Source organism: Cupressus sempervirens, chromosome 3 (genome assembly GCF_028749045.1).
Source record: "Cupressus sempervirens isolate cs-2001-9-10 chromosome 3, ASM2874904v1, whole genome shotgun sequence".
In the NCBI taxonomy this organism is placed as follows: Eukaryota; Viridiplantae; Streptophyta; class Pinopsida; order Cupressales; family Cupressaceae; genus Cupressus; species Cupressus sempervirens.
This window is the reverse complement of record NC_143120.1, coordinates 147,950,965-148,023,053: the sequence shown is the minus strand read 5'-3', so window position 1 is coordinate 148,023,053 and position 72,089 is coordinate 147,950,965. Positions and strand designations below refer to the sequence as shown.

At 37.1% G+C, this 72,089-nt stretch overlaps 1 protein-coding gene across 6 annotated transcripts; it reads left to right on the top strand.

The window, feature by feature from the left end:
- Window positions 1–43,038: 43,038 nt before the first annotated feature.
- LOC149565185 (NDR1/HIN1-like protein 13) lies at window positions 43,039–61,872 on the top strand. Of its 6 annotated transcripts, XR_016362011.1 has the most exons (4): window positions 43,039–43,736; window positions 47,448–47,651; window positions 60,094–60,279; window positions 61,717–61,872. XR_016362011.1 is itself a non-coding variant. In XM_089818724.1 (2 exons), the coding sequence occupies exons 1-2, from the start codon at window positions 43,122–43,124 to the stop codon at window positions 61,732–61,734; spliced, it is 633 nt and encodes a 210-aa protein (XP_089674850.1). In that variant the 5' UTR covers window positions 43,039–43,121; the 3' UTR covers window positions 61,735–61,872. The 6 variants fall into 6 exon arrangements, 2 of the variants coding, with proteins under 2 accessions (XP_089674850.1, XP_089674849.1); XR_016362013.1 differs by lacking the exon at window positions 47,448–47,651; XR_016362012.1 differs by lacking the exon at window positions 60,094–60,279.
- The last annotated feature ends 10,217 nt before the right edge of the window (window positions 61,873–72,089 follow it).

The window sequence follows — 72,089 nt, the reverse complement described above, 5'->3', positions numbered from 1 at the left end:
CAAGTTATCTGTGTCAAAATGAACGTATGTCTGAATTACGATTGGTGTCACTTCAAAACTTCATAAACTATACAATAATTAACCAAATTGAATCAAACCAAATGCATCCTCTAGATATTGATGTTACAAATTCAACATCAAAATAATTACCTCATTATCTTTTTTAGAAAAAAAAAAAGTTATGTATCAAACGAATTGTCACTCTTTAAAAATATTGAATTTTAACATGTACCATTTTTCAGAGGAGAAGAAAAAATTGACATAAATAATTTTTTTCTTAATTAAAAAATATGGTTACAAAGTAGGAATAGAGTACTACAAATCACTAGTTTATGTCATCTTGAAATTATTCATAGTTTTAAAGATATAGTCACTCAAACGTGAGGTTTGTTTCAAAAATATTGATTTTAGTGTCAAAATTGGTCAAAAAGTGGAACCCATTATTGTGGGATCACCCACCTGAAATGTCTGCCAAGAAATCATCACCTGAGGCTGGAACAAGAAGATAAAGTGTATCTTACTATGGTGAAGTACATGAATTTGTCACTGTGGCAATGGATGAAGAATTCACCTCAAAGAGAAGATGAATATCATTGATAATGTCTCCCACATCTTCAATGTGAGACCACAAATAGCTGTGCAATGTTTGGAAGGAAGTCATCGCATGAAGGTAAAGTAGGAAGACATGAAGGGTCCTATTGTACTAAATCTAAAGTATTTGTGGCTGAAACAGATTCCTTACTCATATTGTTATACAAAAAGTGATGAAGGTGCACAAGATGTGTCCAATTAAAATGTGGTGGCAATGAATACAAATAAGGAAGCAATTCTTGATGGTCTCTTAGATGATCAAGTATCAAAGCACTCCATTTGCAATAGTTCCTTGTTGTCAACTATGGTCTAATACCAAACTGACATATCTGACAAGCCTCCATGAGATTAATCAATGAACCCCCAAAGAATCAAAGAACCCTCCCCCCCCCCCCCCCCCCCCCCAATGAATGATTTGGTGCTTTAGAAGTGGTGTGTGTACAATAGGCCACTTGTCAAAATGTACAAGATGGACTTCTAATTTTGCCTGTTGCAACTGCCTTTTGAGGCCTAAATTTGAAACTAAGCATTGTAGCTGAGATATACAACAATTCTGAAAAGAAATGAAAGCAATATAATGTAGAAAAGGCCCTAGTTCTGAAAGTGATATGTTTGTCCACACAACCCTAGATCCTAACTATGTATCTGGAAAGTAGATGAAAAATTATGCACTTAAAAAAAATAGAACTTGTTTTCAAGTCCAGATGAGCCCGTACAGAACGTTTCAAGTTGCAAAATGTAGGATTGGATAGGTACAATCACCAAAAGATGTATGTTTTGAAAAATCCATGCACCAAAACTAGAAAAGAACACCACCACTAAAAAGTTCAGGAAATTCTACCTAAAAACAAAAAAATTGCACCTGATTTGGAATTTGGATGACCGAGTTATGGCCTCTCAAAGTCAAGCTACCAAATCAAAAAGCAATTTGAAGAGGGGTCCAAGCAAAAAATAGCTAGCTTAAAGTTGATGATCAAATGATCGTCGCAGCAGTTATAAAATGCCTCTTGATGATGGTCAAATGACTGTCAATTTTAAACTCGTAAAATGTTGACATAAGCAAAAAATAGCCCTTCTAGTGACGTGGTAGTATGGTAAATACATGTGGTAGAGGTACAGTCCACATGGTAATGTAGGGTCATGACACATGTGTACAAAAAATGTTGGGTCACAGTCCACGTGGCGCAATACAATACTAAGTTAGGTCGCTGATGTATCAATAACTCTATCGAGCACGGCTTGAGGTCATGTCACTGCGCTATGGTGACATGGTGCTTATGTGGAGAGCTTTTGACATGAGCATGTCAATAGTCATCCACGTGGTGGAAGCTCTGTGCATAGCTAGCAGGCACCATAAACTTGCAGTGGTGCTAGAAAAATGTGAGATTGCCAAAATCTTCAATGCTGGTAGTGGAGGGCCTTTCTATGGGGGCTAGCAACTGGAGTAAGGTGTGGCGACAGCCAGAGAACTTCTACATTCTAGTGGGAGCCTTTGCAAGTCAAAGCTCTGTCAGAGTTTAGAATGTCAGTCACTGAAAATTGAAATAGCGGAGTTGGACTTGATCCACGCTGCCAAAAAATCAAAACGTGTCACCGTCAGTGGGGAGAACCATTAACGTGACTGGGATCCCTAAAAATGTGCTAGAAATTAGGTTTTTTCTACCGAGAATGTATGCGAATTATCCCACATACATACAGGGTTTGCACAAAGGGTTGTTTAGAAACAACCAACTCTGCAGCTTTAAACAAATAGTTTGGCTGGGCTTGTAGAAATTGAGTCTGGTAGTGTATAGTGTGCGGTGTTTGTATTTGAAAGAAATATTGTCAGGATTTGTAAAGTTGTTGCCGCTATCAACTGATTAAAGAAATATTCTTCAAAATATTCTCTACGTAGGGTGCAGGGCCGGGATTTGACTGCCTAGTACTTGTACCTAAAAAAAATTTCTCTGCTGGGTCATCTGGCCGTGAAAATATTTCAAAAAAGCTATCTAAAAATCACAAAAAAAAAACAAAATACCAAATCCAAAAATTAAATTGTAGATCTAAATTGCGATCATACCGGGGTTACAAATTGGGCCTTCAAGTGTCGGTTTGCAAAAAAAAGAGTTGCCTCACGATCAACTTTGGCCTAAGGTAGCTAAATTTATAGTTGATTTGCACCAAATCAACATTTCAAATGCAATGGCGAGGTCTGTTCTAGCTCTAGACGCTCCCAATTTCTACGGTACTCCGAATTCGGGTCGAGGTGTTGAAGCAACAATGGTCTCAAATGGCTATGTAAAGAAAGATTCTCCAAGCTCTAATACCATGTAAGAATTTTTCAAAGGGAAAAATTCACCCAAGAACGAAGAACTCGAACACAAGCACAACTGTAAACCAAAAGAGTATGATCAATATATCATGGCATGTCCTGATACATCACTATGTTCTGATGATTGTACACACTAGGAGTGCCTGTATATAAAGGCCTATAAGATGCATCTAGAATGTCTCTAGAAGATGCTAGGAGATAAGCTTGATAACTAAGCACACATCCTCTACTGTGCATAAATGTACATGCAAGAATGAGTGGATAAGCATGACAAGGTGTCCCATGTGTGGAGATGTTGTAGACACCATGCGCTCAAATAATGTGCTAACTCCTATTTTGTAGACACCATGTGCATAAATGAGGTGCAAACTCCTATGTTGTCAACATGACAACTCACAAGAGTGCACATACTCCTAGGTGACTAATAAATAAATATTAAAATAATGCATTGACCTAAGTAAACTTTAGTAAGTGCGAATAGTGAATAATTATTTACACCAACAGAAAATTTGATGGAGATGGACAAAGACTCTCTTTTGAGAGAAATTGGATCATCTGAACACATGATGTCTGAAAGTACAATTAAGCTACATCTGGAAAATATATGGGAGAAATTTTTTGAAAATAAATCTCTAATTGGTAAAGCACAATTATTTGTCAGATTATTTAGGAAAAGAGAAATGAGTCTTGTCGTACAGTTGTTAGGTGTGAATAATAAGAAAAGCTCTGGAGATAATGTGAAGGCAACAATAGTTTAGAATTTGAGAGATGCATTAAATGCTATTGATAATAGAAGTCGAGTAGCTTATTTAAGTGTTGCAGAAAGAGCATTGATGACTATGATTACGAAGAAGGACTTGTCACAAAAAAACCAAGTTCGAACAATTTCTCAAAAGGTGAATCTATCTTGAAGAACTATTCAAAGATACATAAAAAGGAGAAATTTGCTTGATGAGAACATTGAAAAGAATTGGGTTAATATTTGTCGACTTCCTCAAAAGGATAGAATTTTTGAAGATGTTAGAAGATAGGTTATTAAATATTAGACTAGCAAGTCACGTGTTTCTTCCAATAGAAGAGACACTATACAGATCAAAGATGAAGAGACAAGTATGAAAATAGCACATCCAAAACACTTTGTAGACACAAAACAAATTGAATATTTGAAGCTTTCAAAAAAGATTTTTCAAATGTGAAAATTTGCTAAAGAATATTTGAGAGATTGTGCCCATGTTTTGTACGCATAAATAAGGTATGTGAAACTTGTTGTTGTCGAAATCATGTTGAGTTTCATCTTTATTTGCAATCTTTTACAAAAGTTATGGCAACACTTAAGGTAGATGTGATAATTCCTAGAAGCACAACTGTTAGAAGTGGTAATCTTTCCTTGGTTGTATTTATTTATTAAATGGGATAAACCAAGGTATCCCTTATGTATTTTATCCTTTAGTACACATGTGAAGGACATATTATTTTCTTGTCCTCTAGTCCACATGTGAGGATAACTCTTTGTTGTAATTCCTCTATTAAGGAAAGTAGTTCATTCCTCCTCAAGAGGATATTGACACTTTGCACACACTTATTATGAATGGTGGCATTCATAGAAATGGGAGTTACACATGCAACTCCCTTCTCATCTTTACAAAAGAGACATTCATATAAATGGGAGTTACACATGTGACTCCTTTTTCATCTTTATAAAAGAGATGCCTCTCTCATTCTTCTACAACTACTTCTTCTTTACATCTTCTTGATGTTATTGTAATGAGCTAATTTGCTCTAGAATCCTTCTTCCTCCTCTCTCCTTTCTTAGGCTTCTTTGCCACATTCTTAATATTACACAAGGGGTTTTCTTTGCTTTCCCCTTTCAAAATATCTTGTCTCCATTCTTGTTGATCCATTGGGAAACTCATTTGGTTTATTACGCTGAGAGGCGTTCTATACAATGGCAGCACAAATGCTCAGCACGGGAATATGCCAAGATTCCTTGTCAATAAAAAAGAATTGGGAGCGGTTACAAACTTCCAAATTAAATATTAAAAAAAAGATTTTTGAAATAATAGTTGGCCGAAATAATAGAAAGCCAAATGGAGGCCGAAATAATAGACTCGAAATAATAGGGCCCGAAAAAGTAGGGCCCGAAAAAGTAGGACCCGAAAAAATAGGGCCCGAAAAAATAGGGGCGAAATAATTTCAATATGATTTTTTTTTGTTAAATATAATTTTGCATGCACATTCATGCTTTTTTTTGCGGAGAGTGGGGGAATTTGAAACAAATTCGTGGAATGTGAAGAGACGTCTGTTGGGGGATATGAGGAGCCTCTCAGAAGTTATAAAACCAAGGCTCCTCATTTCATTTTCATTTTATGTTTTTGCAGAAAGGAAGAGGTGGAGGTTATTGGAGGATTAGATTGGAGTTTCTGAATAGGAGTAGATTGAAGTTTTGGAGTAACATTTTTGCAGTTGAGATTTCTATTTTTTATTTACATTTTCATTTAGATTTAGATGTAGATGTAAATTGAAATTCAAAATTAGTTATAATATTCTACTTTGATTTAGATTTCAATTTTAATTAATTTCACTTAGATTTAGAATTATGTTCATAACTATTTAGGTTTGCATTTAATAGTTTAGTCTTGCATGTTTGATTTAGATTTAGATTTGTATTACCATTACTGAAGCTTAAATCCCTCATAAATCACATTTTCTTAAATTCTGTGCATACTATTTGTTGACATGACAAACCAGTGGAGCTCGCATTTGCATCATTACACCTCAATTTCCCTAATTTACCAAAAAAACACTCAGAGATCTGTCCATTTTCGTCTCCAAATTTCGCTAAAGCTTAAATCCATCATAAATTTCCCTAATTATGGCTTCACTGAGCCTCCTCCCTCTCTCAATTATTTCGCTACACAGCAGTAAAGACATTCAGAAATTCAAAGCGAAAAACGTATCCTCTACAGCAATCACACAAACGTAAAAACACAAATCCACGGTAGAGTTCGGCCATCGGAGGTCGAATCTCATAAGAAATTGCGTTCAGCCGGATCGTACTAAACACATGATGATTTGTGAAATCTTCCCTAATCTGCCCATTCCTGACAACAAGCTTTGATCTGTCGCTCTGCACATCCAGAACTTAACATTGATATGTGCGATAACACAAGAACTTAGATTTAGGGTTAAGCCATGGGCATTGAACATCAACAATGTGATCATCTCTGCCAAACTCCGAAGAAAACGAAAATATTCCAGCACTCAAAGACAAAATACTGATCTTTCTTTCTGTGTACAACTGCAATTGAAATCCAATGGAAGCAAATTGTTTTATACATGATCATGGCAAGAAAAAAATTGTGCCCAGTCAGAGCAAGCTATACCCAATCCAACACCTATAAAAATTTTGTGGACTTTCCCACGCGAAACACATTAATTAATTTTTATTTATTTATATTTATTTACTCTTCATCTCGTGTTTGGCTCTAGAATGTCCACGAATATCTTTTAAACATCTTTTGGGGTTTAATCATTTAAATAAGTAATTGATTTTTGTTGATTTATAGTATCAATTGTGAACTTGCTTTCAATTTATGAAACATGGTCTCTCGATTTTGTCTTTTCCTTATAAAATAATTAATCTATTTGAATTATTGGTAGTAAAGTTTATTATTTTCTAATTCTTTAATTATTAAAATCTTATTATGCACTTATAATTTCGACTGTAGGTTGTACACGAATATCTTTTAAACATCTTTTGGGGTTTAATCATTTAAATAAGTAATTGATTTTTGTTGATTTATAGTATCAATTGTGAACTTGCTTTCAATTTATGAAACATGGTCTCTCGATTTTGTCTTTTCCTTATAAAATAATTAATCTATTTGAATTATTGGTAGTAAAGTTTATTATTTTCTAATTCTTTAATTATTAAAATCTTATTATTAAAATAATAAGATTTTGGAGGTTGTTAAATATTGAAGTTTAGAAATTATTTTAGATTTTACAAATGAATTTTCACATAATATTTATATTAAAGAAAGAAAAGATAATAAAATTGTTACTTAAATCAAATATAAAAATTATAAAATTTTACCTAAATTTATTAATTGTATAAAAAACTATTAACGATAATTAAGTTCTATTAAATGTACTTGATTTTATATTATAGAAATACAAACAAAAAATATAAATTGGGACAAACTTTAGAAATCAAGTCAAATTTAAAGAGAGACAAATAACATGAGGTGACGTGTGTGTGTGTGTGTGTGTGTGTGTGTGTGTGTGTGTGTGTGTGAGAGAGAGAGAGAGAGAGAGAGAGAGAGAGAGAGTTAACATGAGGCGACGTGATACAGAGAAAGAGTGAGATAAATAACATGATGCAATGTGTGTGTGTGTGTGTGTGTGTGTGTGTGTGTGTGTGTGTGTGAGAGAGAGAGAGAGAGAGAGAGAGAGAGAGAGAGAGAGAGAGAGGATAATCTTAGAGGGGGTGGAAGGAAAAGGGGAGAGGGGGAGAGATGAGCCATGGAGAGAAAAAGCATAAGAAGGGTCCAAAATAGATGGAGATGGAGATGGTGGAGAGAGAGAGGCCATGAGAGAGAGAGAGAGAGGGGGGGGGGGAAGAGGGTGAGAGACATGAGGTAGACATACATAGAGCATTTTAGAGATATATAAACATGAAGATGGTGTGTGTGTGTGTGTGTGTGTGTGTGTGTGTGAGAGAGAGAGAGAGAGAGAGAGACAGAGAGAGATGATTAGAGGGGGCAGGTGATGTAGATATATAGAAGGGGAGTAGGGAGAGATGAGCTAAATAAGAAAAAGAATATATAAGGCCCAAAAGAGATGTAGACAATGATGGGGAGAGGAAGAGTATGATGGATAGTGATAGACAATGACAATACTTATGGAGGGAGAGATGTATATATGTAGAGAAAGAGATGGACAAAGAGAACAACGTAGGGGGAGTGGGGAGGGTATACATTATTGGGGGGGGGGGGGTAATTATAGAATGGGACATGTGAGAGAGAGTGTGATTACAACTAACCCTAACCCTAACCCTAACTCTAAATTATAATTATAATTTAGAGTAAAAATACTTATTAATTATAATTTTATTAGCTATAATATGATTAGTAACCCAAAACTTATCTTAACAGCAATAATAAGACAAACCCTAACTCTAACTCTAACTCTAACTAGATAATTCTAATTTTAACCCTAACCCTAACCCTAACCCTAACCCTAACTCTAACTCTAACTCTATCACTAACTTTAATTCTCCCCCTAACCCTAACCTTAACCCTTTATAATCCTAAATCTAATGCTAATTCTAACCCTAACCCTAATTCTAATCCTCATCCTAGCCCTAACTCTTACCCTAACCCTAAATCTAATCAGGTAACTTTAACCTTAACCCTAATCTAACCTTGATCACAACTCTATCTCTAACTCTAACTTGAACCCTAACTCTAACTCTAATTCTAACTCTAACTCTTATATGAACACTAACACTAACACTACCTCTAATTTTAACTCTAACTCTAATTGTAACCCTAACCCTAATGCTAATCCTAACCATAACCCTAACACTAACCCTAACCCTAACCCTAATGCTAACCCTAACCATTGTAGAACCAGAATCAGTATGCAAAGAACATTAACAAATGAAGTAAACATTCACAAACCAAAAACTAAATTCACATATATTCTTAGACAAAGGAAGAAAACAAGAAGTGCAAACCTCACAAGAAAAAGCACTCCATGCTTTCTTGATTCTGTAGATGTGTCCTTTTGCTGTGGATGTATGCTCAAGATGCTCAAAAGCTTGCTTCAATGGAGATGGGTAATGGAAAATTGGTAGCTTTGTGAGCTCTCAATTTGGCATTATAAGGGTAATATTGATGGCTTTGGTTCTCAAAATAGCATGGTAACTTTAGCTCAAAGATTGTTGATGAAATGGCTTGGGATGGGATTCAATTTATAGGCTAAGGGGTAGAGAGATGGAGGGCTTAGATGCAAGGATGGATGAAGGCTTAAGGAGGGCTAAGATGCACTCAAAGGGGAGCACATGGATTGTGCTTGTTTAGCACCAATGGGAAGGTGACACTTGTCACAAGGAGGATGAGTGTGAGAGGGTAGGGTAAAGGGTAGGTTAAAATCATGATGAGTGGGGTTGAGTATGTAAGAGGGATGTAAGAGGAATGAGTGTGGAAGAGGGAAGAGTGTGGAAGATGGGTGTAAGAGTCATGAGTGGGCTTGTAAGAGTCTTTATGTTTTGTAAGAGCACTCATGACTTAGTGGTTGGGTTTTTTGAGGGGAGACTTTGGTTTGGATTAGGAAAGTCTTAAACTTGTTTAAGGAATGTGACAACATTAGGGGGTGGATTAGGCTTGGGTTTAGGATTAGCTTAGGGATGTTAGAGATGTGCAAGTGGATGGCATTAATGAGGGTGGGTGAGTTAGTGGCTAAGCTTGGTTAGTATGGGTGGATGGGGTGGATTAGGCTAAATGGAGGATTAGAGATAGGTTAGGGGTTTTTGAATTTGAGGATTTTATTTATCAAATAGATTTATTTAATAAATGGGGATTTTTGGAATTAGATAGGAGCAAAGGATTTAATTGATAAATAATAGATTATTTGATTTATCAATTAGGACTATAGATGATTAATTAAATTAATCAACTAGGGGATGACAAAGGATTAATTAAATAAGAATTTAATTAATGATGCCTTTAGAGATGGCTAAATTAGATTACCAAAGCAGTGTAATCAAATTTAGGTGTCTACATTTTGCCCCTCTTTGACATAGTGTTGAAACAACACTATTTCAAAGAAGTTTGAATGAAGACAACATGAGGAAGATGTTTTAGCAACAATGTTGCCCCAGTCTCGGATAAGAAGAGGAGAGACTAGACTTAGATGATGCCCCCTCAAGAAGGCGGCGGGGAGAGAAATGAGGCTTGACGACTTCTTGAAAAGTACAAGAAATTGAGACGAGCTGAGACGCTGGTTGGCGAAGAGAAGGGGTTGAATTAGCGCAAACTCTCACTACGGGAGAATGATAAAGGGAAATCAGAGGCACAATAGTAAAGCAAGCTTAAGACTTTCCAAGATTGGGGGGGGGGGGGGGGGGGGGGGGGGAGATGGAGGAGCGGAGCGCTATAAAAGGAATCCATTGAAGCTTTTTGAGCGGGGGGATACTTCAAAGAGAAGTACCACCATGTAGTTGAGCACTAGATTTGCTATAGGACTGTAGGTTAATTGCCAAGGTTACCAAGAACATCAAGGCCTTTTCACCAACCGTCCAGAGGACTGACGAACTGACTCAAAACAAACACACAAGGATTGCCCCAGTATCACACATGAATTCCAGAGGAAGCAGCGTGGAAACGACACTAGGTAACCCACAAGCAGAAAAAGAAAACAAGCAAAAGACCTGATCAAGACCTTACGCTCTAATTGCCCCATTTGCAGCATACCATGATATGGAAGATCGTGGCAACCTTGAGGAGGGAACAAGGAGATTGCTTGGAAAAGATATTTCAAGACCCAAAAGGGAAGATCCCAAACCAAAAGAAAGCGAAAATCCAAAAGAGAATTGTTTGCCAACGAGATGGGTAGGACGAGGTACTAACAGACCAAGATTAGACATGAGGAAAGCTATATCCTGCAAGGACCTATCGGAGAGCACCTAAGCTGATGGATCGGGATGAGTAATGCATCTGGCAAGCTGAACTAAGAAGGATAACACTTTGGTGACATGAGATCTAGCTAAAGGATGCATTGGAATAGCTAACCAAGGTGTGCGATGTGTGCAAGATGTTGATCAAGGACAAACTGACACAAACGCTGGATAGATACAATGATACTAAGCTAAAGAGGATATACATGTTGATAGACCAAGATATGTTACAAATGTACAAGTTTGTTCATGTTTTGGTTTTTTTGTGAGATGGAAATTTTTGTGAAGGATGGGATGTCTATAATAGTTGATAGGTGGATAGGTAGATGGTTTGTGAAAAGCTTAAGGAAAATGGGATTCTGTGTGTGCATGTGATAGGATACAGGCTAGGATACAAGATTATTTACAAGCTGGAATATGGTACAAGCTTTGGACAAGATTCGAATATATACAAGGTATGGTACAAGATTTACAAGGTATAATACAAGCTTTGGTACAAGATTTACAAGTTGTACAGGATGTATTGACAAGCTCCATCAGATTTTGGATATTTGATTGGAACACCAAGGGAACAAGCAGGTGTTTTATGGGATGGTGGGTGGATGGATGAGGGATAGGATAGTGATAGATAATGGATTAGTCTTTAGCACACAAGGCGCCTGAATTACCAGGTTTTCACCAAGGTACCTATCCAAGGCGCTTGAATTGCCAAGTTTTCACCATTGGACGCTTATTTCTCTTTACTATTTTTTTCTTGTATTTTTCAAAAGCTGGGTATACCAAGGATCTTCAAGCATAGAACTTCTTGAGATGAATGATGTTAGTGGGATCATTCAAGAGTTCTCCTTCTGGTGTAGATAATTGATAGGCTCCAGAGCCAAAGGAGGCAGTAACCACATAGGGACCAAGCCATGTAGGTTCAAACTTGCCTTTCTTTTCTCGATCTGCTTGGACTTTCATATTTTCTTTGAGGACCATATCACCTGGCTGAAAGTGTCGTGGGAGCACCTTCTTGTTGAAATTCCTTTTGAGACGAGTTTGGTAGACCGTGAGATGGTCATAGGCTTGTTGTCTCTTCTCATCTAAGAGATCTAGCTGGGTGAGTCAAGCTACTCTGTATTCTTCATCTGAGATTTGCCCTCGCAAAGATATGCGTAGTGAGGGAAGTTCAACTTCTATAGGTAATACTGCTTCGGCACCATAGACTAGGGAGTATGGAGTTGTGCCAGTGGATGTATGGAAGGAAGTTCGATAGGCCCATAGAGCCGAATTTATTTGAAGGTGCCAATCACGGCCGAAATCATTGACAACTTTCTTTAGGATTTTGAGGAGGGTTTTGTTAGAGTAATTATTTGTTCTAACTTATTAATTAAATCACTTTGATTTAATTAATTAAGTTGCCTATTACTCTAGTTTTCTTAAGCTATCTTGTAGGTGCATATAATTAATATTTTATTAATTATATTGTACAACCCTAGCTTTTTAGGCTTTAGTTTCCCTTTTCGGGTTTCGTAATTCCTTTATAAGGATTCACCTCTTTGTATTTTATTCATTCACTTATTGGATTATATGAGATATTGCTCTTTGCATGTCCATAAGATGGATCTGGCTTTTTGGCCTCCTTGATTTTTCCTTGCCTCTGTTCTTTGATTTTTGGAGTCCTAATTTTCTTTGGGGAGTCTCTTTTCTCTCTCTTTTGGGGGAATTTTATGTACATGGGTACCTCATCAGGCTTGACTTGCCGGGACCCATTTCTACATCCACCTAAGCTTCGCTTATGGGGGGGTGTTAGTGTAGTTTTTTATTTTTCCTATTTTGCTAGGTTTTTCCTACACTTTTAATAATCTCGCTTAGGTTAATAAAGCATGTCTTATTAGGTGAATGGTTGTGAGGTGTCATCTTCCTACATGTGAGCATCCATTAGCTATATTGGGAAGATACTTTGCTATCTTTAGTCCGATAGATGGTTGCTCCTCATTGGTTGGTGTTGCCACCTCCTCCCTCTTCCTAGCCTATATAAGCATGCTACCTGGCTTGTATTTGCATCTCTTATTTTTGCATCCTCTTAATGCTATTTTGCTTCCAGCATTTGCATTACTCTCTTGGAGACTAACTCTATGATGCTATTTTGATTTTGTATCATTTGCATTCATAGTTTAGATATTTACTCTTTGCACTAGTTTTCTGGGTTATTAATCTTTTCAGATTCTAACATGGTATCAGAGCAAGCTTGCTGCTTGCTGTTCGTGGTTTGTTGAAGCATTTCAGAAGCTGCATTTTTCGGAGCAGTGGGAGGCTGTACGAACAACTTTTTTGGAGCACTTTGGGCTCAAACAGACGCTTCCATTGGATTCGGAAGGCCGTTTGCAGTCAAAATCCATATAAAACTTGTCCATTTTGGACACCGTTGGTCTGGGAGGCAAAAAAAATTTGTCCGTCAGGGCCGTACGGTCCCCTGCACGCATTTCGAGGCAGAAATATCAAAAATCGAAAAAAAATATATATAAAAGCGGCTTTGTTTATCGCAGCGGTTTTTAAAAAAACCGCCAACGGTCACCAAGACCGCTAGCGGTTGGCGGCAACCGCCTGCGGTAAACCGCCGGCGGTCCCGCTGACCGCAGCGGCTCTTGGTGACCCGCCGGCGGCGCCTTCCGACCGCCCGCCCGCCCTCCACCATGGCTCCGCCACTATGCCAGCGCTTTTTTTTGGAGGTTTTTGTTATTTTTTATTAAAAAAAATAATAATTTTTTGCATTTTCAGAGGCCTTGGAGGTTTTTTCTCCGTAACTTGAGCATACGGACGTATTTTTTCAATCCAAAAAATGCGCCGGAAAGCTGGTTCCAAGACGGAGATATTAGTGCAGGCTTTTTTGAGTATTGATGCAGTTTGGTTGCCTGTTTTGGCAGTCAAAGATGGATGTTCTGTTTTGCACTCCGGGAGGCGTATCTTGAGCACCCGATCTCCAATTTTGGACTTCTTTATATCGCTAGAAATCTCTTTCTGTGCTCTTTCTAGTGATGCTAGTGGTTGTTCCAGATTCTGTTCCAGGCACATCCTATTCAGTCTTTTGCGTTTTAGCATTCTGGTGGATATCCTGTTTGTTTCAGGTCCGGGGATCGATTTTGTTGCTTCAGTTGCTTCGTTTTGGGCTCTACCTTCTGTTGTTTCAGCCTTATGTCTTTTTTGATCATTGTTGATATTCATTGTAAGCATTTTTATGCAACGCACTGAGATAAAGAGCCACTCTTGCATTTCGGGATCCTTTTCATCATTGTGATTCGTTGTACTCGCACTATTTTATAAAGTGCCATGGGGGGGATAGTTGTTTGCCGCTTATAGGCCCTCTTTCTCTAATTCCTCATGCAGTGTCGATGACACGTGCCTTTATTTGTGTTTGTACCTCACTCTCGATGTGTTTGGCTCCTGTGTTGTAGGAGATTTTTGGCCCATCTTTTCAGCTGCCTGTCACCTCACCTGCCTTAAGGGGAGGTTATATTGCTGTTCTATGCTTCTTTGGTTGATGGTTCGTGCCTTCTATTTCCATGGAGGTTCTACAGATCAGCATTTTGACAGAGTTTTGCGGTTCTTCATGCTTCAATGATTCTCTTCTAATCTCTTTGTTCCTTCTTCTGGAACATTCTTTGCTATCTCTTTTTGGAGTAGGGTTTTTCCCATGTGGTTTTCTCTATTTCTCCTCTTTATAGAGATTTTGTTGTGATTGGGTACCTGATCTGGCCTTGTTGCCGGGACCCAATTCTCTTTCATAGCTGTGCTAGGTTAGCTTCCTCCCAAGCTTCGCTTAAGGGGGGGTGTTAGAGTAATTATTTGTTCTAACTTATTAATTAAATCACTTTGATTTAATTAATTAAGTTGCCTATTACTCTAGTTTTCTTAAGCTATCTTGTAGGTGCATATAATTAATATTTTATTAATTATATTGTGCAACCCTAGCTTTTTAGGCTTTAGTTTCCCTTTTCGGGTTTCGTGATTCCTTTATAAGGATTCACCTCTTTGTATTTTATTCATTCACTTATTGGATTATATGAGATATTGCTCTTTGCATGTCCATAAGATGGATCTGGCTTTTTGGCCTCCTTGATTTTTCCTTGCCTCTGTTCTTTGCTTCATCCATGTGACAGGGTTATGCATGCAAGTGTTCTTGGGAGATTGGTTTTTCACCTATTCTTACAGGTTTTATTAGTTGCCTCTGCCTGGCCGTTACCTTGTGGGAAATACGGGCTAGAAAAGCGGTGATGGATGCGGAGGGAAATGCATAATTCTTCCATGTTGAGATTTTCAAAGTTACCTCCGTGGTCAATGAAGATGGTGGATGGGATGCCGAAGCGGCAAACAATGTGGTACAAGATGAACTTGGAGACTTGAACTCCTGTAGCTGAGACTAGGGGGACTGCTTCCACCCACTTAGTGAAATAGTCTGTAGCTGTTATTATCCATTTATGTCCATCAGATGAGAGAGGGGTGATAGTTCCAACTAGATCAAGGCCCCAACAAGCGAAAGGCCAAGGTGGTGCAATAGGCTGTAGATCTTGTGCTGGAGCGTGCACAAGATTTGTATGCTGCTGACATGGGAGACACTTTCTGACAAAGTCACAAGAGTCTTCTTCAATGGTAGGCCAATAGTAGCCTGCTCTAAGGATTTGTCGTGCTAGGACAATACCACTCGTGTGCGCACCGCAAAGTCCAGAATGTACTTCTTTTAATGCCATCGCGGCCTCATTTTCATCTAAACATCGAGAGAGAGTATCGTGATAACCCCGACGATATAGGGTATTGGCTATGATAACATAGCGGGATGATTTTCGGATGAGGTTCTGGCATTGGGTACATGTGAGGTGAGGGGATATGATACCATCGTTAAGGTAAGCGTGAATTTCATGGTACCAAGGGGATTGGGGACCAACCAAGATACAAACACGGTTTGAATCCTCATTCGCATAAGCAGGTGTGAGGAGCTGCTCAACTAAAAATTCATACTGCGTAGCATCTTGGGGAATTTCCAAGAGCGAGCCGATAGTGGCCATGGCATCTGCTGCCTTGTTCTGCATTCGAGGCACTTGTGTAAACTGAAGCTTTGTAAAATGTTGGGTCAGCTGATCAACTAGCTCTTTGTAGGGTAATAGCTTTTCATCTTTGGTTTGATATTCATTTAAGACTTGTTTGATGATGAGCTGGGAATCACCAAAGACTTGTAACTCAGTGATATTCCATTCTGCAGCTATCTTTAATCCTACTACAAGAGCTTCATATTCTGCTATATTGTTGGTGCTAGGGAATTGTAGCTTGAAGGCTTTTGGAATGTAATCTCCTTGAGTTGTAACTAATAATATTCCTGCCCCTGATCCATGAGAGGTGTATGAGCCATCAAAATAAAGCTTCCATGGGGGCTGTTCTTCAATTAGGCAGATATGCTCGTCTGGGAATTCTGTGAGCAAAGGATATGCATCTACTAGAGGTGCATCAGCTAGGTGATCTGCTATAGCTTGCCCTTTGATTGCCTTTCTGTCCACATACTGGATGTCAAACTCACTTAGTAGCATAACCCATTTCGCTAGCCGGCCTGTGAGTGCTGTTCTAGAGAGCATATACTTGAGAGGATCAATCTTAGAGACTAGTTGGATGGTATGACTTAGCATGTAGTGGCGAAGCTTTTGAGTTGAGAAAACAACTGCCAAACAAGCTTTTTCCATAGGAGTGTAATTGAGTTCATAACCAACTAGGGTTCTACTGATATAGTAGATGGTTCTCTCTCTGCTATAATCATCATGTTGTGCTAGAAGTGCCCCTAGAGCAGTAGGTGTTGCTGATATATACAAGATCAAGGGACGACCAGGAACTGGTGGAACCAAGATAGGGGGATTGGTGAGATACTGCTTGAGCTGATCGAAGCTGCGCTAACATAAAAGATCCCACTTGAAGTTCTCATTCTTCTTTAGCAAGTGTGAAAATGGTGTACACTTATCTGCAAGTTGGGAGATGAAGCGCTGGACAGATTGAAGTTTTCCCTGAAGAGAGCGAAGTTGTCGCAGTGTCTGGGGAGGAGGCATGTCTAAGATAGCCTTGACCTTTTTGGAGTCGATCTCTATACCCCGTTTAGAAACTATGAAGCCTAGAAGCTTGCCAGATGTGACCCCAAAGACACACTTCTTGGGATTTAGCATGAGATGATATTGGGCCAACCTATCAAAGACTTTTTCCAAGTCAGCAAGATGATCCATGAAGGTGTGAGATTTGACTAGGATATCGTCCACATAATCTTCCAAAATGTTATGGATAAGATCATGGAAAATGGTTGTCATAGCTCTTTGATAGGTAGCCCCAGCATTCTTTAGGCCAAAAGGCATCATGGTGTAGCAAAAGGTTCCCCAAGGGGTAGTGAATGTTGTCTTATGTTGGTCCTCTTCTGCAATCTTGATCTGATTATACCCAGAAAATCCATCCATAAGGGATAGAATTTCATGTCCAGCTGTAAGATCTACAATCATATCTATGTTGGGCAAGGGAAAATCATCCTTTGGACAAGCTTTGTTAAGATCTCTAAAATCAGTGCAGATTCTGATGTCACCGGAAGGCTTAGTGACAGGGACCATGTTGGAGATCCATTCTGAGTAGTCGATAGGTCAGATAACCTTAGCAGCTAACATTCTTTCTAGTTCAGCTTTGACTAGTAATGCCACCTTGGGGTGCATTTTTCTAAGCTTTTGTCTGACGGGCTTGATCTTTGGATCGACTGCAAGATGATGAACTACAAGCTTTGGATCAAGTCCTGGCATGTCCTGATATGACCATGCAAATCAGCCAATGTTCTCTCGTAAAACCTCAAAGAGGAGGTCAGCTTGGTCTTGTGATAGGGATGCAGCAATGTGAACAATTCTAAGGATCTCTGAAGAACCAATGTTGACTTCTCTAGTATCCTCTATTAGAATAGAAGACACCTCTGGTTGATTATCTTGAGGAGGCAATACTAAATCCTCATGTTCTGCTTGTGGCTCTGGATTTTCTTGCTGAGGGGTTCTCTTCGCTGCCTTAGCTAGTCCCAGATTTACCTTAGTTCCAGTTTTGGGTGTATCGAAACTAGGTTGGGGATTTTCTCCAAAATACCCCTTGGGATCTAGCTTGTAGATGTAGGCAGAATCTGGCTTTGTCTTCTTATGAGGAGTTTCAGCTCCCATGAATCTTAGAAGCGCTTCCTATGATGCGAACTCATCAATATGTATGACACTTGGTTGGTCCCAATCTATGAGTTGTGGATGAGCAAGTGGTAGGTCAATGAGATGGATGGATAGTTCTCGGAGAACAGAGTCTCCTAGGAAGATTTGGTCTGGGATATCGTCGTAGGCTCTCTTTTCAACTTCCTCAGGAATGTCTTCAATTTCGACAAGGTCGCGGTGGATGTTCGAAAAAGCGTGACCATTCTCGTTGGTGCCCCCAGTTGTGGGTATGCCAAAGCCAAGACCTGACTTTATTTCCCAATCGTGTGCTTCGATGGGACATTGCATGCCCCTTTCTTCTGGTCCTAGTCCACCTCCTTGATAGTTCCATTTTTCAGTGACGAGCTTATGTTGTTGGGGATACTTCTGGCTGAAGTGATCAAGGCGTGCTTGATTTCTTGGAGGTTCATCCTTATGTAGCCAATTGTTGATATCTGGAGTGAGCTCCTCATGAAGAGGGGTTTTTGAGGACACAAAGGTGGTTGGGCCAAACTGTTTGTATCGAGGAGGTGGAATCTCCTTAGCTTTGTGATATGTTGGCCGTCCATGGGTATGTGGATCAAGTGGGATTGCTCCGACAACAAATGCATCTGATAGACTATATTCTCCACAACCTTTGTTGTTGATCTTTACAGTAGATAGGGTGGAGGCAAGGATGGTTTCTGCGTCATTACAAGTGTGGGATGAGCTGGCGATGGCTGTGCCGATGTCTATTTCAGGGCAATGGTTTGTATATGAAGCTTCAACCGCATTGCAGTAAACAAAGGGTTCTGGATCGGCATGGATGGTTATCTCAGTGCCTTGATGCAAAAATTTGATGCACTGATGGTAGGTGGATGGAACGGCCTTCATAGCATGAATCCATGGGCGACCGAGGAGGATGTTAAATGGTAGGTTTAGATCAACAACATGGCAAACTATCTCTTGAATGACTGGCCCAACCTTGATTGGTAGCAAAATAGTCCCTTCTGTGGTCCTTTCCAAGTTGTCATAAGCTTTGATGGTGATAACCTCACTGATCATATCTGCCTCAGTATACCCAGCTTGTTTTATGAATTTTAGGGTGCAAATGTTCAAGGCTGATCCATTATCTATCATTACTCTTTTCACGGCAAAAGTGGATACCATGATGGCTATGCGAAGCGGAAGGGTGTGATCTGGCTCAACCGCGGGTATGTCGGTGGGTTTGAAAGATAGGGCACATGAGGATGAAAGGTGTCCAACAAGATTACGAAAATCAGTAGCATTGATATCAGAAGGGACACAGGATTCTATGAGAGCACTGTCAAGGATGTCTTTGTACACAGGACTAGTGCGGAGAAGGTCTAAAATGGATATTTGGGCTGGCATGTTCCCAAGGTGTTCCAAGATATTGTACCGGCTTTTTGATGGAGCTGATGGTGTTGATGAAACTGGTGGGTCTGCGATGTTAAATTGCGCTCTTCGAGTGGCGACCGCACACTCATTGTCTGGTCCTCGAATATTGATAACATTGACAGAAGGCTCTTTCTCAGATATACAACCTATAAGGCTACCATAGTCTATATAGGATGAAGTGTGGTCATTGTTCTTCCCATGCTGTTGGTTTGGCTGGCGGTTGTTGGTGTTATTTTGGATAGGTGCTTTTCCAGGATTTTGGTTGTTGTGTGGAGGAAAAGCATTTTGATAAATCTGTAAGCCTGCATTGGGAGAGGTTTGGGCACCAACAGTGATTTCCTTCCGATCAATGAGGTCTTGCACATAGTCTTTCAGTTTCATGCATCTGAGGGTGGTGTGACCGTTTACTCTATGGAACTTGCAATACTCATTGTCCTTGTACCATGCAGCTTTGGATTGGCTTGGATCAATTTGCTGGGTAGGAGGAAATTTGATGAGGTTTTCCTTAGCCAATTTCTCAAAAATAACATCCAATGGCTCACCAAGGGGTGTATAGTTTCTAGGTGCAGGTTGGAATCTGGGCTTTTGCCCTGCAGCTACATTGATGGCATTAGCTTGATTGTTAGACCCTTGAAAGTTGGGTCTTGTATTGTGGTTTTGATAGCTTTGGTTATTTCATTGTTGGTAATTGGTAGCTTGTTGGTTGTTTGTTTGATATGGTGGGTTAGACTGGTTTTGAGAAGGACCAACGATATTCACATGTCTGGTGTCAGTAACCCCATCTGTTGCAACATGCTTGTTTTTGTTCCAATACCTAGACTTGTCATTGGAATGTGATTGATTTTGGTTGGCCTCTTTGTAAATCTTTACCACACCATCTTTGATGAGTCCTTGCTCAAGGATCATTCCTTTCTCTTTGATATCCTTATAGGTCTGCAAACAGTTCATGGTCATGTGGTGAGCCAAGCTGGGATGTGCATTATCAATAAACATTTTCACCACATGGCATTCTGGCAAGGTGTAGGATATGCGGGTGGTAAGGGTTTGCCATCTTTGCAGGTATTCGGCAAGGCTTTCTCCACCTTTTTTCTTGGTGTGGACAAGATCAACTATTGATAGCTCTGTTTCAACAAGATGGGCATATTGGGCTACAAATGCCTCAGATAATTCAACAAAGTTTTTAATTGTGCCATAGGGGATTCTATAAAACCATTCAAGAGCTGGTCCAGCCAAGCTTTTGGGAAAAAGGCGCAAGAGGAAGACATCATTGTATGCCACCTCCTGGCAATGCATGTAAAATTCTTTGATATGTGTGACAGGGTCTCCTTTTCCTCTGAATTTGTCAAATTTAGGTACCTCAAAGTGTTTGGGAAATGGTGTCATGGTAATGGCTCTGTCAAATGGGTAAGGACACACATTCTCAAACTTGAATGTCTTTGGATCATTACCTTCTTGGATGGCTTTCAGAGCTGTCTTCATTTGCTCCCACTCTGAATTGATAGGTGATGGTTGGGGCGCCCCCAATGTAGGAGTGCCTTGAGGTAGGTATGTGCTGGATGGGGCCATTGAATATGGATGGTTATGAGGGATTTTCTGATAGGGATTGTACATTGTTTGGGCAGCTGCATGGTGGATGACGGGTTGTTGAGGGGGAGGTGGTGCATATTGCTGCATGTGCTGCGAGGTTTGCTGTTGATATGGGATTTGAGGTTGGGATTAAGGAACATAAGCTGGTTGTGGGATAAATGGATTGCTTTGTGGAGGTAAGGTATAAGATGGTTGTGAGGCTTGGGGAAAGGATCAGGGGGCTTGTGGGGTTTGACCAATATATGTGGGTTGTGCCCCCATTTGGGATGGTATCTGCAAATAATTGGTGGTTGGCTGGGGTGGTGGATTACCTCCTAGAAGCGGCATTGAAAAGTAGTTGGTAATAGGAGGTAATGGATTAGTTGGTGGTGGAGGTGGTGGGAATTGAAAGCTTGGCAATGGAATTGATGGGGTTTGATAGCTTGGTGGCTGGATTTGGAAGCTTGGTATAGTGGTGGCGGGAGCTGGGGTCACTTGGGAACTTGGTAGAAGCTGGCAGTAGCTTGTGGGATTTGATAGCTTTGTGGAGTGAAGGTAGTAGCTTGTGGATTTGTGGCTGGTGGTATTGAGCTCCCAAGACCTAATGGAAATGATGGGATTGTGCTTTGGGATGTGGTGAACAAGTTGGGGGCGATGAAAGGTTGATTACTTGGCCCCATGGGTGGCATCCCTATTGTATATTGCTGAGGTTGGCCAAAGATGCTAGCACTAATTTGGGAGATGGGTGGATTTGGAAGGCTAGGTGTGGGAGTAACAGCAATAGTGAAGGGGGTGAACGGTGAGATGTTTTGGGTAAAGGGGGTTTGGAGTGGAGAGGTATGAACCAAGGATGGAGTGGTGGTGGCTGGGTTGGCTTGCGGCATGGAGATTTCAACTTGGGTGGATGATGGTATGTTTGGGTCTGTTGGGTCATATGGATTGGCTGGAGGCTCTTCTTTTGGAATATATTGAGGATAATTTGGATCATAAGAGCCTATGGGTGGTGGTAGCTGCCCAAACAATGGGTGAGATGGATCTGATAATGGAGGGGGTCTTCCAAAGTCAAAGGTTCCTACATTGTCCCTTCGAAAATTAGCCATGATTGTCTCTTTGTTTTTGTCTATAATGGCGTTTACCAATACTGCATTTCCTGGTTGGTTCATGAAAGCTTCAATGTCAGTAGGTGATGGCATAGCTTGCTCTAGGCTGAAGGATGGCTAAGTGCTCAAGGGGGGTGAGGTTGTTCGATCCAAATGATAGGGCTCCATTGTTTCTTTCTTCTTGGCTAAGCGAGTGACGGGTGGCATGAAAAATGCTCCTAGGGATGAGATGCAATAATGCTGATGGATGCAAAAGGGGGAAGGCTTTTCTATGCAAATGATTTCCTAGGTTGAGGCAAAGCTATATGACAAAACCTAAGGAGGATTGGGTTGGGGATTCTAACTTCAAAGATATGTTGTCAAAGTACAAAAGGTTTGCTTTCCTATGTGCAAGCTTGGTGGTGATTGTGTCAACTTAAGGATAGACTGATGATCCTTTAGGAAGAACACGAGATTGACCACTTGCGAATCCCAACCTTTAGCTCAAGGTGATGAGGGATAACAAGTGACAAAGCTAGATTACCCTAGACAAAGCTCTGTCAAAGGGATAACCTTGGTGAGATTGGTGGATTTGGAAGATTTTAGGAATGGCAAACTTTTAGCAAGGTGACAACAATTTTGAAAGCTTAGATGTGCAGATTTTCAATTACTAGCTAGATGGTATGATTCTAAATGAGATGGATGAGCTAATAATGCTTAAGGGGATAAGCTAAGATGGCTGGCTTTTTTACAAAGATGACTCTAGAGTGAAGCTTATCCAAGAAGATGTGGAGAAACAAGGGTGTCTAATCATAGAAATCATGCCTAGTTGGTAAGGCATAAGCAGGATTAACTCCTGGATGTTGGCTAAATTTGATGGTGCGCTCTAACCAGGCCTCTTGAAGTGTTTCGTCGGTAGCTTTGTCCTCTGCTTTGTGGAGTTTGGAAATTCGTGGGCTTGGTGTTATTTCTTTTCTCTTGGCTGAAAGTTCTTGGTATGCTAGAGATGGCTTGAGTTTGACCTTGTGAAACTTCTGTTTGAGTTTGGGTTGTTCCGACATAAATTCCTGAATTTGCTTGGCTTTGGGAAAAATCTCAGTTGTTTTGCTTCAACTTGTTCAACTTCCAAAATAGGCAGTGACTATGCTAAGTGTGCCCTAAGCTAGGATTGACCAAGTTTGGCAAACATTCATTCAACAAGTAAAATAAAAACAAGCAATAGATAGGAACACCCAGATAGAAGTTTGTGGTTCTCAGAATGTGATACTTGCACCAAGGAGTGTGTATGTTCTACAAATGTTTCGATCAGTCACTCCAAACACATTAACATCCTAGATGGTTTTCTGCAAGGCTGACAATTGGTTTAGCTAGGGAGTCCTCGATATACGCAAGGTACGTGAGGCCCAAATCCGTAGATGAGACCAAAAGGATGTCACACAGCCGAGAGGAGCGGTAACCCACTTCTCCTCTTTCACTTCTCAAGGGTATAAAGTTCCTTGAGGCTTAGTCCGAATGACAAAATCTTGATCCCAAGAGAGGTGTCTTTCGATTCACCTCCCGATTCTTATACTCCGCCGGAGCACTGGAGTTGAGGTCGTCCAAGGGGTGATGAAATCCCCAAGCAAGCCTCCTAAAAAGAAACAAGGTTTTGGATCCTAATCTTATGCACCCAAGATGGCCTCGAAAGACGACAAGGGGAGAGAAGACTCGAATGACCTTGGGCTAAAAAACACGCTTGTTCTTTTACCAACTGACTCTTATGTGTGCTAATCTAGACTTTGCAAGCACTCATGTTTAAGAGACAATGTTCAATTCCAGCTTGAAGCGCCAACAAAAGTAAATCGATCGAAGAATGCAAACAATAAGAAGAGTTAGGGTCAACAAAAGCAAACTCACGCGCCCGAAGGCCCTCCACGTCAAGTATCGATTAATTTTTTTTAAGGCATTCAAGATTGAGTGTGAGTTTGTTTTAAGCCCAAAACAAAAGTGTGTGAGATTCGATTTCAAGCGCGTGCCCGGAGGCTCTCCACGTCAGTTGTTGTTCAATTTTAGTGCCCAAACTTGAAGTGTGATCGATTTAATCTAGAGTTTTGGCCATTTAAGAATTTTGATAAAGTTAAAGCAAATGTTCAAAGACCAAGTGAGTGAGTTAGATTGTGGAACATTTAACACCTTTTTCAAGTAGACCCATCCCCATAAATGGCCCTGAGATTGCAACCAATGGTTAATATTTGATGGGTGATTAGAAAAGAGGTGAGTCCAAGGAACTACTCAAATTGATTTTTGTAAATTTGTATTTTAACTTAACAAAGTTTCTTAAATGTCCAAAAATCAAACTTTACCTAGATTGCATGTGAAAAAGAGATTTGTTTTGTTCAATTTTAGAAGCTCCAAATGAAGTGTTTGATATTGTAAGGGTTAATTGATCCTTGGCATTCAAGATTGGATTTTTTGTTTTAAGCATGCATTCCAAAGAAAGTTGATTTTAATCCATGACATTCAAGAGTGTGTTTTGAGCAACATTCATTCAATGGAAAATGTGTTTAACCATTCAAGTTCATTTTTTTTTTAGCAACATGCATTCAAAGACAAATAGTTAAACATTCAAGTTCATTTTTTAGCAACATGAAAACCTGCAAGAAGCATGGTTAGTGGTTCCATATGTGCTCCAACCTGCAATGAGACAAAAAAAAAGCAATTTAGTTAGTTAGCCAAAATCTTCAAAAATGAGAGCTTAAGTATGGGAAAAAAATTTTTAACTTTTTTTGTTGTTTTTTCTACGCGTAAAAATGCTTAAAATGGTCTAAATCCTACGGAACCACTAAAAGTCAAATTTTGATTTATACTTTTTTTTTTTTTTTTTTTTTTTAGCTACAAAGTGTAGAAATAATAAAGCAGAAATGGAAGCAGCACAAAACACAGGTGACAAGCAGAGATGTCAATTTTCGCAGACGTCAATTTTTGCAGATGCGGATTTTTGCAGATGTCGATTTGTGCAGATGCGGATTTTCGCAGATGTCAATTTTCGCAGACTCGGATTTTCACAGATGTCGATTTTCGCAGACGTCGATTTTCGTAGATAGAATAGGTTGCAGACACCAAAACTGTGCCAAAAAAAGCTGAAAAATGCAAAAAAAAAAATTTAGATGGTATTTCTTCTTCCTAAGTGCGTTCTTTAACCTGCAAAAACAAGCAAAACACCCTCACAACACACTCAAACAACAAAAAACATTAGATGGTTAGAAAAATGACATATAGATGAAAATAGATGATTAAATGACCCATAGTGGGGTCCTACCGGGCGTGCCAAAATGTAGAACCAGAATCAGTATACAAAGAACATTAACAAATGAAGTAAACATTCACAAACCAAAAACTAAATTCACATATATGCTTAGACAAAGGAAGAAAACAAGAAGTGCAAACCTCACAAGAAAAAGCACTCAATGCTTTCTTGATTCTGTAGATGTGTCCTTTTGCTGTGGATGTATGCTCAAGATGCTCAAAAGCTTGCTTCAATGGAGATGGGTAATGGCAAATTGGTAGCTTTGTGAGCTCTCAATTTGGCATTATAAGGGTAATATTGATGGCTTTGGTTCTCAAAATAGCATGGTAACTTTAGCTCAAAGATTGTTGATGAAATGGCTTGGGATGGGATTCAATTTATAGGCTAAGGGGTAGAGAGATGGAGGGCTTAGATGCAAGGATGGATGAAGGCTTAAGGAGGGCTAAGATGCACTCAAAGGGGAGCACATGGATTGTGCTTGTTTAGCACCAATGGGAAGGTGACACTTGTCACAAGGAGGATGAGTGTGAGAGGGTAGGGTAAAGGGTTGGTTAAAATTATGATGAGTGGGGTTGAGTATGTAAGAGGGATGTAAGAGGAATGAGTGTGGAAGAGGGAAGAGTGTGGAAGATGGGTGTAAGAGTCATGAGTGGGTTTGTAAGAGTCTTTATGTTTTGTAAGAGCACTCATGACTTAGTGGTTGGGTTTTTTGAGGGGAGACTTTGGTTTGGATTAGGAAAGTCTTAAACTTGTTTAAGGAATGTGACAACATTAGGGGGTGGATTAGGCTTGGGTTTAGGATTAGCTTAGGGATGTTAGAGATGTGCAAGTGGATGGCATTAATGAGGGTGGGTGAGTTAGTGGCTAAGCTTGGTTAGTATGGGTGGATGGGGTGGATTAGGCTAAATGGAGGATTAGAGATAGGTTAGGGGTTTTTGAATTTGAGGATTTCATTTATCAAATAGATTTATTTAATAAATGGGGATTTTTGGAATTAGATAGGAGCAAAGGATTTAATTGATAAATAATAGATTATTTGATTTATCAATTAGGACTATAGATGATTAATTAAATTAATCAACTAGGGGATGACAAAGGATTAATTAAATAAGAATTTAATTAATGATGCCTTTAGAGATGGCTAAATTAGATTACCAAAGCAGTGTAATCAAATTTAGGTGTCTACAACCATAACCCTAACACTAATCATAACCCTAAATCTAACACTAATTCTAATCCTAACCTTAATTCTAACCCTAAATATAACCCTAACTCTAACTCTAACTCTAACTCTAACTCCAACCCTTATTTGAACTCTAATTCTAACTCTATCTCTAACCCTAACCCTAACTCTTATTCTAATCCTAACACTAACACTAACTATATTTGTAACCCTAATTCTAACCCTCACCCTAATTCTTACTCTTACCCTAACCCTAACTCTATCTCTAATCCTAACTATATTTCTAACCCTAACCCTAATCCCAACTCTAACTCTAATTTTAAACCTAACCCTAACCCTAACTCTAACTCTAACCCTAACTGTAACTCTAACCCTAACAAGAACCCTAATTCTAATTCAAACCTTATCCCTTACCCTAATTTTCATCCTAATGCTAACCCTAACTTTAACTCCAACCCTAACCCTAACATTAACACTAACCCTAACCTTAATTCTAACCTTAACCCTAACCTTAACTCTAACACTAACCCTAACCCTAACTTTAACACTAACCTTAACCATAAACATTAATTTGTCCCTAACTCTAACCCTAAATCTAACTCTACCATAATTGGACTCTAACCATAACCCTAACCCTAACTTTAATCTTGGCTCAAAACTTTTCCCTAACCATAACTCTAGAACCTTAACCCTTACTCAAGCCCTAACCCTAACCCTAACCCTAACCCTAACCCTGGCCCTACTATAACCCTAACCCTAACCATAACCATAAGTCTAACCCTAACCTTAACCATGAGCATAACTCTAACCCTAAACTTAACCATAAACATAACTCTATCCCGAACTCTAACCCTAAATCTAACTCTACCATAACTAGACTCTAACCCTAACCCTAACCCTAACTTTAATCCTAACTAAAACCCTAACCCTAATCCTAAACCTAACCTTAACCCTGACTCAAACCCTAACCCTATCCCTACAATAACCCTAACTTGAGCCCTATAATAACCCTAACCCTAACCCTAACCTTAACCGTGAGTATAACTCTAACCCTAAATCTAACACTACCATAATTGGACTCTAACCCTAACCCTAACCCTTACTTTAATCTTGACTCAAACCCTAACCTTCACTCTAACCTTAACCTTGACTCAAACCCTAACCCTAGCCTTACTATAACACTAACCCTAACCATAACCATAACTCTAACCCTAACCTTAACTATGACCATAACTCTAACCCTAACCTCAACCATAAACATAACTCTAATCCAAACCTTAACCATAACCATAACTCTAACCCTAACCTTAACCATAAACATAACTCTAACCCAAACCTTAACCATAACTCTAACAATAACCATAACCGTAACTCTAACCCTAACCTTAACCATAACTCAAACCCTAACCTTAACTCCATCCCTAACCCTAATGCTAACCCTAACCCTTATTCTATCCCTAAGGTTAACATTAATTGTAATGGTAACTTTGTCCCTAACCATATATCTATGTTTGACTATAACATTTTACATTACAATATGCCAAAAAGAAAATTACTTTTTTAAAACCATAATCCTACCCCTAACTCTAACCCTAAATATAACCCTAACTGTAAATCTAACTCTACCATAATTAGACTCTAATCCTAAACCTAATCCTTAGTTTAACCTTCAATAAAACTGTAACCTAACCCTAACTCTAACCTTAACCCTAACTCAAAACTCTAACTCTAACCTTAACCCTTACTTTAATCTAGATGAAAACCATAGCCCTAACCCTAACCTTAACCCCAACTCAAACCCTTACCCTAACCTTAACCCTGATGTAACTCTATATACAACCCTAACTCTAAATATAAACCTAACCTTAACCATCACCCTAAAACTAACCCTTTCTCTACCCCTTTCTCTAACTCTAACTGTAAATCTAATTTCAACCCTAAACCTAAGCCTAATTTTAACCCTAATTTAAACTCTAACTCTAGCCCTTATTCGAGCTCCAATTCTAACTCTACCTTTAACTCAAACCTTAACTCTAATTCTAATCCTAACCCTAACTATATGTTTAACCTAAACCCTTATTCTTACCTTTGCCCTTTCCTTAACCCTAACCCTAACTCTAATTCTAACCCTAACTATATTTGTGACCCAAGTTCTAACCCTAATCCTAACATTAACTTTAACTCTAATTCTAAACCTAACCTTAACTATAACCCTAACAAGATTCATAATCCTAAAAATAACCCTAGCCCTAACCCTAATGCTAATCCTGACTCTAACTGTAACTCTATTCCTAACCGTAACTCTAACCCTATCCATAACTCAAACCCTAACAATAGCCCCAACCCTAACACTAACCCTAACCCTAACTATAACTCTACTCTTCAATATAACATTTTACGTAACAATATGCTTAAAATAAAACTGAATTAAAGTGATGCAAATAAACACCATATATAGAATTAAAAAATAAAATATTCAAGAATAATTTTATAGTAAGTTTACACTATTACATTTTTATAGTAAGTTTATACAATTGCATTTAAAAAGAAATAAATAATTCAGCACTTACCTTAAAAAAATAGAAAAAAATTTAAAAATACTTTTCCTATTGCGCCGCGATTGCCACTAGCTTATATATACCTCTATATATATTACGCCGAGAGTAATCGTTCTCGAGGCGCCTATTTTCATTTTCATAAATCCCAACTATGATTAAAATAACCTTGGGATTAAATGAAAATAGGCGCCTCGAGAACGATTACTCTCGGCGTAATATATATAGAGGTATATATAAGCTAGTGGTAGTATTTTTCACATTAAGCTCTCTTGGATTGTTCTATTGGTTTTCATTTTGCTCGATTTCTTACAACAATAGAATTTGTCAAGTCTTTGTTATGTGATAATGCTGAAGAGTTAGATGAATTCAATGTAGAATGCATAAAAAATGCATGCACAAATTGTGGAGAGTTGCAAAAATTTCTATATGAAATGGACAATATTGATGTTTCAAAACCAGTTGTGTGGAACATAATTGAGTATGAGATCTATCGAACAAGGAATGGAGAAGAATTTAAAAAATAGCTTTGAAGGAAAGCAATTTGATATATGGTGAGTTTATGGATAAATTTAGAACTATGATTTATCCACACATCCAGCATTATCATGGTGCAAGATGGCAAGTCAAATAGTTTCAAGATTCAAAAAATTGTTGTCCACAAGGATCTATTCTATCAATTGTAGACTTCTCTAAAAACTATATTTTTCCCTTCAGTCTGAAATTCAAGCTAAATATTATCACTCATATCAAATTGCAATTTTTGTACACATTTCCTATAAACATGCATAATATCATCAACACATTATCATCAAGGATGTCTATTTTTATCTTAGTGATGATAGGGTTCATGATAGGAGCTATATAGCTCATTTTTTGGAATGTTCTTTGATGATCTTGCAAATTGTGGGATAAATGCTTCAGAACATTAGATTTGGTCTAATGGTTGTGCTAGTAAGTGTATTTGAAAGTTAAACTTTAAAATGCACATATTTAATTAACAGAACAATTAATTATATATAGATTTGATTACTCATAAATTTATTTTAATTTTTTTCCTAGGGTAATTTAAGTCTGCAAAAGCATTCAATTGGCTTGCAACACAACATGCAAGATGAAATGTTAAGTTTCTTTGGAACTTCTTTGAAAGTGGTCATGGAAAAGGAGAGCATGATGGAGCAGGAACCTATGTAAAGTGTGCACTTCACCAACATTAACTTTCAGGTATAATATTGTTATGTACTAATCAAATTTGATGTATATGACCATCTGCTAGATAATTCTTTTATATTTTGTTAAAATTGATCTACAATTTTCTTTCCTATACAAGTGTAAAGATAGACAAAGCAAATCAAGTTGTTGAATGGTGCAAAACTCATTTTTATCCTCGTGATACAACATATATTAAATGTTTTTATTTTTGGAAGTGAAAGGTAAGATTTCCATTTTTCTTTGACATGATTACTTTAATATTTTGATTATTGACATAGATACTTGCCAAGTTATTGTGTTATTGGTATTGATCAATTAAATCCTTACAATTGTCAACCCATTGTTGGAATTAGAAGATTGCATCAACTAATGACTACTAGACAACACAAACCTCCAATAATTCAGGTAAGAGAAAAATCATGTTTTTGTGATGTCTGAATTCAAAACAATGCAATGAGTCAATGCGAGAATATTGTGATTGGCTATGTCTCTGAATGGACATGGACAAACATCATCAGAAGTACCCCTTATGAAGAAGATAACAATGACATAGACATTCATAATCCTATGTATTCAGTTGATTATGAACGTGTTTTTTATTTAGTTGTTCTAGGTGAGTTTCTACAAATATGTTTCATTTTTATATTAATTTGTCTTCATATATTCACATATATATATATATATATATATATATATTTACAATTTCCATTATTTTTCTACATTTGTAGGTGACATCCTTGCTATCAATGTGGATCTTGAATATGTGGAAGGTGTGGATTATTATTTACTTAGATACAAAAGCGAAAATCAATTTGACTGAACCATGTATAGATGATGATAACCAATCTTATCCAACTGGTTCAGTTGTTATAGAAGGTATAGATTATCCTCTTATGAGATGTATACAACTAATTAGAGAGTGATAGATTAATTGTAAATAATTATTTCTTTTTTATATTATTAAGAGTACTAAATGACTTGTATAAATCTTATTTTGTAGGCACCTATTATCAGAAAACAAAAATTGACCACAATGGTGTTCAATTTATTGAATACATGCCTGGCCAAAAAGTTTTGCATTACAGCCACTTGGTTTTAGCCACAAAGATTCTGTTTGACATTATGCCAAAAAAGGACGTAGCAAACCAAAGTGGAGGTTAGATATCGAGGACCATGAAAAGTTGTTGGAGATTATTAAAGGTAAAGAGGATCCCAACCATATGTATTAGCAACTTCCTAAATGATCTAGATATATTTAATGATTCATAAAAAATATTTCAAATTTATATATACATTCATTATTTTTCAATAGTTATACATGTTTTTCTTTTTTCTATATTTATACTTGTTGACCATATTTGCCTCCTGCCAAAAATTTGAATTCAAATACTTGAGCTCACCCAACGACCACTTACCATCTTTTATATTAATGCCCGGGAAATACAAAAAATAAAACAATTAAAACCTTATGGTATTTCTTTTCTTTCCTAAGTTGTTTTTGTCAGCCCGCAACTTTCCACGCCGTCAGATCTTTCGTGATCTATGGTGGGCGCTTTCTAGCATTCTCAATATGCACTACCTTTACATAATGTGGGAAAGCCCCTTTGTGATGGGTGGCAAGTGGGTCCATCTTCTTTTGTGGGCCGCAGAGGGGAGAGCTACTGAGTGAGCTAGCATTTTCATTGGCGCCCACTTTCTCGCATTTTGTCTTTTGTCAGACTTCCTAACATTGCAAGCAAGCACCCTAGTGACACATGTCCTAGCAATGTCGCAGAGGATATTCACATAGGTTCAAAGGGTATGGGTTATGTACACCGTCTGATGCAATAAGATCAAGGGTTGGTGCTTCCCTGCATTATGAATGTGCGAGGAGATTATGGAATGTGGGCAAGCGCCTTATTGCCACATGTCCTTGTGGGTCAGGTTTGCTGCAGGGTGATGCTAGATAGGGCTAGGTCACTGAGGTGGTTGTCGAAGTGTTCATGGGCCCAAGAATTTTAGTGGGTAGGCACAATATAACGAATGTCTTTCACGATCGTTGATCTTTCAGAGATCAATGATTGATGCTTTCCCACATTCTGAAGATGCAAGGTAATTAAACAATGTGGGAAAGCACCTGAAGGACATGTGTTCCAGCGGGCCCGACTAAGGTATTGACAGTTAAGGCTGGCAGTTGGGAGATTGTCGTGGTCAGGGTTTTGAGGAGGTAGTGCAATTAGTTGAGAAAATGTGGTCAACCGTGTGGAGACTTTGCGAGGTGGAAAAACAAAATAAAATCATTAGTCCACGTGGCTCATCTTGATGGCAGTATTTGGTTGACTTTTTGACTTTGTGAATCAATTTTTCTTACACAATCTGATCTTCATGATCGATTCCAACCACTCCCGAGTGAATGCTACACTTGGTAAATGAAGGAGAACACTCCACCATCTCTGATCCTATCCATCTAATTGGTCAGAATGGTTTAATGGCATCGTTTCTATCAGGCTCCCACTTTAACAAAATATCAAATTTCATTGTATCTCAATCTGTGCTTAGATTAGATTTTCCCTAAAGAGACTTAATGGCAGTGGTTGTGGAGTAACTTCAGTTAGAGAACATCTCAGTTATGCCTAAGCTATAAAGGCAATTTTTGTAGATTTTGTCAAGGTGGTCGACTCTTCTCTATTTTCTCTGATATTGCTCTGCAATTTCACTGTAAATCCCCTTTGCCTCTGAATGGTATGACATTCTTATCTCCTTCAACCATTGATGTGAAGTGCAAGAACTATTTGCCTCTCATTGGTGTATTGTAGATATCTGCAATCTTGCATGACTGTATCTCTTTTGGCCTATGAATGGTATACAAGTGAATCCTCTCTTTCCTTGTGTCATTCATTTGGGTTTTTCTGATCTGCATGTGATTGTTAGATTAAAGAAAGTCTAGATGCGTATATCTTTTGGTGTCATGATAGTTCAATAGTGCATGTATGGGCAGAGATTGGTTTGAACACTCTATTTTTGGTGCATCGCCCCCCTTAGGTTAGAATAGGTAGATTTGCTTCTATGCATTCCTTCTCCCTTTTCCTCTCCAAGAGTAGTTAGGTGCACCCTGATAGTAAAGGAAGTTGGCCTTCTCCAGAGACTCAACCTCATAGTTCAAGTCCCACAACTTGGAGGTTGTTTCCATGTTTCACAAGGTTGTCCTTAGGTAAAAACTTTGGACAAGGGTGCAAAATTTTGTGACAACAATACTCTTTTATAAAACACCTGAAAAATGATGTAAGATGTATTTTCGTTAATTTATAAAACATGTAAATTTATTACACATTAACAATTATCTAAAAAATAATGTATTTATTTCTAAATATACATGTAAATTTGCTATGTACACTTTTACAACACACCTATAAAATTACACAACACATATTTTCATTAATTAATAGAACACATAAATTTATTATACATTAACAATTATCTAAAAAATAATGTATTTATTTCTAAATTTACATGTACATTTGCTATGTACATTTTTACAACACACCTAGAAAATTATGCAACACATATTTTCATTAATTTATAAAACACATAAATTTATTACACATTAACAATTATCTAAATAAAAATGTAGGAGATATTTAAAAAATATGTTTGCACATTTATGTAAAATATATTCTATAAATATAAATATCTAATATATCAACTACATACAAACATGGTCACATAACTCATGAAAAGATCACATATGTCAACTATAAATGTAAACGTTCACATAACTCATGAAAATATCAAATATGTCAACCATAAATGTAAATGTTCACATAACTCATCAAAATATCATATATGCCTACTATAGATGCAAATGGTCAAAGAACTCATGCTAATATGAAATCTATCAAATATGAGCATGTTGTAAATGTAAAATGTCCCATAGTTGTAAATCTAGAAATGATATCATTATAAATCAATATCAAACATCATTATGACATATATGAATATCAAACATGATCACATCATGCTCCACGATGTGATCAACTGAGACAAGATCATGAACCATGTGTCCAATATAAGAACAAATATATCATGAGCATGTGTACAATTTCAATTTAAATAATAAGTACAATTAAATAGACATGTTTGTAAAGTTTTACCTGTGTCTCCTACTACACAGGATGCATAGGTGTCTGCAAGTCCTCATATGCCATTGTCGTCGCAAATATATGCCTACCTATCTCACTCAAGTTTGTATCACTAAAGGTCACATCTCTGATGTCAAGTGTAGGATCCATGAGCACATCTGTGAACAATGAACTTCGTGGTGGGTGAAAAGCTGCCTGGGTAGGGGGCTACATCCTCCTCAACTGTGGTCTACGATGGAGCTATAGATGCAACATATATGTCCTCTCGCCCCTAACCACCCTGTGCCTCCAATGTACCTCTGATGATATCAGCCACATATGATGGCACTGCACTAAGTGGTTGTCTGATCAACAACTGTATAGCTCGATAGGCTGAAAGAAGATCACTAGACAAACATGTACTTATAGCCCTCAAGCAGTCCATTGAAGACTCTGCGGAGACATCTATTGGAGATGGGATGTCAATCTCATGATACATATCATCACTTTAAGACGATGCAACAGTGTGACCACCTGTAGAAGCAGATTGTGACTGTGTCATGTATCTGTGCACTCAGTTAGAAGACATCTCATGCATCCAGGTAGCAATAGTGGCAATACTCTCGTACACATCTCTACGTGTATCAATTACCACTCTATCTCTAACTGCAACTAACTCCAAACGTTTTGGCATCATCAAAAGTTTTGGACCAATCAATGCCTATTTATTAACAGGCACAGGAGCATCTGGGTGTCTAAATTTATCTGAGAATTTTCCCTGACCCTACCCAACATGCCCAAGTATATTAGTATAATCAACCTTTTGATGGAGATGAAATTCTGCAAACAATTGTTTGCAAAAATATAAAGTGAACTCATCCTCTTGGGGCCACATGTGATGTGTGGCCAACCAACGAGGATGCATGAAAGGTGCCACCAATGGATCAATTACCTCATAACATGATACCCTCTAACCTTTTTCAAAGGTCAATAATGTGGGAACATGTTCTTGATACTCTCCACTGAGACCATTTTATCTATCTCCCTCCATCGCAAGCTACCACCAACATAACAGGATAGAGCACTATAAAAAGTGTCCAAACTAACACTATCATAAGGGTTAAAACCCTCGACATAGTGCATCATGCTAATAAGCTCATCGCTAATTACAATCACCTTATCCCTATGTTGTAGGGTAGGTGAAGCTATAGACTTTGACCAATAGTATCAAGTGCACTCTGTAAGCACTAAATAGTATCACTAAATAATGTGTACTTGTCCTGGGTACTAGTAGTCAATTTATGGGATGAACCACTATGAGGATGACCATGTACACTAGCCTCTCTAGAATCAATACCCTCTGATGCCATAATGATGAAAGATATAAACAAACAAAACTAGATAGATGATAATAGAGATCTGCACATGCATACATATACATATATATATATACAGATTATTATATAAACTAATTGAATCAAAACACACTAAATGAATCTTTCTTAAAAAACCTATTGTACAACATATAAAGAAATGTTAACTACATTACATTTCTTTTGGGAGTTAGAGAGCGATTTAGGGTTGGGATATATGAGGTTATGATAAAGAGAGAGATATGAAGTTAGGGTTTACAAAGATGGGGTTTGGGAGTTAATGAGTGGTTTAGGGTTTAGAGCAATGGAGTTTAGGAGTTAGGGAGCAGTTTAGTGTTTAGAGCAATGGGGTTTAGGAGTTAGAGAGAGATAGAGGGGAGAGATGAAATTATGTTAGGGATTATGGGTTAGGCTTGGGATAGATGAGGTTATGAGAGAGTGAGAGAATGAGATATGAAGTTAGGGTTTACAAAGATGGGGTTTAGGAGTTAGTGAGTGGTTTAGGGTTTAGAGTGATGGAGTTTAGTACTTAGAGAGCGGTTTAGGGATTAGAGCGATGAGGTTTAGGAGTTATAGAGAGATAGAGGGGAGAGATGAAGTTATGTTAGGGATTATGATTTAGGGTTCAGATAGATGAGGTTTTGAGAGAGTGAGATATGAAGTTAGGGTTTACAAAGATGAGGTTTAGGAGTTAGTGAGTGGTTTAGGGTTTAGAGCAATGGAGTTTAGGAGTTAGAGAGCGGTTTAGGGTTTAGAGCAATGGGGTTTAGGAGTTAGAGAGAGATAGAGGGGAGAGATGAAGTTATGTTAGGGATTATGCGTTAGGGTTGGGATAGACGAGGTTATGAGAGAGTGAGAGAGTGAGATGAGATGGGAGAGATGAAGTTACATTACATATAAAATGGTGTTAGAGAACAGTGTAGGGTTTCGAGAGATGGGGTTTACGAGTTAGATAATGGTTTAGGGTTTACAAATATGGGGTTTAGGAGTTAGAGAGAGATAAAGGGGAGAGATGAAGTTATCTTAGGGATTATGGATTAGGGTTGGGATAGATGAGGTTATGAGAGAGTGAGAGAGAGAGAGAGAGAGAGAGAGAGAGAGAGAGAGAGAGAGAGAGAGAGAGAGAGAGAGAGAGAGAGAGAGATATGAAGCTATGTGAGAGAGAGATAGATGAGGTGGGAGAGATGAAGTTAGGTTAGGGATTAAATGAGATTAGAGAGTAGTTTAAGGTTTAGAGAGATGGGGTTTAGGAGTTAGAGAGTGTTTTAAGGTTTACAAAGATGAGATTTAGGAGTTACATAGCAACTTAGTATTTAGAGAGATGGGGTTTAGGGGCTAGAGAGTGGTTTTGGGTTTAGAGAGTAGTTTAGGGTTTAGAGAGGTGGGTTTTAGGAGTTAGAGAGTGGTTTAGGGTTTACAGAGATGGGTTTAGGAGTTACAAAGCAATTTAGTATTTAGAGAGACGGGGTTTAGGGGTTAGAGAGTGGTTTAGGGTTTAGAGAGATGGGTTTTAGGAGTGGGAGAGATGAAGTTATGTTACGAATTATGGGGTTTAGAGAGAAGAGGGGAGAGAGAGAGAGAGAGAGAGAGAGAGAGAGAGAGAGAGAGAGAGAGAGAGAGAGAGAGAGAGAGAGAGAGGTTTTCAAATTATATGGTTAGAGTGGTTTAGGGTTTAGAGAGAAATTTAGGGTTTAGGGAGTAGCTTAGGTCAACATATTTGGATTTAAAGTTCAATATAGGAGTTAGAGTCTAATCTGATTCAATGTGAGAGTTTTAATTCGAATTTGATTAGGTTTAATGTTGTGATTTAATTACATTTAATGTTAAGTTTTGCTCTTGCTTAAGGTTCAATATTAGGTTTCAATTAGAATTTATTTATGTTCACGGTAAGAGGTAAAAGTCTGATTTAGTAGTTACCAGTTTACAATTGTTTCTAAATCTTTACCTTTATAACAATTTCTAATGATTTGTAATAAAAACAAAATAAAAATATTTAAATTCTCTAATTTACATCTAACTAATTGTCTATATATTTAATTTTTTTTTCATATTGTTTTCTAAAGTTTCAAAACTTTCTAATTGTTGTAGTATTTTCTAAATTTTCTAATATATTCAATAAGTTCTGATATTTTTAAAATTTACTAATATTTTATAAAGTTAATTTTTTTTCTAAATGTTATAAACTAATTGAATTTAAATTTTCTACTATTTTCTATAAATAATATTTTACAATTTCTCTAATAATTTCTAAGTTTCGCTAAATTTCAATACATTTTCTAAACTTCATCTAATATTAGAGTACTTAAAAATATAAACGTATAATAATATTAAAAAAATGAATTCTTTAAAACAATCTACATTAAAAATACACATTAAAAACCATATTTCTACTTAAGAAAACATAAAACATATTATACACATTAAAAACCATATTTCTACTTAGGAAAACATAAAATAAAACATAAAAAATATTTAAAAATTAGGGGGAATTGTTGACATGCCTGATCCAACTGAATGTCTCCTGTAGCTCTTCTTGCTCCGCAGTTCCCAGAAGTTCAATTGATGAAAATGACAAGTGGATTTGTCTTTTCATAGGTTATATAATTTTTATGGGTTTCCGGTTGGACCCATGCTTATAATAAAAAAAATAAAATTGAATTCTTTAAAACAATCTACATTAAAAATACACATAAAAAACCATATTTCTACTTAAGAAAACATAAAACATATTATACACATTAAAAACCATATTTCTACCTAGGAAAACATAAAAAAAATTAAAAAATTAGGGGGAATTGCTGACATGCCTGATCTGGCCGAATGTCTCCTATAGCTCTTCCTGCTTTGCAGTTCCCAAAAGTTCAATTGATGAAAATGACAAGCAGATTTATCTTTTCATAGGTTATATAATTTATGGGTTTCTGGCTAGACCCATGCCGAGTTGTACACACCACTTGGTGCACAATCGACACCACATGTTTGTAGCCTGATTTGGTCCCCCCGAAACCCATTCAACCAGATCGAGGTTGGCTAGAACTTCAAAGTTAGCCTCAAAGGTGACACAAATTTGTACTTTCACCCAATAATTAGTCACAACACATAATAATAATTAATCTTGACTTCAGCCTATAAAAAACATAATATTTTACAAAATTTAAAGGAACAAAATTTAATATGTACATATAAATTATTTTGACTTATTTTAAATATAAATATAATATTTAACAAGTGCTTTTCCTGATTGTAGTAAATGATAACAATTGAGCTTCTGCCATAAATCTTCCAGTTTCTCAGTTTTCTAGCTTAAAAATACATTTAATATATATATTTTTAACTAGGAAACTTTCAAATGCAAAAATTTGAAGGAAAACATACTTTGTTCCATTAAGCATTGACCCTACTTGTGCCTATATCAAAGGTTTCAATAGTAGTTGGGCATCCATCAGAGTATGGTATAATGCTTGAAGGGAGGTATGGTGTTTGCTACTATTATCACTTCGCCCTTCTGAACCATTTCCATCGTCGTGATCACATTTCTATTCCATTCTTTCTGTTACACAATTTGATTGATATGGTTGCTGATGTTAAGGAGAAAATGAGGAAGAGAGTTAATTATGCTATTCTCCATCAGGGATTGATGTTCTGCCTTTACCAATTTCATCTTGCTTTGCTTTCCCCCTAGGATTGTTGAGGTTGACATCCCTGCTCTCCCTAACCCCCGCCCCCACCAGATTCCACTCAGAATAACTGGACCCAGAGCCTCTACCCCTAGCCTTCTGCAAGTGGGTGCCTATGGAGAGGAAGAAGAAAGGTAAGGAGAAAGAGCCAGACGATTCAGAGGACAAGGGGAGAGGTGGAAGGAGAGTCCAATGCTAAAAGGAAGTTGAGGTCTTGGGCCTCGCAGGAGGAGGATTTTGATTTAGAGGAGATGGCCCACCCCAAACAAAGGCTAAAACAGATGACTTCAAACTTTGGTGGGGTGAATAGGGAGGAAGAGGAGGTGGAGGTTTTAGAGTCCTCTATGTTTGGTTTAGGAGGTGTGACAAAAGGTGGGATAAAGACGATTCATGTTTCGACTTCCATTGCATTAGGGTGTGTGGACCTCAGACAAGACCAGTTCCCAGATATGGTGGAAAGAGCACCCTCCCTCATGACAGTGTCCTCTCCTGCCAAGGTTCTAACCAATGATAGTGTTATCTCTAACACCCCGGTTTTGCAGGATGTCACTATGGATTTGGTGGATGGTAATCAGCGTGGAAAACAGGAGGACCTTGAGGAGGCTTAGAACCTGGCTAGCAATGAGCTAAGGGAGAGAGTGTATGCCCTAGAGGAGAGAATGACACTTCTGGCCAAGTTTACTATCAAGGTGACACATGTCGCGACTACTACTTTGCACCCTCTAAAGGACAATCGAGAAGGAGAATTGACCAATGAAGATCCCAAAATGCTATTTGACTTCCTGGCTAAAGACTGGGCTAACGTCCTCCTCAAAGGGAAGAATGAGAAGAAGCCCAATTAGGTTCATTTCCTCCTTGTTTTCTATGCTTTTAGTTTGCTGGTTTAAGAACTCTATTAGTTTTAAGGCGGTTGTGCCTTTGTTTGGAAACTTTTTTAGTTTATGTTGTTATGGTACAAGCAATAGTAATTCAATGCTTGCTAAAACTCTTTCTTTGATCTTTCGGGTGATGTTTTTGGGTTTATAAGCTTCAGGGGGTTTTTTTGACTATTGGTCTTCTACTAGTAGTAGTCTATTTTTTTTGTTGTAAGGGCTAACCCCCTTGTTTGGCTGCTTTATAATTCAAAAACAACAGTTTGATGGATTACATCAGGTCTCTCACCCAAGCCTCTATCGCGAGTCGGCTCGTACAATGGTCAAGAGATCAATTCTCCTCTACAAATGCCTTTGGAAGTGGTCAATCAAACTTGCATTCTAATTTTATATTGTAAAACACTTTTAACCCAATAAAATTAACAATGTCCAATTAGAAAATTGCATTTTATGTAAAAAAATATTTTAAAAATAAATATACACCAAACTTTAAGATCTTAAATTTTTTTGGACTATCTTAAATATTTTGGACTCCAAAAATTAATTGATATGAAAATCTAGGAACATAGTTTTTTACCTTAGATAAGGCAGGGAACAATACTATGTACTTATTTTTTGATTATATCCATTGTTGTCACCTATTTAGAATTATAAGAACTCTAAACAAAGTTAAACGTGTTATTATATACTACTATAGTCTTTCACTCTTGACTTTCTTGGAACAATCTTTTATCTTTTACAGCGACAGAAAACGAATATTAGGTAGAGAGGAAAGCTGACAGAAGCGAAAGAGAAAAACCTCTGCATCCATTTTGTTCAATGTTGTCGTTTTCAGCTCCACTACCATTTCAAATTAGAATTTAGAGACGGTCGAAATAAACTAATGGCCAGTGCGCCGCAAACAGCACACGAAAAGAACTACCACATGCGAAAATATGCAGTGATTTAACGAAAATGCTTTCGCCGAAAACTGTTACTCAAAGAACGATTTGTGCGTTAAAGAAAAGGTCGATTAGGGTTTTGTGCCCTGTAAATAAAACTTGAAGCTTGCATTTCCAGTGTAAAATTTCTTCTCAAATATATATTTATTAAAGGCGTAAGTGGAAGTGGCGGGGCTCGATGTGGAAAGCTCAACCTGCGAAAGCAACCGATAAAGAATCGAATAAGATGGCCCACGCCCCCGACAAAATTCCTCACAAAGCTTTTTCCAAGCATATTTTCGCCCTGCGCCGTCAGCGTTTATCAAATTTTCTGTAAATCCGCTGATTAAAAACTCACAGAAATTTTCAGTGGAGACCATTCTTACGCGCTAGTCGAAGCTGGAATTTAGGGTTTCGAGCTGTGCTTTAGGAGTTAATTAGTTTGTTTTAAAGCGATATAATACAGACTGGGAATTTCTTGGGGACAATATTCATAATTTAGAAATTTATTATACCGAAAATTCTACGTCCTATTTTAAAAAAAATATTTGGTATTTTCTTTACAAAAATTCTATAAGAATATATGTTGTATAATGGGCACATATATCCATCCACATGGGCATAATAATATCTATTCTACTGTAATGTAATTGAGTGTCGACACATTCACATCTAAGTATTTTACATAATAATATCTATTTTATTTTTATATTCCAAGATATATATATATTACATTTAAGTATTTTGTGTAAAGATATTTATTACTTTAGCGTGAACAATTTTTAGATTATTAATTCTTAGTATCTTTCTTTCTATTTGACATAACCTTATCAATATCAAATGTAAATGTTCAATTTATGCATTGTAATGATGTTGTACCATGTGTGAACTTCAAAAATTCAATTATTCATTTTATTTATTTTCTATGTATGTTACCATGTTACCATGTTACATAGGACCTAGTGTATATAAGATAAATCACCAACAAAGTGCTCACCTTAAGGTGAAAGCTAGGCCTAGTATTGTGTCATCCAAAATTTCCTCAATGTATACCTCTATTGGTCTCATTAGATCTTCAATAAGATTCACATTGACTACCTTGAATTCCCCTTAGAACACTCCAATGGACATCAACACAATAAACACCTTGTAATGGTGAGCCAAAGCCATATAGGCCTCCTCCTTCCACACCATGTTATTTAGAAACATTTCATTTTAAATACACATATTTATATTGATTTATTTTAATTAAGGAAATAATAAATTTAATATTAAGTTTTGTATATATGAATTACTTATGGGGCGTTTATCTAATGAAGAAAGAATTTATAAAATGGTAAGTTGCTAATCTTTTATCTTGAGTTCCAGTCTATTCCAATTTAATAAATAATAATAATTAATCACAACACATAATAATAACTAATCTTGACTCCAACCTATAAAAAACATAATATTTATCAAAATTAAAAAAAAGCAATATTTAATATATACATATAAATTATTTTGACTTATTTCAAGTATAAATATAATATAATATGAATTTATTATTTACTAATACACAACTTTTTATAATATATTTTTTAATGTTATTTTAAATAATAAAATACATATCACTTTATCTCACTTTTATTATTATGTACCTTTTGAAATAAAGAATTATTGAAAAATATCTTATATTAAAAAATATTATTTTATAACTAAAATTGTCTCTACGCAAATTAAACCATTCATCTTGGAATCTTTTATGACTAAATAAATGAAACACATTTACTCTACTAATCTTTTACGACAAAAAGCAAATCACGTACAAATTGTGGTCAGTAAACGAAAAAAACGCTCCATTAAATGAGCTCAAAAAGACGTAAATTTCAACCCGACAACAAAAGCTGCCCGTCAAATTCCGCACTTTCGGTCCCTGTCAACCCACGAATCTCGCACTCTTAACCACGGTTGAATCTCCTTAACTTAACCCCAGTCAAATCCCGGCAGCCCAGCTTCAATTGCAAAGTAGCCAACGTTACGGAAAGCTGTACGAGGGCGCCAAGAAAACGTAAATGCACAGAAAGAATGGCGGCATAAGGGGAAAAAACCAGGGTGCGAGAGAAACGTGAAATGGCAGACAAAGCAACGAAACTCTCAGAATTCGCAATGCCGGGGCCAACATATTGCCGCATGCACGGCTCATTCCGTGAGAAGTACAGAATTTCATCATTTTCCTTGGGAAGATGCTGCTGCTGCGTTCTTTCTGTGCTGTTCATAGTGGCCACCATTATAGGCATAATAGCTCTGGTGGTGTTCTTAGTAATAAAGCCCAAGAAGCCAGAGTTCGAGCTCCAGAGCGTTACGGTGGAGGCTCTGCGCGTGGAGCCGCCTCCTGGAAGTGTCTCTGCTGTAGCCAGCATGGAGGTCTTCCTCTCGCTCAACATCGCCATGGTGTTTGCCGCCAGTAACCCCAATAATGTCGGGATCAAGTACAGCCCCTCGAAGTTCTATGTCATGTACAAGGGCATGCCAATTGGGGTCGCTGTTGTGCCGGCCTTTTATCAGCCCTCGCACAGTCATACGACGGTGGAGACGCGGTTGCTCGTCAATCGGGTCAATATTTTGCAGGCTGCCGCGCTTGATTTGTTCAGGGATGCCACAGTAAATGATCGTGTCGCTCTGCGTTTGACAGGCGATGTTGGGGCAAGAATTCGCGTCATTCAGATTACTCTGCCTCAAGTTCAGGTTTGTCTCCGCGTGCTCTGCAATGGTGCATTTTGTGTACTGAAATTTGAATATTTGAGTTTTCCCGTCAATTGACAGTGGCTTCGGCGGAGTTGAATTTTACTTCATATTACAGAGGCTTCAGTTTTAGCTCTCTGCTACATTAATACCCGGGGTTCTTCGGAGATTATGTAAATATATGCCTGGTTTTGTTTTTGGTGAGGACGCTTGAGAGGTGGAGATGATGTTGAAGGTTAGGTGCGGTAGGTTAGTCAATTGGACTATTTGTCAGTGTAAGGCATGTATTTAGGAAGAAGGGATCGACATGAGCGGCTCGAACGGTAGTTATGTGACATTTTATTTGGGACGATGCTCGCGTACTGGGGAGAGGTTTGCAGAATTTTCTCGGCTTGTGCTGCTGAGAGTTTTTCCGCAAGTGATTTGCAGGAAAATATCTTAGTGCATATCAGATTTCTGGTTCCCGAAAAATTTCGAATAATATGTGTTGTTGTGACGCTTTCTTTAAAATCATCGAAATTTGGAGACGGTGCAGCAGATTTTCTAGAAAAGAGCTACTCTCTGTATTTAAAGTTGATGAGATTTAATGTTTGATTTTTTTCCCTCGTCCCCTGCTTACTAAAAATCGGAGGTCGGAGTCGCTCATAGGACCACGTATTTAGTTTCGCTACAATCTGACTAGGTCTGTTGACCGAGTCGAGGAAATTTAGAGGTCGTTTGCATGAGTTGAGCTCGTCGAAAATTTCCGCTTAAGTCTTCAGCTTTTTGATTATTTTCCAAAACGTCAGACCTATGATGTATCCTTTTAAGTTTAAACTTATTTTCCTTGTCTCCTAATTTGACAACCCATTACATACTTCTTAAACATATGGGTTAGTTGAAGATTTCGATATTTTCGCAGTTTTCTAATTTACAACTTCTGGGCAATAAAAATACGAGCAGGACCTCTCTCCACGGAATCCTTTTGTTTTTTTTTTGTTTCTCATCAAATTAAGAAGCCGTTTGTAAACGGAGTCACGCATGCAGACTAAATCTTGTACTTGGATGCAATTTATTTAAGGGACTGTGCAGATCTATTACACCGTGTTTGATTATGGTTGTCCTCAGCTTCGTTTTCCTGTGTTTTAAGCTTTATTGCTTCAAGTCCAATTCTGTTGGGGTTATATTTAACGCCAGTTTGTATCGAGTTATAATTATAATCTTAATGGCTTTAGGCTTCAAGATACGGTGTATTGTTGATGTTAACTCTAATTCACTCTCACATGCTAAATAATCTTGTGGGAAGTCTTGAACCTAAAGTTGTCTTTATAAAAGAATCTTGTTTCTCTGTCGTGCTCAGTATTATGTTTCTTTAGTTGCCATGATTGCAATTCCTGACAGTTCATGCACATCTCTCATTCAGTTTGACTGTTAGTTGTTATAGAATGAAGGATTCCCTTAAATTCAGCTCACCTGAAAAAGGGCCTGCTCGTCAACTTGGCCTGATTTAGTAAAATGGGTCTCTGTTTTTCCTTTACCCACCATATTTTATGATGTCAGGTAAACGAGATAAATGGAGAAGGAGGAAGAGAAGGAGAAGAAAGTGAGTAAGTTGTAAACTTCAGAAAATCGAGAACTTAATCAGTCTTTTGTAACCCAGGATCTCTTGGAATCTATCCCCTAAAAAGATCAAGTAAATAATACATCCCGTACACTTTCATTTGTTAGGATTAACAAGACATAAATTACAATTATATGCAAATATAACCAATATCAGAAAAATAATAAATCACACAGAAGAGAACACAAGACAAAGATTTAATGTGGTTTGCCCAATCCTTGAGTTGCATCCACCAAATAGCGAGTCCAATATTCTTATTATCCAGTGACTACAACCTGATTACAATCTGTAATCCCTTACAGCTCAATACCGCCGCAAGAAGCTACAATCTCATCATACCTATAAATCCTTAACCCTAAGCCATTTTATACAAGTTTTTTGTCGCTTACAAATTAGGGCTAGAATAAGGCGACCAATAGAAAAAATGTAAATTCCGACGTTTTTTACAATAGTAAATTCATTTTTGGCTCCAGGGGCGTTTTCAACCCTGCCTACAAACGAACATGAACAGCTCCCAAACGTTTGAGCTGCAATCATTCAGAATGAAAGATAATGTAAGTTAAATCTTATTGGGATTTACAGTTTTTCTCTTCAGTTCGAATGTTAGTTAAAAGAAAAAACACTCGATCTTTTAAGTGCTTTATACTTTTTATACGCCTGAAACTTTTAGGGTACCTATTAAATTTTTTGTAACTAGTCTCCTAAATATTAGTCAACTTCAAGTCCGGATAAATATAATCTTATGTGTAAACTGTTTGTCAATCTTCGTAAATGATTTTACTTTTTTGTTTTGGTAAAAATATTAAACGATGCACGGCAATGTATACTGAATATGGAATTTGTTTGTCCATTTTGATGATTATATTATTAAATGGACAAGATATCAGTTTGACTCTGCATTTAATACATTGACATGGAATACTATTGGAATGCCCATAACCTTTTTCCCTATTTAACTGACTTGATAAAATTGCTGTATATTTTATCTCATCATTATTTCTGCTCATTGTGGTTGCTTACGGGGGACTGATAGACTGGTTTTCACTGGATATCTGCCCAATGCGTGTTAACTTTCCTTGTTCTGGTTCTTAATGTAGCAATCAGTCTTATTCAGCTGGAGTAAATTTTTTTGGGGAGGGAAGTAGCTCCCCAGATGGTAATTGCATGGACAAGCATTCATCAATCTTATTGCTGTAGCCACAGCTTATCCATCTTATATCTGAAATTTATTTTTGTGCACCTGTAGGTTTGGTGGTGTTAAGTTTCCCAAGATTTTAAAATGTGCTATAACTTGTAATAGCACCAGTAGACTTTGTGTATTTCAAGTTTCCTTCTCAAAGCATATGTATATGGTTTTAAGAGGCATGTCTCCGTAGAGACATCTCTTTAACTTGCATTAGTTATCAATAACATGTTAACATTTGTTTAGTGGCATGATCAAGAGTATGATATATATATATATATATATATATATTTCAAATATCTAATATATGTATACATTAAATGAATTAGTATATACCTCGCATACATATACAAATATCTTCAGTGTGTTTTATCTGACTAAAACTACACTAACATTGATAGATGGCTTGAGAATTATAAATCCCCTTCAATTATCTGCATCTTTGGCCAAAATTATATCTGGTTAATGACTGCTAAGATTGAAAATTTGGCTGACTGGTTAGTGTTTGCAGTTTTGTATGTAAAAGTTGCCAATATTACTGAGAAACTTTAGAAGTTTCCGAATTTGCCGATTTTTGTCCAATAACATTATCCAGATAATGAAATTCTTTCGTTATCCAGAAATATATTCTTGCTGTAGCTGTTTACCGTACATCTGAACCTGATTTTGAGTAGTTTGAACTTCATTTCAGTAGTAATTCAATACTAATCATTTCCTTGATTAACATTCTATGAATGTTGTATTGTTGCGGCTAAAGTGTTTTTGGTAAAACTAATCCTTAATAAATGTGGTAATAAGGTTTAAAAAGTTAGCACCTGAGAACTGAGCGCCAAATGGAATTGATTATGTGCTGTAAATGAGAAGCAGCTTTCATTGTTTTAGATATGGATTTTGATCAAATACAATTATTTTGTATTGCTTATTTATGCAGGTCTCGCTTGACTGCCAGATAGTATTAAGCCCTCACCGACGTGCCTTGACTGATAAACAGTGTGGTGTTGATGGAGTGAATTTCTGATCCAAAGATGGATTCCAGAAGAAATTCTCACTCCTGCAATTCAGGGCGGATAAGAAGAAATAGACAAACATTTGAAGAAAATATGTTGAGCATTGGGAATTGAAGACAATATTGCAGGTGACATAAAACAAATCTGTTTTTTAAGCTCATCAGTGTTGTCACATATTTGCTGATGTTTCAGCTTCTTCATCTTCTCTCACTGCAGCAGAAGAAAACTAAGTAAAAGGCTATAAGTTTTTATGTTCTGATTTTCTTTATGTATTGCTTTATCAAGAAAGATGCTGCAAATTGGCATCTCTTAATCTCACACTTTTGTATTCCATAAGAAATTTGCCCACTTGAATGAAAATTAAAGGGTATATGTCCAGCTTGATGACCTTTTCCACCAAAGAGACTGAATTGATGTTTATTCATTGCCCCAAGTATGACTGCAAGAACCACCAAGATGTGTGATATAACTGAATTTGAAAGAGATCTTATTTTCTGGGATGGACCACTCACTCGCTGTTGCAATTGCCATTTATATGCCAAATTCCATGTATTGTGAATGTGAGCTACTCCAATTCTTATCCTGCAGTCCAGCTCTGTCATTTGTGGGCCTGGATTTCTTCTTCATAGTTTGCTAGATTCTTGAGTGTATAATTCTTGCATTGGACTCAATTAGTGACACTCCTATTGCATGTTAGAACAACATATTCTTAGTTAGAACACGAAAATAAAAGAGTTGATTAAAAAGGCATGTTTGGTAGTATTCCAAAGTTGATGCTGCAAAAATATCTGTGTTATTCAAGATGCTGTTGTGATACAAGGGGTTTGAGTTTCTAAAACTAAGGGGTGAGGAGTAATTTACTAATTGATCAATAGCTTAACTGCTCTGTTAGCTTAGATAAGTTGGTAATGTAGCCATGAAAAAGTTGTGATGATATGCAACAGGAACGAAGTGATTCTGGTCAACTCTAATCACAGAAATGAAATGCACCAAAACGACAGTAAAGAATTGGAGGGAAACCTTTGATATCCCCAGGCAGTAGGGGTGCCATCGAGCATGGAAAACCCTGAATAATGAAATAATCAAACCACAATCAATTGAATTAATAAATACCATGGTGAAAAGAATGTCCTGTATCTATATATCATTCTTACATATGAAAAGAGGATATAGGCCTAATTATTGATGTGCTTCTTGCAATATAATGTTTTGTTAATGAGAGTGGCCTTACTAAGTACCAAGATAAGGGAAAAAGTAACTGAAGAGGTACTGCATGTTCGTAATTAAATGGTACCCATAGGAAAAAGGCCTAATTCACAAGTCCAAGCCTCAATTTCCAGCATCTTTCTCAAGATTGCTGAGGGCCTTAGAGAAAAAGGCTGTTTTGGTCATCTTTTGTAATAGGAGCTCCCAAAGCTCGATATACAAAAAAGAGAAATGAACATTGAAGATGTATTCATCAACATTGGTTTTGCTTGAAGATAGAGAGGTTTGAGCTTTGATTCTTCATGTAGATAATGGTGATACGTAAATGAGTGCTGATTTTTGTCTCTCATGGGAGAGAAGTAGTATCAAATTAGTGTACTGATGATCGTATTTTGTTTATGTATAAAATTAAAAGGAGTCAAATCCTTAGAGATCTGACATACAAAATGTGATAACCATGTTGAAGGTGGGCCTCTAGATAAGGGCAATTATAATTCACAAAGATTCCAAGGTTATTCACCAGTTGGCACTCGGATAAATAAATTTCATGGAATTAATAAATAAAGAGTTACCATAACGACATGCAAAGTAGTCAATTTTTAAGTCCAGCTAGGGACAACTTTCTCCTGGATGCTCTACTTCTTCCTCTTTTGTGTGTTATGCAAATACACCTCCTGCATGCTATACCTGTCCCTTTCTTGTGTGTCATGCAAATCCATCTCTTGTATGTGATGTAATGCTCCCTTTTCAGCTGCAGCACGGAACGAGTGTTGTCTGAGTGATAGGAAACAGGTGTCCTCTCAGCAAGAGCATATGGATGAATAATAAAATAAGAGTAGTTTAATTTTTGATTTTTTTCAGCTGGAATGAGGCAGTTGAAGTTGGAGTAAAGCAGCTGTGTCTGTCAGTTGAGTTAATAACTGAGTCTACATTTACAAAGAGGCCTACCCCTTCAGTTTGCCCAGTTGGCAATCTTCAACTCTGGCCAGTTAGTTACTGGTGATTGAGGAAGTAGGCTTAACCTGCGAATCAGGGATAGGCTGATCAGTTGTCCCGTTTAAGGGTTAATTGCCTATGAGTGTGGATCACATGAAAAATAGTAAAACACTTTGAGAGAGAACGGAAGATATCTTTAAAAAAATTACAAACCATAATTTTTTTTTTTTACAGAAAATGATGCTTCTTTAGCAACTTGGTGAATGGGTTGAAAAAATCAGATGTGTCAGTTTGTCCTCTTGATGATAGGAATCCTCAGACTTAGAAAACAGTCAACATTGCTGGGCAATAGCAGGGTTGAGAAGGGTTGTGTTCAGGTTTGACAAGCATTCAGCTGGCATCCTAGAGAGAGCCTAGATGCTTCGAAGGAGTAAGATGAGCATGTTGGGTATGCCTAGTAAGCAGTTTTATACTAGCAGAATTTCTTATATATGTGTGTGTGTGTATGTCTGCACGTATAGTGCCTATTAGTATAATAAATGTCCCAACTACTTCTAACCAACTATGATTCAAGTATTGAGTGCCTAGTTGACAAAATTAGTTTTGGTGTTTGTGATAAAAATATTGATCTATAATAAAACATGGGAAGATCAGTTGAGATGTGGATGTAATGCTTGGGATATTGTAGCAACATGTCCTATTTGCAAAAGAGTCCAATTGTGATTTTGGAGCTATAGAGATTCTATAGCTTAAGGTGCTCACATGGATCAACAAAAGCTACTAGCCAATTTGAATTGGCTAATTGTAACTCGACTCATTTACTATTGTAGGTTCATTGGGGGTTTCACAAAATTGGTTGTAGGAGGTAGTAAGCTCATGCCTTGTACTTGCCTTCCTTGATTTGTCACAACCATTTGTTGTTGAGTAGATACTTTAGGTGAGGGGATTGACATCGGGTTTATTGAGAGTAAAAAATTGAAAGCTTTGGGAAGGGTATTTTCTATTAAAGACAAGGAAAGGTTTTCTATAATGCATGCTTTGGTCATCTTTTGGCAATACTTTGTTTGTGTCAAAATTGTGGTAAGAATAGATTAGGATCATCTAAAATTCTTCCATGGTTAATGTGATTTGTATGATGCACAAAAGAAGTGGGTTCAGGAAGCTTCAAGCTTATGATTTTGATAGAACATGTGAAGGGTAAAAAGAATGTGGTTGCGAGTCTTCTTTTTCGTATGTCTATTGTCTACTCCTTGCCTTCATTTGTTGCTGATTGTAAGAGCACTCTTGCACTAACATTTTAGATGGAAGTGTGAAGGTTAATAGGTATATAGTAGCAAATGGTTGTATATGATGCAGGAGCATCCTTGGGTCATTGACAATTGTGCATCACTCAAAAATATTTCCATTCTATATATTTGTATACAGTTATTAGAGCAATTTTCCTATTGTTTTAGCTTGTGTTCAATCAAGTGATCTCGTTTTCTTATGTGATCCTTATGGTGTGATCTAGGTATTGTGGACTTTTTATGTCTAGCTTTGCATGGTGTTTAGCTATTTCTAGATGAAGTTATCTTAAGATTGGTCTGGTCCTATTCTGACTCTCCTATTCTAACGGTCAAATTGGTGAGATACGGCTCACGATGGAGATTGTGGCATGCTATCATGTTGGCGCATTGTTCTATGTTATAATACGTTTCATCAACCCTCTTATGTGTTCACACAACACGACGTATTCACATGGGGTTGTTCTTATGATTTGGGTCCCGATCTATCTGTTTGAAATACCTTTCCTTTTTCTTGAAATTTAATGATTAGATAAGCCGACTTGTGGCTAATGGTTTTCTATATAAGTAGGGCAGTGACTCTAGATTAGTAGTGCAAGGAGGGCAAGGTAGTAGTGCAAGGTGATAGCATGAAGTGTGGCAATGCTGATAGGCTGTTGAAGGTAGATTAGAAGCAATTGGAAGGGTAGGTTTGTTGAATGTCCATGGTTTTGAGGGATGATCAATTGCGAACTTGCTAGCAGTTGTATATTAACAATGGTGATCTAATAACTGCATTTCTGGGCCAACTTGATGATAATTCAGTGGTTTTTTATTTTCTATATTGTGTACTTTTTTTCTAATTTTGTTTGTGCATTTCCGTTGGTGCCTACTCTTGCTGCAATGTTAGACATCTCCTTTTGGGATTCTGTGATCTTGGTTCTGTCAAGTGGCATTAGAGTTGGTTTTGTTGGTTGGTAGTGACTACAAGCACTTAGAATCCTGTGCTTGACTTGCATTTCTTGTTGTTGTGGAGTGGTAGAAGTTGAGGTTTTGATCTACATTGATTGGAGATTAGAGCAAGGTGGCAAAAGAATAATTCACAATTGGAAGATTGGAGATCACACTTGTGAACCTAGTTGTGGGGTGGCAGGAGATCGGATCTAACTTGCAATTGTGGTGGTTGTAAAAGAAGGATTTGTTGGCTGGTGAATTTGATAAGTTTTTAGGATATTAGACATACCTAATTGTTTGAGGTAGAAAGATTGTGTTGGTAGCTTATCGGTTCCAATTAGGGAAATCAACACTTGTGATTAGATTGCTGGACCTAAGGAATTGAAGATTGACATCTTGATAAGCATGTTGCCTAAAAGAAGGAATCCTAGAAGACTAAAGAAGATGATGGAGGATTTCAAAAATAAGATAAGGATTGAGATCTAGAATTCTTTGGCTGTGGCTAGGAGGAACCCTGAGACTGAAGATGAATTTCAGAAGCAATTGAAGATCTTGCGATGGTTGAAGTTGAGATTCTTGCCAAGGAGGAAAGATTGTTGAGAGGATTGTTGAGAGCTATGGCACAAATGGGTAAGAGTCATAGAATTGATGTCGCCTAAAAGAATGAACTTTAGAAGACTAGAGAAGATGACGGAGGATTTCAAAAAGAGATAAGGGTTAAGATCCAAAATGCTTTGGTTGGGCCTAGGAGTAACCTTGAGATTGGAGATGAATTTGAGAAGGAACTAAAGATCTTGAGACAATTGAAGTTGAGATTCCTACCAACGAGGAATGATTGTTGAGAGTTGTGGCCCAAATGGGTAAGAGCGATAGAATTGATGTGACATGCTTTTTTGGTTCTTTACATCTAGAAGAATTGATAGATTGGATTAATGAACTACAAGATTACTTTAAGCTTGAAGATGCTAAAGATCCAAAGAGAGTTAGGTTAACATAGACTAAGTTGAAAGGTCATGTTGCCTTATGGTGGAAGATAATGGTGAACCTAAGATAACTAGATGCAGGGCTATGGTTCTAGACTCAGAGGTAAGTTCATAGGGGAGGATTGTGAACTTGAATTGTTTAAGAAATTACAAAATCTGAAGTAGAAAGATCTGGCAGTGAAAGAGTATACTGAGGAGTTCTACAAGATGACAATTAGGTCAAGGCAGTGAGAGCCATCCAAGGAGAAGGAAGTTTAGAAGACATTGGAAAGCCATAGTTTTGAGAAATGATTTACGATGAACCTGCTAGCCGTTGTATATTGACAATGGTGATGTAATAATTGCATTTGTTGGCCAACTTGATGATAATTCAGTGGTTTATTTTTCTATATTATGTACTTTGTTACTAAGTTTGTTTGTGCATTTTCGTTGTTGCCTAATCTTGCTGCAAGGCTAGACATCTCCTTGTGACATTCTTTGATCTTGGTTGCGTCAATTGGTATCAGAGTTGGTTTTGTTGGTTAGTGGTGATTGCAAGCACTTAGAATTCTGTGCTTGACTTGCATCTCTTGTTGTGGAGTGGTAGAAGTTGAGGTCCTGATCTACATCAATTGGAGGTTAGTGCAAGATGGTAAAAGAAGGATTCACAATTGGAAGATTGGAGATCACACTTGCCAACCTGGTTGTGAGGTGGCAGAAGATTAGATCTAACCTACAATTGTGGTGGTTATGCAAGAAGGTTGGTTGGTCGGTGAATTTGTTAAGTCTTCTAGATATTAGACATACCCAATTGTTTGAGGGAGATTGTGTTGTTAGATTGTTGGTTTGGATTAGAAAAATCAACTCTTGTGATTAGATCACTAGACTTGAGGAGTTGAAGATTGACACCGTGATAGACATGCCGCCTAAAAGAATGAATCCTCGAAGACTAAAGAAGATGATGGAAGATTTTAGAATGTGATAAAGTTTGAGATCTAGAATGCTTTGGCTAGGGCTAGGAGAAACCTTAAGATTGAAGATGAATTTGAAGAAGCAACTAAATATTTTGAGATAGTTGAAGTTGAGACTCTTTTCGAGGAAAGATTGTTGAGAGCTATGGCACAAATGGGTGAGAGTCATAGAATTGATGTCACATGCTTTTTTGGTTCTTTACATCCAGGGGAATTGATAGATTGGATTAATGAACTAGAAGATTACTTTGAGCCTAAAGACGTTAAGGATCCATAAAGAGTTAGGTTGGCACAGACTAAGTTGAAAGGTCATGCTGCCTTATGGTGGAAAAAATTACAGAAAGATAGAGAAGATAATGGTGAACCTAAGATAACTAGATGGAGGGGTATGGTTTCTAGACTCAGAGCTAAGTTCATAGGGGAGGACTATGAACTTGAATTGTTTAAGAAGTTACAAAATCTAAAGTAGAAAGATCTGGCAGTGTAAGAGTATAACGAGGAGTTCTACAAGATGACAATTAAGTCAAGGCACTAAGAGTCATCCAAGGAGAAGGAAGATTAGAAGCCATTGGAAAGCCATAGTTTTGAGAAATGATTAGCTGTGAACTTGCAAGCAGTTGTATATTGACAATGGTGATGTAATAACTGCATCTGTGGGCCAACTTGATGATAATCCAATGGTATTCTTCCATATTTTGTGCTTAGTTTCTATTTTTTTGTCCATTTTTCATTGTTGCTTACTCTTGCTGGGAGGTTAGACATCTTCCTTGGGGATTCTCTGCACTTGGTTGCATCAAGTGGTATCAAAGCAAAGGTTGGAAAAGTAGTAGTAGTGGTAGGATACCTGATGGTGGATTTTGTTCTACTGGATATTGGGAGAACACTTGCATCAACAGTAGTAGTAGTCATAGGGGCAATCAAAGTAGAGTTGGTTGTTTAGATGGAGAAGACAAATGGGTGAAGAATGTTCCTGAAATCTACATTCTGAATCTTGTTAGACGTTCGTAAATTCCTTTATGGAACATCATATATTCTCTTGGGGTGTCTGATGCAAGAGCATCCTTGGGTTGTTGGCAATCTTACATCACCCAAAAATATATCCTTTTTGTTTATTGTTTATTGGAGCAACTTTCTTGTTGTTTTAGTGTGCGATCAATACAGTGGGCTTGTTTTCTTATGCGATCTTTATGGCGTGGTCTATGTATTGTTGACTTCCTATGTCTAGCTTCTCATGGTTTCTGATATTTCCAAGTGAAGTTATCTTAAGATTGATAAGATCCTATTCTAGATCTCTTGTTCTAATCAGTAGGTTAGCGAGATGCGGCTTGTGATGGAGATTCATGGCATGCAATGCATGTTGGTGCTTTGTTCTATGTTCTAATACATTTCATCGACCTTGTCTGTCTGCACTACATTTGTATTTGTGTGGGGTTGTTCTTATGATTTGGGTCTTGATCTATTCGTTTGTAATAGGTTTCCTTTGTCATGGAATTTAATGATTGGATAAGCTGAATTGGCGATATTGTATATAAGTAGGGTAGTAGTTCTAGATTAGTAATGGAAGGATGGCAAGGTCATAGTGCAAGGTGGTACCACAAAGTGTGGTGAAAGTATAGGTTTGCAAAGGTAGATTAGAAGCCATTGGAAGGTTAGGTTTATTGAATGTTCATAGTTTTGAGGGATGATTAACTGCAAACTTGCTAGCCGTTGTATTTTGACAATGATGATGCAATTATTGCATTTGCAGGCCAACTTGATGATAATATGGTGGTATTCTTCCATATGGTGTGCTTTGTTTCTAAGTTTGTCTGTTCCATTATTGCTTACTTTTGTTGCAAGGTTAGACATCTCCCTTTGGGATTCTGAATTCTCTGATCTTGGTTGCATCAGTATAAGAAACACATTCTCCATGTACTTGAGCCCAAGATAGAGGGAATTTCGAGGATTTTGCATGACACACCCATGGCTGGCCATCTTTGTGTCTAATAAACCTTTAGACACTCGAGTTAGCCTTTTCCTCTAAATACTTAAAGAATTGTGCTCTTGGTCATAAAGTTGAAGCATTGTTATTCTTTCTAGGGTACTTATGGCAGCCTCTAAATCATGTCACTGCCTTCCCAAACTGCATTCTCCTTATACTACTTTCAGTGTGGACGGCTGGGAGAAATAACAGAAATGGTGCACCAGCCTTTGCAACAATAACAGCACCCTTATATGACTAAGACCTCTCTGTATGACCAAACATTCCTTGCATTAGTATTTTGATATGATCCAGGCTGTGAACATATGGTACTTTTAAGCTAAGTTGCCTGTTCAGATTCTGGTAGGGATGTGGGTTCGAGATTTGGGTTCAAAATTCGTCCTAATTTTTTTGGGATTGGGTTTGGATTCGTTTTGGGTTCATCCATATAAGAACATATGGTTTTTAAAAATATGTATGTGTGTGTATATATATGCAACAACAAATAAGTCCATACATCACTATGCTTACAGTAAAGCAACATAGCAAAATAGACCACCATATCTATGTTTCAGTTCAACAGGATATCAATTGCATCATTTAGCCATACATACAACATGATACACTTTCTTGGTCACATGCATGGAACATATTTCCATATCAAGGGGACTGGTGAGAATGGAAGTAATCGTCAAAATATAAATGCAGTTATCTGAATTTTTATTTTGTATTGGTTAGAGGATTTCTAACCAGGCTAGATCAAAAGTTGAGATTCAAATTTTAAGCCCTGGATTCAAAGATATCATATTTTTTTAAAGATAATCCTCTATAATCGTCAATTTGGATGTCACCTATTATCAATTTGGATTTCCTCTATAAGCAAGTTTTCATTTTCATTCACAAATGCATAAATAACATAGAAACCATCTTTTTTAGTTTTCTTAGTTGTTACTTTAGGGTTGCGAGGGTCGAATAGACCAAATTAAGCAAAAAACTATAAAAAAGTCCAAAACAATGTTTTGAGATCAAATTCAGCCCAGGTTTGGCCACTGGGCAGCAACTTCTTCAAAATTCGCTGCAAATTCTGTCTGGTTTCCTCTCACAGAATTTGCAGCAAATTTGTAGCTCTGCAGGAGAATTTGGACAAAATTTGACATGGACCAGACTATGTACAGAATTGAACCAGACTTTGAGGGTTGGTGGAGGTAATCTTGTAACTTAGCTTTTAAGTTTTCTCCACTGATAATAACTTGGGTTGATTGCTGCAATCTGCATCTAGAAGCTCACAATGCCTTGACTGGTACCAACTTAAAGCTGCAAACATCAGATGTATGTACTATGGTAAGGGTTGGTGATGAAGCACGATGATCAATCGCACAGAGTTATGATAATAAGAGTAGCAAACATGCACTTGAATTTTGAGAATCCATAATGAAGATCTCTGTAACAGTTTCTGAATATTTATTTGCAAACTCAATCACCCAAGTCTGGAAACTCTGGGAAAATCAACAATATTTGGTATTAAATTTGATAAATTCTATGAAATCACCAAATTCAGCTCCAATGCAATCCTTGTGTGAATATTCCCTAGACAAAACTTTGAGTTTTTGTCCTCAAATCCAATAGTAGAAACCTGAGAGGGCTTCTGTCCTTTAAGATCTCTGAATAGCCAAGCATTTTCATCTTTAGATATGAAGTTGAACATGAAGCTTGTTGATCTCTAAGAGGATTAGGCCTCAATAAGGGCAGTTGGGAAGTTTCATAGGAGTCACCTTTTGTGCCCTGTAGAATGACCTTCAGGGTTTTGGAAGCCAGTTCATCATATTTTGATGGGGGGAAAGGGAAAAGAGCTTTTCACGAACAAACTAAGATATGGGAGGCAATTTGCCAATACAAAGCTTTTATGACACTTTTAGGAATTCATTAGATAATATTCATAGTACTCTGAACCTTCTTGGTCAGAGACTTCAGCCCTTATATGACAGATATGATGTACCACATACCTGCCATTTACCAAATACCTTTCATTGTTGACGAAGATAACAGAATCTATGAAGTCACCGGTTAATAAAATGTGATATACTGATCTTAGCCATCAAAAGCATGTAGAGGGGTCTGAATAGAGGTAGAAGCTTTCTAAAGATTGCATGGCTCTCTATAAGGACATGATATAGGGAGGCTTTTCTGAAGCAGACCCAAAAAGGAGATGCCTAAGCATGTCCGTCTATTTCAGACATAAATAGTTCCTATAAGAGACTGATGAGAGCACAACTACCCTTGGGGTTCTATCCTTCTGAGAAGCAGGCTATAAATGATACAATTCATCTCCTGTGTTAGATAAAAATGGTAGAGTAAAAGAGTTGCATGATCCCGTCCTTCTTAGGATAAGTAGAAGATAGAGAGATTGACATGAATAAACTGGACTACATGTAAAAGAAATCAGCACAGAACACACTGATTAACTAAAGAAGAGAGGCTATACAATCACAGTCTTCGTATTTCATCAAAAGCAAACATGGTAAGGCTGGAAATTAATCTACAGGTTACAAATGCTATAACCGACAGCTTAAGTTGATAAACTATGGTGTTGAGCTAGAAATTGAAGAATCCAAACTGTGATGAATTAATCCTTTGAATCCTTAGAGTTTCAAAACTCTAAGATCTGAAATTCTCCAAGTCTCGATTATTTAAGTCTCCCCCTTTTTTCTATTGTGAGGGTATCCCTGTGACACACACCTAACAGGTTCCTTTTAGGGTGAGTTTGAGGTGAGACTAATCCTGCGGCCATGCTGCAATCTACACCACCCTGGGCATGGTAGAATGATTCTGGGAAGGAGAGTCAATCTACTCACAACCTCAGACCAACTCACCTAACCCGTGGGGCTCCTAACAGTTCCTTGTTACACTATAGGATTCGGATTTTATAGATTCAACCCACCTTGTTTTATAGAGTCAACCTTTTTCATCATTACATTAGTTACAACCATCTTCATGCTGAATAATTTGACATGATTGGTTTGTTACATGTTTTGCGTGGATACCAACTGTGCCCTCTCTATTTGCTATGCAATCAGCATGGGTGCCAACTATGTCTTTGCTAACTGAATCACTTATCGTTCTTGGAAAGTTGCCCACAATTCTCTTTTCGGGAAACATGCTTTCTTCAAGACTTGTCAAAATAATTGTTTTTGGAATGTTTCTGTGATGTGTCCCTTCTCCAGTCATACTGTGTGGGACTGTGTTCTCCGAAGATGCAACACATTGACACGTTTCCATGGTGTGAAGTGAAGGAAATATTCAGCGAGACTGCTCATCTTTGAATGCGTGTTCGCATCATATTTGCATCATGGGAATGTTAAGACTGAAAATGGGGTCAGGAACTGACCGCTGTCTAATGAATCCACAAGCCTTTTCTAAATGGCATTCCAACTTTGGCTCATGGTTTAAATTTCCCTTCAAAACTATTAAAAAGTACTTACTAATTTTTCAGTTCTTTAAAAATACTTTTATAATTTATTGTAATAATTTTAATAGAGCGCTTACAATTCTAGATTGAACTGTGGAGAATTTTTTGTATTGACATTTTAGATGACACTCCATGATCCATCATCATTTTCCTCTTTCAGCTCTCTCATCCTGATGATAGATCACATAGAGTGATCTGAAACGTCAATGCAAAATGCTCACATAGTTGAATCTAGAAACAGAAGTGCTCTACTGATTATGGACTGTGAAAATCTGTTCTCTTTGATTGTAATAATATTATTGGATTGCCCCTTAAAGGTAGAAAACTCTAGGTCCAACTTAAAAATAATATTACTAATCTTTTCCTTTCCTTTATCTTTTAGCTGAGGAAAATGAGGATAGGCTAGAGGAGTTATCCATTTCTCTGATTCCGGAAAGGGGACATGACATTGATAGTTAGATAACCAAGAAGTGGGACAGTCAGCAGAAGTAGAAGATTGAATTATAGAACCAGATGACTGCAGTTTTTATGTCTTTTGGTTGGGATATAGCAATTGGAGTGGATATAAGTAGCTGTGTCTGTTTGTTGAATAAACAATCAGGTCTGCTGTTAGAAAGAGGTTGAACGGTTAAGTCTTTTCGCTTAACAGTTTGCAGTTAACTACTGGGATGGGGAGCTTAGTCTGGCTGGTTAACCATTGTAATTGAGGATAGATTGATTAATTAGCTGCCATAATTTAAGGGATAACTGCCTACTATTGTGTTTCGCATGAAATAGTGAGTATGGAAAGAAAGATATCTTTTGAAATATTTCTAATTTCCATTCTGTTAATAGAAAAGTGTTGCTGCAACAGAGGCTCGTCACCTGGAATAAAAACTTCAGGCGAATTGGTTTAGTTCACTTGAAGATGGAAACCCTCAGAATATGATCAATGCTGCAGGGCAACAACAGGGTTCAGAGGAGTGTCATGATCAATAAGCATTCAGCTGTGTGCTACAGACAGCTTAGCTGTTTCAAAGGAGTCAGACTTGCATGCTGGGTAAGCCTAGTAATTAGTTTAAGACTTCGCAGATTTTTTGTTGAATGTTTGGATTTCTATTTACTATTTTTTGTTTGTATTTAGACTAGGTTATAAAACACCATGAGAGCAAACATCAACAAAACAATGAATCTAATGAGAGCTTTCTCCATAGTCAGATTAAGATGTATCTAAAATATTGAAGAATTATTTGAATGGTTTCAAATGCACATCAATGTGTAGATCTCTGAACCAATTTTCCAATACTTCAAGAACAGTTTCAATTAGAGTCCAGATGCAAAACTTGTGGCCTTTGGAATGTTTGAAATATGAATGAGCTAAGAATTCTCTATAGAGTCTACAAGTGACAAACATAAAAATGACAAAGTGGGAATGCCAGAAAAAGATATCTAAAGCTGAGTGATGTTTGTGAAACAAGAAAAAACTTCGGAATCATCATACGTTGGATATCTCAGGAATTGTCACTGGGACAACCAGGATAAGTCGTATCCTCATCTTGCAATATAAGCATAGCCAGTCCTAACTACATGTCATGCACCTCATCATTTCGCTTTTGTTCCTCGATCACTTTATCCTATCATGTTGCTAGGCTGTGCTTGTGAAGTGTCTTGCAACCAATGAGACATGGAGAACCATGCACATGTTTTTCCTGTCTTGCAGAGGTAAATATGTTCCTTCTAAGAGAGTGGATACAGTTATATGTGTATCCGTTTTTCTCAGTAGGAAAGGAACTAGAAACCTGTGAGAGAAGAGCAAATGGAAAGCATATGCAACAATCTTGATGGTACATAGAGTATACACCAATAACTATCTGGCTTGTCTTGTGCCAAAGTGGTTATCAATCCTGATTGAAGTGTCATAGCCATTGAGTTAAGTATAGCCATTTAACTTTCACCAATGAAGCTTCCTTCGAACGAAACATTTTCTCAAAGGTTTTTAGGAGGAGATTCCTTAGCCTGTGGTCATCAATGTGAACAACTCTACCAGATCTCTCTACATAACACTTTGGATTCTCTTTTTACATGTACAACCAATGTATATGTAGAGTGTTTATTTTCTCCCAGCTTTTCTGAATAAGTTTGTGAGCTGTCTGCATTTACACAAAATGCTGCAGTCTGATATGCCTGGATATAGCAGGAATACTTCTTGCTTTAACCAGAGATTGAACTGAAAGCTTATTATACAAATAGACATATCAATGGCTTTTTTTTTCTGTATCTATGATTCTGTAGGGATATTTTGGGGCTTTGTTTTATCTAATCTTTTACAGTTGTGGGGTGTTGAGGTCTGTCTGCATATGCAGGTTTGTGAAGAGTTTTGTTGGCCGAGCTTCAACAGAGTTTGCAAGACTTGTTTCAAGTTGTTTTAGTTCAATGAATTTTCTGAATATACAATCTCCTGGTTTGAATGTCTTGCTTAACTTTGGGTGTTATACAGGTGCTGGAAAGCTTTTGAAGTTTTATGGAAGGCAAAATTATTGTTAAGCATTATTTACTCAGTGTATACGGACATAGCAATGAATTGATGAATTATTCAAATCTTTTGTTTGCACTGTGCACTTCACATGGTATATATGTTCATTTCTTTTCTTCATTTTGTTTGTTGCTGGTTACACGTGCTTGAAATTTTTTGCATAATTCCAATGGATTGCTTACATTTTGTTTTCTGATATTTTTAGCATCCAACCAATATAATTCAGACTCCTCACAATATTTTCCCCCCATATCTTATTTGAATATTCTCATCTTACTTTTCACTGGTTTAAGCTACAAAATATCAAGTAAATGGGAATTGAGATGAACTGCTTTAGTTAGTAAAAGGCTTTGTGTAGCCTTTCAAAGTTACAGCTGCTGTTTTGTTTGTGAATAATACAAGCCATTAAACAAATTCAAGATAAACATCTTGGAAAACTTGCAAATTACATACGAGAATCAAGGTTTGACTGGGATTTAAGGAGGTTTGCTCACTGCAACTCCTTTCTAACAGTATGCATATTGACTGTTTTTCTGCATTGTGATATATTTCAGTCATTGTAAGTCTGTATCTTTGTTTGATGTTTAGTGTTATCTTTACCTCAGGAGTAACAGGCACAAGTAGGTTATTATTAATTAAAATTTGCTGCAGATATTGAAAATAGATCATCTTAAACAAAATGCCTCTTTTCAACGTTATTTGTTTTCCCAGAACAATCTTAAGGTGATGTTTTTCACTCTATGTGTTTACCCAAAATAATCTAAGGTAATTTTCTTCTGCAGAACGCATTATTCTATCTTTTTAAGGAAGTCACATGTGTTGTGGTAATACTGAGGCTATTTCCAAATCGAGTGTTTTCAACAGATTTGCATTTCGTAATTTCAAGCTCAGAAGTATTAGGAAGGTGGATGTCTCGTGATTTTGTTTAGCAACAGTTATGGTAAAATATTTAGCTGAAATATATTTTTAGCAACAAGTAGTGTTAGATTTTTGAGATGTGGTATCTCAGAACAAAAATGTAGGGGCTTATATATTCTAGAATAAAATTATAATTTATCCTTTATCAGACCTTTTTTCTCATCTCATGGGACCTTGCAATCCCTCAAAGTAGATCCCAAACGCCCTGCATGATACTGCTTCTGCTTAATCTATGAGCCCAATTATATGTAAGCTAAGGCTCGGTGAACATCCTATGGTAAATTAGTTGATTAATTAATTATATGAATCTTGATGGGGACAGAAGGTGAAGTCCGTGCTAAAATTCAGATCTCTGAAGTATTGGACTTGGTTGTGAACTATAAACAACTGACCAACATGTACACAGTAATATTTATTTGAAAACTTATCATTTATAAGATATTTTTGAGCTTGTTAACCAATTATTTGAATCTTTGATGGGCACACCAACTGAAGTTTATGCCAAAGTTTGAATCTTTGAAGTGTTAAACTTTGTTGTAAGATATAAGCAACTGAGTGACAGCACATGGTTAGATTAATTTTGAAAGTTGAAATCTCTAGACCTATATTTACATTTTTGAGATATTATATGTATTGTATTGCTTATATTTGAATGCTTTTAATGCACCTTTTGATGTCAAATCTTGGTTAGCTTCTCCTTAAATTTGTAGGATGAGCACGTCAATGCTGTCCAACAGTAATATCTAGCAAACTAGAGGTATAATGCCCTAAATTTCTGACTGTTCTACACTTGTCTTTGCAAGGAGCGATATAATACTCCTTCCTATTAATTTTACCGATTGGACATCCATTAAAGAAGAATGCAACTTTATCTTCTGGCTTTTTTATCAGGCCCGAAGACAATGGAGTTTGCTTAGCTAGGTAATAAGATTTGACTTTGACAGTATTGATAAAGGCAGTACTTAAAATACCTGCCCCCATTGTATGATTAGGTTTTCTGAGTATATTTTTTTTTTACTAATAATTTATAAAATTGGTCCAGATGAAAGATTGATAGTAGAACTTTTTCCATAATTTTTCTTATTTAGCATTTCTTACGATAAATCGGCTAGTCCATTAGAAAAGGATTAATGATCCACAAGCTAGGGTAGCTAAACTCTTAATTGCTGCAAAGGGGAAATGCTTATTGCAACTGAGCTGAGATTACTGTTGTATTATAATCTGCAACAATTTCTCTACGTCTAGTTGCATTGATTCTGATCAGTTGATCATACTAAAATGGCACTTCTCAGATATATCAACATTTGCAAATGTGGCAATCATTGACTTAACCATGTTGGCTTGCCGAGCAAATATTTGAAGTCTATCGTTCAATCATTTTCACATTTGCAGGGATGCTTTCTCACATTTCTGTTTCTAATAGTGTGTAAGGATTAGAGGCTATAGATACAGCAGTGAAGAAGCCAAGTTGATACAATACCCGAGTCATTGGTCTGGTCAAGCTATATGTTTGAGTGGAACCTGAGTCATGTTATTATACTCTAGATGCAGAGCAGAGATTGAATTTTTGAAGGTATATTCTCTGGCCTGGCAATGGTAGCAGTACCTCGTTGTTTGTTCATCCTCTCCTTCATATCTTAGAGATCAGTTAGCCAATTTAGGATTCATGCAGATCAACACATCATCCTTATGTTTTTGCCATGAACGCCTGCCCGCTTAGACACATGCCATGGATGACCTTTAAAGTTTTCTCATGCTGGCTGATGATCATGATGCTGTTGATAATGTAGCTTTGAGTAGTACCGGAAGATGAAGAGTGACTGCCTTTTATCTCTGCCAAGGGCTTTATATCCAAGTAGGTAATGCTTAGAGCTATGTGGTTCTAGCTTCACCAACGTGTTTCAGTCAGGCAATGTTGGATCTTATGTCATGGTCAGGATTCAGCAGATATGAAGAAAATGTTGGAGGTGCATCTTTTGGCCTTCTAGTGATAGTAGTATGTTGTTTGGTAACCTTTGCCTTCGTATCTTTGAGATATTGTGTACAATTTAAGATTCATGCATATCAAATCATCATCCTATTTTTCCCTTGTATACAATGGTTGCTGCTCATATATGCCATGGATGTCATTTAATGTTTCTTCTGCCCTTGCTGATGGGCATGAAGCTGTTCACAATGTAGATTTAAGCAGTACTAGAAGATAAAGAGTGAATGGTTTTTGCTTTTTTGACAAGGTCCTTATATCCTAGGAGCTAATGCTTAGAGCTGGGTGGTTCTAGCTTTCCCAACATGTTTCAGTCTGGGGATTTTTAAATTCCTGTTGGACTAGTCGCGAGCACCTAATCAGCCCTTCTTTCCTCCAGTATCTTTATGGTATTTACAAAATTTTAAACATTCACAGGGGATGGTAGTGTGTTAAATCATTGAAAATTAATTCTTCTCACTCTTCATCTTGATGATGGATCATGGAGTGTGATCCAAAATGTTGATGTAAAAAAGTGACAGCACAATCAAATTCAGAAGCAAGGAAGAGCAGATTAATGGATTGTGGAAACATGTCATTAATTTCATCCTGTTATCTCTTTTTTATAGCAAGAGAAGAATAATTGTTCATACCTGACAGAATGGATATCATGACACACTTTATCCTTGTTATCAACAAGCTGATGTCAAACATTTTACAAATTGCAATTACTACTCTGAACTGGTAAACCTGGGTATAACAGGAAAGTATGATATTAATATATCACTAAGGAAGCTTAAGCCATTTCATAATCTTAACTGAGGTGAAAAGCAAACTACTGCCCTTAAAGAAGAGAGGAATACAATCAGCAATGGAGAAAGCTGTGAAGGGGATAGAGGCTGGTAAGTAATGCCCTATTAACAAGCTTTCTTTAACTTATTTGAAGTCCAGTGAGGAGGTTGAGGAGAATGAAGGCGGTGGCTTCTGTTGCTGACAGATTTTTGATGGGAAACATCACTATAGACTTCTCATAAAAACCAGAGTCTGGCAATCAGAAGCTCTAAGATTGCAGCATCTAGAAGCCATGAATTCTAGTGCAATAGACTAGAGAGTCTCGTTTTTCCCGTGAGGGAAGGAGATTGGCTTCAGCCTGTATGCCATCATATGTTCGTATCCTTCTGAAGAATATAAGTAGTTTCTTGAGTTTGTCTTCTTGCTTCAATTCTATTGCTTTGGTGGTTAACACAACTCACGAGATTTTCTCCCTGATTTCTTCATGCAAGGGAGCTTCTAGTAATTATTTTCTGTCATATATTTGGTCATCTTTCTTATGAGAGAGGGCTTCAATAGAATCTTTTACGTTAGTTGAAAGGAAAAAACAAAACAAAAACATTCACCAGGGAAGCAAGATTTTGAAATGATCTTCAATTATTATTGGAAACATACAATGTCGTACTTCTAATGAGGAGTCAACATCATTACAAATATGAGTTGTTGCTCCCAAATATGCAGGCAGAATGGGCCCAATTAACTTGGTGGATTCCCAGGCTTCTTAACAGTTATCGAATCTCAAGTTGCTCAATTCATTCTAGTTCTGCTGATTACTCTGGATCACAATGACGAGGAGATTTGTACCGTGACCTTTGGTACTTGTCTCTGATATGGGTGACATGCCCTTAGTCTCAGTTACCTAAATGAAGATGTTTATGTACAACAGAAGACCTCAGATGAAGTTTCTTTGTTTCTTCTATGTCTCCTATAAGCATCCCTTGAAAATCAACATACTTCTAAATTGTTCCAATAGAGGTTTTTCCTGTATATCACATAAATTACACTGGATTTTCTTGAAGCGTTGATATGTGGCTGACAAAGTTCAAAAGAACTAAACAAATACACCATAGACTTGTCATTTTGTATACAAGTTTGCAAGTGTTTTTGGTGATAGGAAATTCACTTTTTTGTTTTTAAAAGCCCAGAGAGCTAAGAGTATGAACCCAAACAATAATATGGTGTAAGATATGCACATGCATTGTAGGTTTTTCAATTGATCGAAATTGTAGTTATCTCAAAAATCCCCAATACCATGTTTAAACTATAATAGCATTCTTCTCCTGATTGTTTCTCTGTCAACTCCAGGTGATTATGGTTATAAATAATTTTCAATCTTTATAATTATTATCAAATATCAATATAGTCAACCCATTTCAGTACTTCGCGATGTTGTTTTAAATTTTTAAGCATTTAAGTATTCAACATTCTTTGAAGATATCCAGTGTCTGATATATAGATAATTGCCAACTCCAAACATCCTGCTCCATCTATGTTTGAAATGGCATACTTTGTACCTGCACCTATCCCCGTATCTGTCTCCCGGTAACAATGCTGGAGCAAACCAATTTGAAATGGCATACTTTGTCCCTGTACCTATCCTCGAATCTGTCTCCCGGTAACTATATGCTGGAGCAAAACAACCAATTTTGGCCGAGTCTCCAGCATATTTGTTGCTTGGTGATTGTTTTTGTTTTTAGTCATTTTGTTATAATTTATTGATTGGTTGGTAGAGCAGGCTTTAAATCCTTGATATTTTGTAGTTTTATGCATTTTAGTTAATAATATGTGCTAATGGTTGTTTTTGGCAGCACTGGAAAGTGCTTATAAGTGCAAACTCATTTATAATATAATGCAAGATATTTTGATTTAAGAAAAGTAGTGGTTGATCTCAGAACAATATGTTTAATTGGAAGTGCATAACTTGAAAAATGGATGAAAATTGCCCATTTTTTTGCTATTTCCAGAGGAAATTCTAGGAAGTCTTCCCAAGTTAGGCAGGGGAATATTTGCTGTATTATATTAGAAATGGACTCGGGTTTTGAATGCTATTACTATTCTGCAAGTAATTGTAACCTCTCCTTGGCTTATAATACTCCCGGTTGATCCATTGTTTACCATTAATAGGGTTCTCGTGACAATTATTTATCAATATCATTATGACTATAAATGAATGGTCAGGAAGCAATCATTTTATACTCGTACTACCAAACACAGAATGATGATAATGCATTGGGAGGAAACATACTGCCAAAACAATATATGATTGAAGGGAATCATTATTATTTTATGCCTTCTCTTGTAGTCTGCATTATTTTCGAGTAACGGCTTCCAGATACACGCCACGATTCGTTTATGCATTTTATTTTTCAAACCAACGCAGTGGATGAGAAATAATGGTGTTTGAAAGGGTGAATGGCAGTAAGCGTTGAAAATGACATCCACTTACAAATAGGTCTTCAATGACATTACTCATTTCCTCAGAATTCAATGCTCAACCATCATCTGGCATGGGGTCGGATGATGTGCTTTTCCCCGTACTAAAATGAACGCAAGGGATAATTTTAACTAACGCCCTTTCATCAAGTACAGAATGAAAAATCCAATGCAGGTTCAACTAAAGCGCAATGCAGACAATTTGCCATACAATTGAAAAAAATGGATCTCGAAAGTTTGATCCCACAATTCAGGGGTTAATAAAATGGAAAGTCATTTCTTTTGAAATTTGTTTTTCTTTTCCAATTGATATAATTCACTCTTCCAAAAGAAAAATTAGAAGTGAGGTTCCGATAGTTGAGCAAGGGCTTGTGAGGAAATCTGGATTTTAAGGACTTGAAGAGTATTGAGTAGATTTAATTCAGAGGAAAATAAACTCATAATAATAAAGACGTTTAAAAACAAATCACGTGATAAACATATTGCAATTACAAGACGCAACATCATATAAAAATGTTCTGAATTGGCCTATTATGCCATCAGCTGATAGTTTCTGATATGCGGGCTTTCAAGAAAAAAAATATATTGGAGAAGTTGTCACAAGCGGGCTAATTACAGGACAAATAATTTCTACTGTAAATACGTAAAATTGACGCTTACATTATATCAACTGGCAAACCTGCGGCTTCTCCTAACGCAGCAGGTGTTAGTGTTGGTACATTTTATTAATCTAATCATGAGTGTATGGTTGGTTGATTTATCTCCTAATGAGTACGAACCTGTCCACCTATCAAGTCCTTTCCTCTGTATATATCCCTCAGGTATCCTGTATATTATTAGGTGTCTAATATTATCGAAAGCCCTACGTTACCATTCAGATAAGTTTAATAATGTTCAGAGATTAATACCAGAAAATGGTTCAATCAGATGTAAAACCATGAAGGAAAAACACCGTTGTCATTTAGGCCTACTGAATCTAATTTCATAGTCTACTACATCACTTGAAGAGGAAGGAATAAAAAGATTATGTTACTGCTGACGCATGCGTGGCTCATATGCTTGAGTGGTCCCACAAGCATAAGCCTATTTCGCCTATATATCAGTCACAAGATTAGACATGGCAAGAATGATTGCACGTTTGCTTTAATTTATGTCTTGACTACACTGGACTTGGAATGATGAAAGATGAGAATGATGTATTTGAGCGTAGGATCATCAGCTGTGAGGGACATCCATACAGAGAAACAAATGTAATCGAGAGCAAGCACTGTATGCTTTCTCCCTAACAATCCAATGGAGTCGAGGAAGATGAGAGAAACAAGTCACATCGTTATTATTTTTCTATTTGGGAGTGTAAATGAAGACGATATGGAAATGCTGTTGAGTTTTATTTTTAAAGTGAAAACGATGGTGTATTATTGGGAGGATTTAAAGTAATCTAAGATGAATATGCTTATAAAATTAATTTTAATTTATTTGTTTTAAACAATAAAGATAATTAAATAGCAGTTAATTATTAAGAGTATCGGTTGTATTTATAGCAAATGGGCGAGGTGAAGGTGACATCTCACGCATAAAGCAATAAATTTAGGAATGTGATGAGAGCTTAATACCTTAGAGGCAAGTGTGAAGAACTCGACAGCTTGGCTTCCCAATTTCAACCTAAGTATGAGTTAGTTACAGTAAAATGTACAAGGAAAAAAAGATGCACATTTTATTGATTAAGAATGTAATTGCTAAAACTTGCACCATGGTGCTCATAATGTCATAAGTTGCCACGTAATTATGCAAGTTCCTCTTTGTCCTCCTATCGTAAATGAAATGGCTAAGTAGCCGATCGAATGGCTAATTATTATAATTTATTAATTATTCAAAAATTACAAAATGGTTCTATTTTTATTTTAATAATAATATATAATTGTCAAATCACAGCCATTTGGTCGGCTGGATAGACGCTTCCTAGAAAAATGTTTTTCTCTCTGTCCTATCCTTCTTTCTTAAATATGCAAGCTTCTCCTTGTTTTCCTATCCTAATCTTAAATATGCAAGTTTCTTTGCCCTCTTATCTTGATCTTCAAAGTGAATTTAGGAGTAGCATCCTTTTCTTAAATATGTGAGATACTCTATGTCCTCCTATCCTATTCTTAAATATGCAAGCTTCTCTTTGTTTTCCTATCCTAGTCTTAAATGTGCGAGTTTCTCTGTTCTCTCATCTTGATCTTCAAAGTGGATTTAGGAGTAGCATTAAGATTCATGTATTGATGATGTTGTAGTTTGCATGAGAGTATATTTTCTCTTATCTTGAGCTTCAAAGTGGATTTAGGAGTAGTATTAAGATTCATATGTTGGTTAAAATAAAAATATATTTTGGTTAGAGTAAGATAAGGGAAATGTACACGTGATTTTTAAATTTTGGAAGTCATTCATGATTAGAATGTTAAAATAGAAAATCTTTTGGGTGGTTAAAAGATGTGATTTTTTTACAACATGAACTATTTTGGTCTTGAGTGATTGTCATAAGTGTTTGTTTTTTTTTTTTTTTTTTTTTTTAGAAGTATGAGTTTTTTTATGGGAGGATTTTGTATTCACAAAGTTATTCCTAGCTTATTGAGATGGAAACATGAGTCTTAGGTTGAATCTCTTTGGTTAAGAGCTAAGGACTAATGAATATCCATTATGTTGCATTCTCTTGGGGCATTATCAATCTTATCTCTAGTGTATTTCTAAGTAATAGTTGAAAGTTGCATTAAATTTGAAAGAGTAGATTAGCTTTGATATTCTTTTAAATCTTATTGATTTCTACTTCTTGTCATCTTCTTGTTGGAATTGAATTATACTTTCTACTTTTGAGGTTGCAATTCATTCTTTTTTCTTGACATATTAGCCATTGTCAATCTTATAGATCTTTTTGCAATACTCTTGTTATTAGTCAAAAGAGAATGCCAATTTTTACTTTTAGGCTACAATAGTCCTAGAGATTTTGGCAATCGGCCACATTATCACTTTTTGTGCTATTCTAGATGCAAATGCATTTTACATGATACTTTTAGGCTACAAGTTTTATTCGAGTAAGTGATTTACATATGCTTAAATTTAGAATGCACACATAAGAATGTGCTTTATCACACAACTTTGTTTTTGATTAAGAAAAGCAGCAAGAGGGTGCTGGCCCGTGGTACAAACAACTCACACTAGATACTGCTAAACATAATTAATAGCACCTAATGCCAAATCCAAGATCACCAAGGATCTACAATATAGGCTTACCTCTATCAAAGACAAAGGTTTGAGAATGACACACCTTGGGACAAGCCCCCATACAAGTTGTGAAACATAACCAAAAACAAGAACCAAGGACTTGGATGAGCCCTTTAGAACTTCCAGTGTACATCCAATCACAGGGAGACAAGAACCAGAAAGAAGGAGGTCCTTTCATCACCATAAAAATTGAACTAAACAAGGCAGCAACTTGCCTATCCTTTCTTCTCTGTTAGAACCAAAGATCCATAACCATCTTGGACCCTTTCTCAGGCCAGCACTTTCAAAGATCTTCCAACTCACAACAGTCTCCTTTCCCACCTCAATAGTGAAAGGGTCCCCCACAACAGAAACAAGGGGAGGGAAGATCAAAACATCAATGTTAGGAAGATGGAGCCACCAACCCCCCAACCTATCACAAGCAGCAGCCTTGAAAATGTTCCCCTCAATAGGAGTCTCCAGATCTCCATCTCAATAGGAGATAGTTTCACCTCCATAGAAGCCATGCAAGGAGTGGAGACAAAAATCCAAGTCCACCACCTATGTAACAACATTTTACTCATAATGAGAGGACAATGGAGAGCCCTCCCAACAAGGAACCAAACATCAAGGTTAGGAAGATGGAACTGCCAACCCCCAAACCTATCACAAGCAACAACCTTGAGAATGCCCCCCTCAATAGGAGTCTTCTCCACAACCAGCAACTCACACCAGATCTCCACCTCAATAGGAGATAGTTTCACCTCCATAGAAGCCATGTGAGAAGGAGCAGAGACAAAAATCCAAGGCCACCACCTCTGTAACAATAATTTACTCATAATGAGAGGACAATGTAGAGCCTTCCCATCAAAGAACCAACCACCCACTAGTAGGGGAACACAAGCTTGTTCAACAAGCATAAAGGCACAAGAAGCTAATGCTTGAAACCAGTAGT

What these genes read in the sequence shown, in the direction of transcription:
- LOC149565185 (XM_089818723.1), top strand. Translation starts at nt 43,122, where the DNA reads ATGGCAGACAAAGCAACGAAACTCTCAGAATTCGCAATGCCGGGGCCA. An exon ending in TTACTCTGCCTCAAGTTCAG is followed by an intron (nt 43,737 to 47,447) that starts GTTTGTCTCCGC and finishes TTATTTATGCAG; the next exon opens with GTCTCGCTTGACTGCCAGAT.